Raw genomic sequence first — 72,089 nt, 5'->3', positions numbered from 1 at the left:
AAAATGTGATTTGAGAACATGGAACTCTATGCAGAAAACAATATTCAAACGTTGACATAACAAGAGCCTTACTGAGATACCGAAGGGCCCGAGTTCGAATCCCGGAGAAAGCGTGGATGTGAAATTGTCTGTCCCTTCATAGGAGGTGACGGTGGCCGCCTGTTAGGCACGTCCAGAATAAAATGACCATCACTTCTACCCTTAGAAGTGGCCACTGCCGTTATAGGCAAGTGCCCGCCAATGGAAAAAAAAGTGACTCAACTGACACATTTTATTTGATAATATATAGTAAAATCTGATAGACTTTGTGAACGCAAGAAATACAAAAAGTTAGGAAATACGAAATTATTGTGTTCTATAATATTTCTTTCCATTTTTCAACAAACATTAATTATTTATTTCAGTTTATACTTTTGTTAATATTTCTTGAATTAACTGTCTTTCTCCAAGAAACAGTTCTTCGAATTTAAAGGAACTGCCACTTTCATTGTTTTTTACCTGATTTACTTTCTTAAAACAGGCGAAGCAATGACGCACGGTCATACACTTACAGGATGACACCGTTATAATAGTTCAGAAGCATGTGAGCTTAAGATGCTAATAAACAAAAGGATCAGATCACAAAGCAAAAACTTCCTTCTATCGATAAGCACCACCAAGAAAGGTCAGTAGGGTCCTGCTTATTTTTATATACCGATGTAGCTAGGAGTGGGCGAAACACCAGAATTTCATCATTCGTCATATAGCTAGGTTCCCGCCATCCTAACTATGCAGTTCTGCCCCAGGTTTGAAGGACGGCACCCGGACGGGGGTGTGTGTCCGTGGCCTTCGAGATTAGATGGCCTGGTCAGCTGCAGAGTCACGTGATTTGACGTCACGTAAGGCGTCTGAACTTTCACCCTTCGCCCTGCATTGTGTGGACACTGCAAGCGAAGACTTCTTATTACGTTGATCGCGTGCTGTATTGTTTTATTATTCGTGTCTTTTTTATTGCTAAATTTAAGTAATGTTGTTAAGGATATTATCGTTTTTAAATTGAGATTACTAGTTAACTTATTTGTTAACAAGAATAACGATCGACGTCTATGTAGAGCTGTCTTCATCATGCCTGCAAGATGTTGCGTTCCAGCATGCAAATCCAATTACGATGGCACCAACGAATATGTATCAGTATTCAAATTTCCAAAAGATACAGTAAAACGGGATTTATGGATCAAAAGAATTTTAAGGAAAAATTTCATTCCAAGTGATCGCAACGTTGTGTGTGAAAAATATTTTCGAAAAGATGATATTATTCGCTATGATTATTTACCAACAAACGAAGGTACTTTTATTCAGATGTGTAGAGGGCATCCTAAATTAAATAACGATGCTTACCCATGCATTTTTTCTGGTTGTCCAAAATACTTATCTGAAATTCCAACCCCTCAGAGGATGAGCAAGAAGGAAAAAAGAGCTAAGATGGAGAAGCATATTTTTAATGAATTTTTGAGAAAGAACAAAACTTAAAAGGAAACTTAAAAAAGTCAAGAATACGTGATGGAAAAGATATGAGTATGTAAATGACATTGTTTCATTTTTTAAAAATAGTGTACTAAATATGATGCAGTTCAAATATATTTTCAATAATGTACCTTTTACATTTAAATTTATTAATGCTTTTGCTGTTTCCTTATTATTTGATAATACTTCATAATTTTCAAAATAAATTATCAATTGCAATTAATTATTGCTTCAGTATACTAGTACAACTTGCACAGTATTTGCTAATTAGACAGAAATGATGGTTTGTTCTATGTATAGTTGTTTTGAGATTTTCGTTGGCAAATTTATTGATTTTACGCTTTTGTGGAACATTTTATGGATGGCTTTTATTTGCAAATATATTATTTATTATGCATCTACATATAAGTAATAATGTAAATATTATTAAATGACGTAAATATTATTATAATTATTGCTATAGATAACATATAAATATGTGAAAATTATTCGTTTTCTGTAATGTTGCAGAAAAATTGTAATTTATTTAATTTACAAAGTTTTGAGGTTTAAATTTTTTCTGTGGCTTTTGAACTGCTTTTCATTTTATTAGATAGTAATTTAAATGAATTAAAAATGTATTTGCATAGTGTTTGGAAGCCCTGAAATATTTATAGTTTCAAGGAAAAATAATTTTTTATGTCTTTTAATTTGCTAAATTATATTTACTTTTGTTAGTTTCTAAATCTTTTCATTCCTCTCCTTCTCCAACTGTAAAGACATTTTTATGTTAATAAATAACAGCCTTTTTATTTCCTTATTTCAAAACTTTCTTTTTTGAGTGTATCCTAACAAATTATTACAATACAGTGTAAAAAAAAAATGCACAAGATAACCTAAAACATGGAATAGAAAATTTCGTGAATATTTCTTAAAAAATAATATTTATTAAGTTATTAATCTTAACTGCAAATGAATATACGACCTTTTATATACGTTTTCCCGTCAAGTCTCTGGAAATTTAATCATTATGCATTATTAAAAACAAAACACTCTAAACATCGAACGAAACGCTCGCATTCAATTCTGAAGCAAAGAAAGTCACGGAAGGATCGGACGCATTTCGTGACGTCACTCGCAGCTAACCAGGCCATGTTATCTCGAAGGCCACGGTGTGTCCGAGGGTCTCCAAACCATGGAGATAGGAAGTAAGTGGAGAGGCGCTAACTGGTTTTCCCACTGGCTAACTGGTTTACGTACTTTTTAAAGGCAGATACATGCTTTTTGCAAGCATATGCATAAATACTCATATATATAGATATCATATTTTTCATTTTCGGTGTGTGCAAATCTTTAATTTCTATGCATTCACTATGTTTTTCGAGTAAAGTAATTTACAATAATTTAGCATACACCAGAAATTTTTACATAAGAAATATATATAAATATAATTAATTTTTAATTATGGTACTGAGAGTACATATTGTAATATGCTCCAGTTAGCCATTCTTTGTCTGTGAATGAGACCTGCGTACGTTAAGAAGTGAGAATGAACGTCGAATTTCCGGGAAGAAAAGACTTGCGTGGGAGACATTTAATAATCTGTAATCAATAAAAGGATCATTCATTATTCGGACCTCCTTTGGCAAGATACACAAATGTTTTCATCTCCGTCAATTACCCTATTTTCAAATTCTTAATAAGCTGTCTTGATGATGTGGCATGTTCACATGGTCATATGATCTTGACCGCACATGGTACTTCCGCCGAATTCGCAAATGTATCTGTTCCACACCTTTTGTATAAAATTGTACATAATTTTGCCCAAATGTGTGGTTACAAATCAAAGAAATATTAACTTATTGGCATATGTGTCTGTATATATATTAATTTTGATGAGGATTGCAGCATTTTTGTGGTAATTTAATTTTTTAGTTAACCTAAAGTGATTATTTTTCAGTTATATAAAAATAAAATGATGATTTTAAAATGGGGAACTTTTAAGCCTCTCCTCTAAAAGTTTCTAACAAGTATATGTTAGAATAATATGTGGATGACAAATAAAAATTGAATTGTTTAAAATATTTTGGAGTTTGGAACATAAAATAAAAGTACCAAATACTCTATCAAGGGTATCGAAAAACGTATGCTATTTTAAAGGTACCGTAAGGTATTTTTCATTATTCAAGCATAACATTTTTGCTAAAATCTATTTTTTTTTTAGTTCAACAGCTTAGAATTTTATAAACAAATTCATAATCAAAATCGCTGTTGTTTAGTTATCGAAAAATAACCAAGACGGAATTTTTGCATAAATGTCACTAAACTATACAACTTTCAATCATCCATCACACAATGAATGTTTCTTTTATGCGGAAGTGTCCGTGTCCCGTTTTTCGATTTGTATGGAACTATCGTATATCAAAGCACTATCAAAGCGCTGTCAAGGGAGCTTCTGGATGTAAACAAAAAACACCCCATCTGGAGACCGAAGCCTGAGAGCAGTGCTTCGCTCGTAGTGCGGAGTTGGCCCCCTTCTTTCATTCTTACCTCCATACCCCAAACCCTTTTTCCCATCCACTAATCTCGACAGAACTTTCGATTGGCGTGTATTTTGTGTGCCCCATTGCTATACATTCATCAAAGCTTACAAGCATACAAGCCGTCTTCGGGTTCTGAACGCGGACCCAACGGTACGGCAGTCAGCGTCAGTAACCACTATACCGGCTGGACGGCATATCTAACTATATTTGGAGATGCACTGTTGTTTGGCAGATTTTACAGTATTTTAAAATTTTGCCGTATTGACTCAAAGTCCGTTATTGCCAATCAGGAACTCCATAGTTAATAATTTTTAATTATTAACTATGGAATTTAATTAGTATTAATGAAATATAATAACTACTATTTTACACTATTTTGAATTTCTAGAGGAGTAGATTCAAAGATTTTTTTTTTTTTTTTTTTAGGAAAACTGTGAGTTTGAGGTCGGAGGTAATTTCTTGTGAGACTTCGTGTATCTCAGTCATGCCCAAAAATATATATCTTTCGAACGGATTACCTTATTGTATTAAAAAGAGAACATGTTCTGCTTTTATACAAGAAATGTGATAGTCTCCACCACCTTTAAAAAGTTTTCCTTTTTGTTGTTGTTATCAATTTTGTTTTCAGAGTTACTTAAAATATGAGAATTTTAATTGTGTATTTCTTGCTTATAATATGAATGCTGTAAAATGTTCAATCGCATTTAAGCTTCTTATAGACCAATAAGCAAAGTAGATAAATGTAGAGTCGAGAAAGTCTTTAGGGCTTACGTATTACAAGTTTAAAGTATGATACTGCTTGATTTTCGTATGAGTTTGTTAAGAAACAGGACTGTTGTCAAATAAAGGTGCTTCACAGAAAAGTGCTATTGAATAGGTAGTGTGTGCTATACTATAAACTTTGTCTGATGCTCGTTGTTTCGCTATATAATAATGAAATTTCCTGCGATTATTTTAAGACTGATATTAATGTTCTTCATAATAAAATCTCATAATGGAATAAATTTATAAGATTTATTTTTGTATTTATTATAATTTTTTGCCTCATGATGAAATGCTTCAAATTTCGTTTTATTTGAAATGTTCTCCTTTTCAGGCTGATTTCAGAACAGACTGTTTGTATTTTGTCTGAAAAACCTTAATCTTGTACAGAGGTGCCTTAGGTTTCATCTAACGTCTTCAGTAATTTGAAATTTTCTGCAGAAGCTGAAGATTCACATATTAGGCCTCCTGCGATTAACATGTTATATTTTCCATTATGCTAATAAATAACAAAAATTATAGTGCCCACCTGGAATCTGATTTTCACTTCTCTCTTGCAGCCAGAAGAGATTCAAAAAAATTTCTGAAACCAGGAAGAATTAGCATACTCATCCAATAAGAAAATATTTAAATAATTATTATGCATGTTAAATGAAACATAAATAGTAATATGTTAATTATGTAGAGTAGCCCTAGTGCATCCTGCTGAGCATAGGAATTGCAACACTAGCAAGGATAAAATGTAACTCAGCTAAGTTTATTTACACATCCTTTGTACGATAAAGATAAAAATCACTAAAATTTGTATATTGGACAAACAAAATGCACTATTATGTGTATTATGTGTGGCGAATTTGAATTACATAGGTAATACTGCGCGCTGCTGCATACAGAAGTATACAGACTTTGCATGACATTTTCGGATACTGCAGTTCACACAAGTAGAATTCATTGCGATAGTTTATTTATTGTAGCATCTGGTGCTCTTTTATCGTGTTAGTGCATGTGACACCATATACCCCCCATTTTTGATCGAGGAACGATCTGGTAAATGTGTTGCCAAGACAAAACCGTAACTTGAAAGTATCGGACTCGAAAGCTAAACAGATATGAGCAGCACTCATATCCAGTTGCATATAATATCAAACTCCAAATGCTCAGTTAGTATGACAGCTGCTAGAAAAATTAGTTTGCATAGCGAAACTCAGAAGCCTCGAGCAAACGTGTACTGAAGATATAAAACTGAAGAGACATAATTAAATGTGAGAGTCTTAGTTTGTTTTTGTCATTTCGGCTCTTTTTCTCCCACCTGTCTTTGAAAAACGATCCTGCAGCAAAAGCAGCTAAAACTGATAAAACCAGCAATACTTTCTAAATGTGTTAAATTAGTTTATGCAAGTTCTTTTTCAAAATTTGAATTATTAATTCAATTTTAAATGTTTCTGAAGTTTTCAGTCGTTTCATTTTTCTAAACTGAGTAATATTTCTTTCTTAAGAATTCATGGTTATTGTAACTTGCGATTTTTTTTTCTGTAACTGTGCCAGAGGATTACTTACTCAAAAAACTTAATTGTGTGCTTTAAAATTTAATGCACACATAACAACGACGTATAAGGTATAGGTTCTAACGAGGGTTTCAGTTCTTTCTGCGATGAATAAATATAACAAGCGACGAAAATAATGAAATCTAAGCAGAGTTACTAATAGGCGCAAGTCTTTTGCTCATTTGTGATGGTCTGTCAGTCATATAACCCTGTCTTGACAAACTGTACGGAATACATCAAGTACGAACTTCAAATTCACAGATTTACGTTAGTATAGTAATAATTAATAACAGCAATAACTATGCTGATTATATTAATAATTTTAAAATTAACAGCAATAATAATAATAATAAATAAATAAATATTTAAATTATTGTATCATAGTAAAATGGGTGTTCAGTTGTCTTTTCAATGGAAATAAAGGTGAAAATTACAGGTTTTATCTACAAGTTGGATTATATTCATAGCCTTGTAAATGAATCTTTCGAGGAAAGCTGATGAGGATATCAGCGAACAAGCTGATTTTCTTTCATTGTTCAAATTCGATAATTGTTTTCTCTCTTGATCCTTAATGCAGTGTTTCCTAATTTCAGTTCAGTTTTGCTGCACTGTTATGATTTCCAGACTGATAAATAGCCTTATACACTCTCAGACAAAAAAAGAACGATGCACCAAGAAGGAGTTATCCGAATGGGACGAAAATCGGTAGAAGTGACGCACATGTACAGAAAAACAAATGATTACAGTTTGAGAAAAATTGGATGATTTATTGAAGTGATACAGCTTCACAAAGTGAAAAAGTCGGTAACACGTTTGTCCACCTCTGACCCTTATGCAAGCAGTTATTCGGCTTGGCATCGATTGATAGAGGTTGCGGATGTCCTCCTGATGGATATCGTGCCAAATTCTGTCCAACTGGCGCGTTAGATCGTCAACATCCCGAGCTGATTGCAGGGCCCTGCCCATAATGCTCCAAACATGCTCAATAGAAGAGAGATCCGACGACCATGCCGGCCAAAGGTAATGTTCGGCAAGCACTAAGGCAAGCAGTAGAAACATGTGCAGTGGGGGGAGCGGGCATTATCTTGCTGAAATGTAATCCCAGGGTGGCGTGACATGAACGGCAACACAACGGACCTTAGAACTTCGTCGACGTACCGCTGAGCTGTAAGGTCCCGACGGATGACAACCAAAGGCGTCCTACTATGAAATGAAATGGCACCCCAGACCATCACTCCTGGTTGTCGGCCTGTCTGCCGGAAGACAGTCAGGTTGGTATCACATCGCTGTCCGGGGCGTCTCCAGACTTGCCTTCACCGGTTATTGGGGCTCAGTTCAAAGCGGGACTCATCACTGAAGACTATTCTACTCCAATCAGTGACATTCCAGTGCAAATGACCCCGACATCACTGCAAACGGGCTTGACGTTGTACAGAGGTCAATGGTAGTCGATGCAAGAGGCGCCGTGACCTCAGCCCCCTTTCTGTGAGCCGTCTATGAATGGTCCTTGCGGTCACTGAAGCAGTAGTTGCACGTATAATCGATGGTAATGATGCATCTGGAGCTGTGAGTGCCGTTCTGACGATTGCTCGGTTTTCACGTTCTTTCGTTTCTCTAGGCCTTCTTGACGCTGTGTGCGGGCATGGTTCAACCATTCCTGCCAACATCGTCTAATAGTGGCATCGTTCCTGCTCAAATGTCGAGCTATTCACCGATAAGACGTAAGACGAACCGGCTTCTTTGAGCCCAACTACACGACCTCGCTCAAATTCTGACATATGAGCATATCGTTCGCGCACCTGTATGTGAGGCATAGTTACTGTCTACCAGAGTACACGGAATGAAATTCGTGAAGAATTTATGACCTGGAAGCGTAATTTCTCCTCTTAAATATCCTGCCAGTTGAGCAGATAAGATGCGCTGTAGCGACAACCGTTCATTCATTGGCAGCTTTCCGTCGAAATTTTGTCGAACATTTCCGTCGAAACCTGTATGCATATCAATTTGTGTCCAATTTGCTTTATATCTTCTCGGTGCGTGGTGGTGCGTCTTTTTTTTTTTTTTTTTTTTTTTTTTTTTTTTTTTTTTTTAAAGTCTAAGAGTGTATAATAAAGGTTGCCTTAAAAATAGTTACTGAACAAACTTGTACCAAATCTTATTTTATCAGTCTTAGCTACAACCGTGTTTCTTGAGCTGTTTAAGATAGACTATAAAGTCCGCTTTTGTGGATGATAGAGAATTAACGCTCCTTCGTTTCGACTTCCGTGATATAGCTTTATTCGATTATGAAAGATATATCCACTCCTCAGCTTTCTGCTTACCTCCTTATTTCTTCAGCTGTAAAGTTTCAATTAGTTTACCCAATTATTTTAATTTTTGTATTTTTCTTATTTCCCCTCGCATTTCCTCGCCAGGAGGCAAATTAAGTTAGGCGAAGAAAGTATTTAAACAGGAGAAACGAGAAGGTTAGAAAACGTCTTAGGCTCGGCTACGCATTCTGGCTGTTTATTAAGTTTATCGCCGGCGTAGGTTGTTGAGTCAGCCTGTTGGCTTTAAGTAAATTGTGTAGTCTAGAACTACTCTTTAGCTTTTTCGGATTTATTGTTAAATTTTCCTTATGTTCTCGCCGCAAGTAATCGGTATTTTGTGAGCACGAAATACCTGTATTTTTGTTAAAGAGTTTGAGAATGGTATATTTACATCCTTTACCTGTGTTGTTACTCTTCAGGCCTGTGCAAGAAGTCGCCAGGCTTACTACTAAGATCATACAACTTGTATGACAGCAAAGAAGACAAGATCTTACAAATAGCGCCTGAAAAATTTCGAACCAATGGCCGAATGTCAAACAACATTTGAGCGGACCCATTCAAATCGCAGACTCCACCGGCTCCTGTAAACATAATGGAAGGGTTTGCCTTCCTGGTAGACACAATGCGAGCCACCATGAAACCCGCTGTAATATTCGACGGAAGGACGTCAATTACCAACTTCTTGGAACAGCTGGACAACCACTTTTTGCTGTACTCTGTCCCGAAAGTGCAGGAAAGCTGTTTGAAAGGGATCGAAAAGTTTCTACTGGGTAAAATAGGCAGTCACACATATACCCTCAAAAATTTCAAAACTACCCTCGTGAAATCATTCCCAGTGGTCAAACACAGAGCAAACGTCGAAGCCTGGATGTCCGGCAAAGAAAAATTAAGAGTATTTATTTTCAGGAATGTGCAAGTCGCTGATCTACTTTACAGGAAAAGGCCCGATAGCGAAATTATCCAGATTATTTTGCTCCGACTACTGCCCCAGATCCAAAATTTTATCGAATAGGAAAACTCCAGTACCTTGGAACGATTGTGTGAGCTGGCGTTTAAATTTGAAAGTACGTGTCCAAGAGGTTACGGCCAAAGAATCAGCGGACAATTTCATAGGCCGAGTTCAGAAAACACGAGAAATTTCAACGGCAGGTATAAATTTCAAGATAAGAAGAGAAAGTTAAGCGATCGCAAAATAAGCCGAAAGTTTGTAAAAAGAGGGCCGAAAACAACAGTTAAACCAATAGTACAGCAGGAAATACACTTTAAAAAGAAGAGCCTGTTAAAACCTGGCCATACAGGTACGATTGCGTAAAAGAAGATACCACTGAAGAGTATATCCGCGACAGGAATAAAAATAAAATAATTACGTCAATCAGCAGTCCGTATACTAATCCGGTAGTCCTTTGCCGAAAAAAGAATGACCCGTCTCACTCAAATTTTAAACCGTGGAGATTTGATGTTGGTTATAGAAAGTTAAACAGTTTAACTAAATACCCCGTTTACCCACTACCTATAACTGAAGAAATAATAAGAAAAATTAAGTCAATTAAATTCATAACAGCTCTCGATCTCACCTCAGGCTACTCTAATAGCGATAGTATATACCAGGGTTGGCCAAACTTCATGTCAGTTCACGTTTGAATTCAGGAATGTTCGAGAGCCGCATCTAGATTTTCTAAAAGCCACAAGTTCATATTTACATCATTATAGAAGTAGTGGAAGAGGTTTTAAATAGAAAGAAATCCCTGATAACTTTGTAAAAAGTTGGTGTATTTAATTATGGCAAAGCTCACGAGGGCTATCTGCCTAAGCGGAGGGATGCCTTCGTGGAGGACTTTCTAAGGGAAACTGGCTCGTATACACGTTACACATGGGGAAAACCCACGAAAACACCCATGCAGCCAGCCCGTTCGCGGGATTCGAACCTCGGACCGAACTACCAGTGTTCAGCGACTTTACCGCTCGGCCGCTGGTGGGCAACTTTGTAAAAAGAGTCTAAACTAATTAATTACTTTTTTTGGACACTGAGTAGTTTTAGTTTACCATATTTCATACATGTATTTTATATGCACGACCGCACAAATTGCCTGCAAGAGCCATATCAGGCTCGAGAGCCGCACTTTGGCCACCCCTGGTATATACGAAAACTGCGTTCAAAATAAAATCAGGCACTTAACCTTTTCGGTTTAAGTTGAGCCCGGCAAACTTCTAGCTCGCCATGGACATTATTTTAAAAACCTTTCCTCGGAAAATCCACCTTTATTTACCTTGACGATGTTCTAAACTAAAAGAAATATTGATGAACATAATTAAAGATTTAAACGAAGTTTGCACCTTATTAAGAGAAGTAGGTTTAAAAGTAAACGCAATTTTGGGGCAGAAGTGCTTAGATACCTAGGTTATAAAATTTCTAAAAGGAGAATGCAGATCAAGATTCTAAAATAATTGCTATAAAGAATTACGCGCCAACAAACACAGCGAAAGAACTCACTTCATTCTTGGCCATGTGATCTTACTATCGAACATTCATAAAGGACTTAGCACAGACAGTCCAGCCTCTTAAAATTAAAGCGAAAGAAAGCACGGTTTTCTTGGTCAGCTGAGGCTAATACCACATTTGAAAATACCTCGTTTGAGTTCCGGTTTTAAAATTTCTGGAGGGGGACGAAAACCTTAAAACCTGAGACCTCAGATTACGCTGTAGTCGCTGTTTTGATGCAGAATGGTCAGCCCGTGGCCTATTTTTAAAAAAACTCTTAATCAAACATAGCGTAATTACACGGCTACAGAGAGAGAAACTTTAGCTGTACTTTTAGCGGTACAGAAGTTCAGAGTATATTTTGGCAAGGGACGAATAAGTGTATATTCTGATCATGTGGCTGCGGGTCAATTATACTCCAGCAAAAATTTGTCTCCGCGGTTAATCAGATAGGCCTTAAAATTACAAGAATACAACTTAATAATTAAACGTACGCCTGGAAAAGAAAATGCAGTAGCTGATGCTCTATTTGAAATAAAACTAAAAGAAATAAAATGTTCTATGTTCATATCGAAATTTTTGGACCCCCGTGAAACTGTTATTTGTGGATTACAAACTGATTCAAGATTCAGACGTATTTACCCACACTTGCAAGGCCCAGAAAATTTTGAACATCAGGATATAGTGGCCCTGAGAAATAGAGTAGAACAGCGCGAGATAATTAATAAACTCTAAAAACAACAAAATGAGCGCAAGTTGCTATTCTGTCCTCCAGCTGTTAATCTCAGTCTCGGCTACGCATTCTGACTGTTTAAGTCTAGTGCATTTTTGTTAAAGAATTTGAGAATGAAAAGGGATATATTTACGTCATTTCTCTGTATTGTCACTCTTAACGCCTGCGTGAGAAGTCACCAGACTTACTATCAAACAACTTGTATGATAGCAAAGAAGTTACCTTAATTTTTAAAACCATCGTGCTTAACTTCGCTGTTCGGATTACAGAAACTCCCCAGTCTAGACATAAATTTTTTGGGCCTTCACCTTTTTACAATATCAAAATTACAATTTCTGACATTCTGTTTTTGCAAATGGTAAAGGCAATGAGGCGGCAACTTTTATCTGTAACTGTGTATCCCAGGATGAAATCTCTAGATGCTGAAAAACTGCTAAACTCTCAAGTCCTGTTTCTTTCAATCAATGCACAGCTTGAATCTTCACAGAAAAGGAGTAATTAGTGGCGTCCACGAAAATCGGAATAAACTTGATATACAAGACTGAGAAAAACATTTTTGCTACCTTTTAATTCTTTAAAAGAAAACGATCTTTATTTCTCAAAATAGTAAATTTATGGCAATATATGTCATTTGTGTGCGTAGGTGTATCTTCCACAAGAAGCTTATCAACTGAAAGAAAAGTACTTTTATATATTCTTTCAAAAATAAAAGATTTTTAGCTTGATTTGCAGCTAAGTTTTCTTGAATTTACTAGAAGAGAAATAGCGAGCAGCTCTATCCTTCGGTAACTGATAATTTAGGCGCTTTTTCCCTTATGCAATTAATTGTAAGTATAGCTATGGTAGTGAATAAAACCTGAAAAATTTTTAAAGCTCTATCTCTGATTTTTAAAACCATTCCTATTACGTAAATTCTACGAAATATAGAAAATCACTAACGGAGAGTGTTTCGACTGGTCCAGAGACATCGGTATGAGGAAACTCAGGCTGTCTAGAAACTGTGAATTTTGATTCCTGCGGTATGTAAATTCGCTAATTTAAACTTTAAGCTATCAATTAATATAGTCTTACACTTATAGTTTCTTAACGCGATTTCTTAGATTAATTCCATTATTTACGAATTATTTAAGCATATCATTTTTCTTATGACCCTCGCGACCATAAATCGACTTATATTCGAAAAGTAGTTTATCATCACTATTACCTATTTATTTCCTCTGACACAACGAAAACCTCTTTCTTAAATGAAATTAAAGTTATCTCAAATTCAGGAGTGTAAAATTCTTGTAAGAAAACTTCTCCATTTTTTTTGTTTAAGATTTTACTTTTGAAATACACTATTTTTATTTCGGCACTTTTTAAAATTGATGCGTTTGCGAAAATAGTATTAGAACTATTTCTAGGCTTAAACTCGAATAGATATTTCTGGTTGTTACCAAATAATTACTAGATCTACAATCCCCCTTCCCCCCCCCCAAAAAAAAAATTGGGGTCTGTTTCTTCTGGATGCTGTGACTAGACTGAGCGACGACTTCGTTTCCGGCGTCATTTCCAACAGAAAAGGGTATTCTATTTTTATTTGATTCATTGGAAGAATAACACAAGCTTTTTATCTTAATTAGCTACTCTGAAAACCAGCTTTGAAGTATAGAACATCGAAGTCTTGCAACTTCTGGTTCGGTTTAAATTTCAGATGAAAGTATTCCGACTTAAAATAGTTACTTATGTAACACTAAGTACAATATTTTTATGATTTATTTCAAAACTAATTTCCTTTCATTTAGATAAATTAGGTTCGACTCGTGGATCATTTACGTTACACAACAAACAATTTTCTTCAGAAAGACGTAGGCTCCAACACTGCTTGTTAGCCACTGTTAAATAAATGCGTAGTTCTTATCCGTTATAAAAATGTTCTTATTTTCAAACTAAGCATTTTTAATAAATAGCTTTTATAGTGTGTCATTCTGTTCCGGTCTTCGTTTACTGAAATAACTAATATAGCAAAATATGTTTAGAAAATTTTTCCATGGTCGAAATGAGCTGGTGGCAAAAGTATTTTTGTTGTTGTTGTGTTTAGTTGTTTGTTTGTTTTTGTTTTGTTTGCAAAAGTATTTTTGTTGTTGTTGTGTTTTGTCTTTGTTTAGTTGTTTGTTTGTTTTTGTTTTGTTTTTTGCTGAAAATATCAAGCTGGTACATGTATCTTTTCCAAGACCGAGAAGAGAGTGCAGACGGTTCATCCCCCAGGACAATGAATTTCAAAGGGAACCATGAGATCGAACGTATTTCGTAATGGTTAATATAATTTAACATTTATTTATTAAATTCATTTGGTTTTCATTGCAATTTTTTTTTTCAGATTTGTTTAGTTTCAAAATTAAAAAGGCAAATATGTCACCGAATACTGTTTACGACGTAAGAGACATTAATGAAGATCACTGTGGGAAAGTCTCGTAAAAGTCATCAGGCAATAAACAGGTACGTTCCATAGTCTCCACGCTCTGCAAAACCTTGAATTCGTAAGACTCGTTGTGAGCAGTGAAAAACTAACCAAGACTTTACAGGACAGCGAAGGAAGAAATAATGCCACAAGTATAGTTCGATATAAATGCTGTAACTGTAGCACAAATAACCCACTGGCATCACATCCTTTTTATTTACGTCATCGAGAGATTTCAAACTATAAATGGCTGGAAGGTTAACGGAAATACAATAATATTATTGTCCTAACTTAAGAGCCACTAATAACATTCTCGATAGTAATGTGGTAAATGTATGTGTTCTATATTTCATTTCATTTGCTGAACTTAAATATATCATCTAAAACGTGCAGAGTTCAAAAATTTAATAAATTCTTTAAAACGTATTGAAAATATTCTTTCAAGCTGGCTGTAAAATGCAAAGCAAGAGAAACTGAAAAATAAAGCTTTAGATTTATAAGTAAATGCAGAACTGAAACAAATGACATAATCTCATAAAGCCAATTTGGATTTTTAAAAAACACCAGATCATGTGAATAATCCTAGTGTGATTCTTACATATAAGGTGAATGACGCGAATGTGGATTTGACAGATGGAATATATGAGAAAAAGTATATTTGGAAGAACAAGTGAACGTTAATGGTGGAAAAAGAAGTGAGGCAAAAAGTACGTCAATGTCAGCATAAACTGACATGACGAAGAAGACAGTGATATTCAAATTGATGTTTTATTTCTTGTAACAGGCGTTGCTTTTTTACTGGATGTAGAAAACTATGTTAAGAAAGGTTATATTAGCAATTCTAAAACTTTCCCCGAACGTCCAAATAACAAAGTTTTTCCAGAAAGCGTATTAGCATTTAGAAATTAGAATGGTGAGAAATATGTTCAACTTAACATTTTAATTAAAAACAAGTATAATGATAACTTACAAATTTCAGTATATAATGATGCAAAGATGTTTGCAGATATTGTATGAAATTAATATTGAATCATTAAATACTTTTTACAATCAAAATACTAAAATGAAAAGCACAAAGGAATAATTTCGTTAATTAACAAGCACCCTTGCTTTTACACACTGCATGGCGTAAGATCACGTAAAATTAACATCATCTGTGTTGTAACATTGTCTCCGCATTTAAGTCTATGCTTGCATTGTCAGAAGAACGGTCAACCGCTGAAAAGTGGTTAAAATCATGTAATTGCATCTCCGAATGTGAGAGGATCAATAGGTCACAGGTAATGCTATCTGCTTTGGAAAGAATTAAAGAGACACCTGTTTTCTGTCCGATAAGGCCATTAAATAACTTTTAGAGGCACTAATTGAAAAGGAATCTATCAACTAGTACAACATTACGAAATTTAGTTATTCCTTGGCGAACGCGAGCTTACCTTGAATGATAGGTTACAGCGTACGGTGACAAATACAATGGAAATTTTGGGGCTCATAGAAATGTTGCCTCATTGGAATCCAAGTCTAGAAAAAGATTTCTTTTAAATTTAAGAGACACACGAAAAGCGGAACTACTTTGAGTACATTCTGTCTCCACCGATTCTCAAAATGAGTCACCTGATGAATTTTCTGAATTTCCGAAACAACAACATTTTAAAGGATAAGAAAGACTGCAAGTTATTTTGCAATAGTTCCGCTGAACGCATTTATATACCGCTGGATAACGCATTGTACCACCTTAAAGCGCCATTTTCGCATTCATATTCCATTATATAATCTGCTATTCGCACTAAATAGATTATAGATCATACAACATTTTATATATATATATATATATATATATATATATATATATATATATATCGTTGCAGATAATTTGGCATTAGATGAGTGCTTGACTACGGAAGACGCCAATTATTCTGCAATCGCGTGTGGATTGATGTTAGAAGATCACTGAAATGTCGATTACGTAGTAGAAGATGACGGAAACTTTTGAAGACTTACAAATTCACTTGATAATCTAAGCATATCTTTATTACTTGCTGATTACTCTATGTCACGGCATATCACAATGGGACAATCTGCACTCCACATTTTTATTATGAAGCCTTACATTTTTAATAATAAATAGAAGCAGCCAGACAAGAGACGTCCTTTAACTAGTAAGCGAAGGTAGCAAAAGAGGAAGCATAGTTAGTTGTAGTACTATTTATAAGCTTGGGAAATGTTTTGTTTCAGTTCCAGATAGCGATTCGGCAAAAGTTTACAGCAACGCGAATACCGCAGGGAAATCTCAGGTGCCTTCAAAGAGTTGCTTTAATTGAAATATAGTAATTTAAAGGTCTATTGTCAATTTCGTTCAATTAAGTTTTAATTTGGTAATAATTTTTTCTTCATATTTTTACATCTTCCATATTTTTCCTTCTTCAAGGAGAAAAAAGCTTGGCGAGAGAAAAGCCTTTGGAGAAGAAAACATTAGTGTGTTAACAAAGGAGAGAAATCTTGTAGAATATTTACAAGTTTTGATCAGAAAACAACTAAATGGCTTCAAGATGTAATTTAAAAGTTCTAGAACAAAATATGATTTTGTATATTAAATTTAGAATCCAATTTGAATGCTTTAGGCTTGAAGGTCGCTTGATAAATTATATAGTTTTCAGAAGGTCTTTGGACAAAAGTAAGTGATATTATCAATATAAAATCAAAATATTTAAACTGTATACCTATGAAATTTAGTAATATTAGTATTTATGTAAGCATTATAAAACAAAATCACATATTCTTATTATAAAGCAATATAAGAATTAATACACAAAAACTAAGGAAATGCAATATAATAATAAACTTTGAGGGGAATAAAATGGCAGGTCTTCTACAAGCGAATCAGCATAACTACTTGCCGATAGATGGGGGACGCTTAGATACAATTTACTTAAAAACCTCCGTTCCTCATACAAGGTAACTGGCTGTTAGCACTGCATGAGAAGAAAAAAATCAATGTTTGTGTTTACTTTTTATGGCCATAGTACGCATCTGTAATAAACAGGAATAAACATGCAAAATTAAAAAGAAAGTTAAGACAAATAACTTGTGTGCCCAAGTTATGTCTTAGAAATTTAGTAAACATAATTTTACATTAGCTCACAACAATAATTTTAAGAAAAATGCTTTAGGTAAAAAGCAAGCAGACTGAGAGAAAGCATCAAATCTTGAATAAAATTGTCCCAATTAAGTTTTAAAATCTTCATAATGATACTTGTTTAGAAAAAGCCATTTAAAAAGTTTCACACAATATAAAAATTTTGAATACATCCATTAAGTATTCTACTTAATGACAACTGATTTCAAAATTTCATTATATAGATAATTTTTCATTCCATTTAACATCATTTGAAGTAGGTTTATAAATAACTAGTTACAATTTATGATTATAAAAGAAGATATCAAAACTTTATACAGTCACATCGGAAATAATGGAAATTGCTTTCCCTGTCATCCATTACCAATGTTTAATTTTCTGAATATTTTGCTTTTCATCAGCAACCTTTATAATACTTTTTCAGCCCTTACTGTTAATTTTTTCGCGTATCTCAGACAAAAAGAACAGTTGGTTCATCGGTCGCTAAAAGAAATAGCTCCTTTTCAATTTCCGAAGTTTTATCTAGAACAAATATTTTACTGCTATATTGTAAAGGAAATTTATTGATAAGGTTAGAATGCTGCCTACTTACATGTTTACTTTAAGTTAACAAATTCTTGTTCTAGCAAACGTTTTCTAGGTAAAATTCAAGGATTTTTACACTTCCCATTACTGACAAGAACACCGAAATCATAATTTAAACTGATTAATACCTGAATGAACTTCAAAATGGATTTGACGAACAAATAAACGCTTCTTAAACTATAAGTTTTAGATAAGTGTAACGATGTTTTACTATTTCTCGTAATCTATAATTTACGAAGCTACGAATTAATAAAAAATTTCTTTGTCGTAACTAACATTTAAAGTGCTTTCCTTAAAATTCTAAAACTGCAGATATTGGGAAGTTACAGACCTGCCTCCGAAATTAAATCCTAGCTACTGCTATGATGGAGCTCTGTAGAAGTCTGCATCGTTTTCAGACTGTAATCAAAGCAAATTATCAGTTTCTGATATACTATATGAGATATACATGTATAAAAATGAGCGCTTTTATTCATTAGTGTTGAATAATTTTCGAATGAAAATTTTGTCTTTTCCCATCTTGACTTATCATTTTATAGCTTCTGAATTTATGTAACATTATGAGCAGTTCTTCTACAGTATTGCTTATTGAGTACAAAATAATAATAATAATAATAATATATACTTTAAATCATATAATTAATTAAAAGGTTAAATTATACTGTTATTTATAAAATTGTAATTCCTGAATATAATGCTTTTAATTATTGTATGCAATACAAAAAATTTCAAAAGAATAAAAAAAGTGTTTTTTCATATGAATTAAACTTAATTGTTACTTAAAATATATTCATTTTTATTTAAATATTTTTAACTAAAATATTAAAATATTTTATTAGGTTAAAAAAATGCCATATGTTCCGAAAGTTTTTATAAAACCTTCTCCATCCATATCATAGATCATTTCAAATTCAGACAAAATTAAAAATTCCTATTCAGAAACGAAAATTTAATTCATTCATTTTTATCTCAAAAGAAAATTTTATAATGCTTTTAAATACTCAATAAGCTTCTACAGGATCTTTTAAAGAATATTAAAGTAAGGAACGCATTTAGAATTCTTTGGAATTATGATCCAATTTTATATAAACTGAATCTCATATTTTCTTCTGTTAAGGTGATTTTATATAAATTATGTTAGATCCTATAAGTGAGACCTTTAGAAATTCTGTATAAATTTTTATTATTTGTACAGAATATGTACTCATATCTCTTTAGAATCTTTATTTGAACTTTGAAGCACCTGTCTGTATCTTGGCCATCAGTTTTTTCTGAGATTTTTTTAGACTAAAGAGACATTTTCTGCTTTCAGAAATTTCGTTTTGAATTATTATTGAGTTACCATTATTAATTATATTATTATAATGGTAACTCAATAATAATTCATATATATTAACCAATTTTATTTTAGTTATCTTCTTTATTTATTTTTATTTATTTATTACTTTTTAATAATTTTTACCTATTTGCAGTGCTACTGTACATTTGTTTGTTTTGTTAGTGGTAGAATTTACTTGTGTAAGCCTCCTGGTGTACTTTGTGGAACACGAGGAGTCAAAATTAGAGTTCACCAAAAAAAAATATATATATATATATATATTTTAGAGGACTTTATGATTGGATTTCTTTTTATAGAATACTATAAGACAGTCTCCTAAGGAAGCGTTTATTTATCAGATGTAAAGGACTGAAAGCTGGCAGGTTTATAGAGTGGTGACCTATTTATAACCTGAATTTTTGGGGACATCATCTGCAACAGAATATATGTTTAATACTTCCTTTAATCAGGGTATTGATTTGGGACCCCCCCCCCGCAACTGCTACTTGAACAAACCCATAAACCCGCCTTTCAGTGAAAGAACTACTTTAAACTGTCAGATTATTTTGTGTTTGTCTCTTAATTATTAAAAAACTAATTTTTTTCTAAATCATTAATTTACTCTGTTGCCATTGGTAAATTGGTCAATCTGGTTAAAATGGTGTTAATTCAATCCATTTAGCAAACGTTATTCACTTGCAAATAAGAAAGCATACTTATTTGAATTCATATTCAATCTTACCTTTTGTTTGAAATTTCCACCAATGTTCTATTAAATTTAAGTTGAAATCGATAAGTATCGCAAATTACAATTTTTATTTATAGCGTAAATTTAGGAAATGTTTTCTAGTTTTAAATTTGAATACCGTATGAAAAAGGGCTTTTTAATCATTATAAGTATTTTGTAAACGAATGAGGTGAAAACTGCATTTCATTGTCGGCCACACCAACTGTAAAAGACAGACAAAGTCATAGAAAGGAATTTGATGGTCACAAACATTTACTTTCTTTTCCGGTATTTAGATGGCGCCACTGAGAAGCAGTTCTTAACTCGCAAAACGGTTTTTATATCATATACGGGTATACGTTATTTGTATCATTTGCCTTTTAATATATCGATATATATAAAACACTTTTAAATATTTTTATTCAGAAAATTTTCTTTCCAACGCCTTAAATTTCAAAACTCAGCCTTTTTCTTTCGAATGCTATATTTGCTGATTATTTGATCACAAATATAAGTGCTATTCAGACTAATATATTCAAAGAGATTAATACAGCAGTTACTAAATTGAAGCTTCACTTTTCGTTAAAACTAAAGCAGACCAGAATTTAACGGCTGTAAAAAAAATAACAAGGGTTCAGCGAAATTAAGTGGGCTATTAAATTTAAATTCCATGCTATATTATCAGTAAATAAGGCAGCTCCAGGTATAGACGACATAAGCTCACGGCGCCGATTTTCAGACGGCACCAGCTGAATTATTCCCACAAACGACATAAAATTAAAAGCATATTCAGCTTTGAGCTGTTAAAATGTTTAATTTGCAGGGCGTGCCTAGTTTCACTTATCGCCGAAAAAACAGAAAATGCCAGATCTGAAACTGCGAACAAACATAGTCGTCTTCCTGGTGTATGAGCGGCCGCCGAGGAAGCCAGTTAAGTTGCTGTCACAAGCAACAGCTAAATAAACGTACATTTCCCTTTGAATTATAATGAATATAATGAATGATTCAAAGTGAATTATAATGAATAATTCACTTTGAATGGTTTAATTAAAAAGGGACATGAACTGCCGTGAACAACACGGCGCCGAAAATATTGGTGGTGGGCTTGTTCATAAACTCGGTTACTATGAAAGTGAATTGATGCATACCAGAGTGGCCTGTGACTGAGTGGACTGATAATTGATTCGGATTCAAACATAAATCGAAGATAACTGCCTGCAAGTATGTTTTTGTACTTGCAAAAACATACTTGCAGGTTGCAAAAACATACTTGCAGGTAGCACAGTAAATATGAGCCAGTTCTCACATTAGCAAAGTAAATATGAGCCAGTTCTCATTCAGTCCTTCAATACTACTACTACTAATAATAATAATAATAACAATGTGGTTAAGTAATTGGTTTTCCCCTAATTTTGCTAAATACCAGAATTCGGAACCATGCCTAGATATTTCTATGTGCTCTCCAATGTCACAAACTATTACATATACAAGGGTAGCAGAACTAATGATCGCAACTTTTAAGGGTTGATAAGACATTGCAAAATAATAATAATAATAATAATAATAATAATTTCATAATACAGTGAGTGATAAAAGACATGTCAACGCGGAAATAAAGTTAAGTACGAAGAATATATTGAATGAATAATATAATAATAATATATGAATAATATATATAATCAAGAATAATATAATGAATAAAAGAATAATATAATAATGAATGAATAATATAATGAATGAAAGAATAATATAATAATGAATGAATAATATAATAATAATACATATAATGAAGAAGAATATAATGAATGAAAGAATAATATAGTAATGAATGAATAATATATATAATGAAGAGCAAATAGTCCAATAATTTAAACAAACTTTTTATTCACGAATATTTACAAGAAATTATGTTTGACATTTTACAAACATTGTTCAAAGGAATGACAAACAACTGCAATACATGCATCACAGCGACTTTTCCGGATATTTTTCTCCATCGTCACAAAACTACTGGGGTTAGAAATCTGCTGTTCAAACTAGCTCCAGGAACTCGCTTTTCTGGAAAAAGTTCTCTACTGCGTTTAGCATTCATCGGTGTAATTACCAGCTTTACAATATTACGAAATCGAGTATGCAAAAAGAGAGAAAAAGTGTTAGAATATAGATGAAAAACTGCACCTTCAAAATGACATGCTGAAAAAACATTTCAAGTTCAAAATGATGGACTGAATTGGAATTATGCAATAATTATTCGCCATCAAAAGTTTGATTTTACAGAAAAGCATAAATATCTGAAATTTTCGGAAATATTTCTATAAAAATAATTCTATTACAAACATGCATAAAGTAACTGATTTACACACCCTTACATTGATATAATCATATTCTGTTTTGATTGTTGCTTTTTGTTTATATGAATTATTGGAAATACATAAATTTATTTTTTATATAAGTATAACATTAAATGCATTAGTGTATAATGCCTTCGTTTTATGCAAATATTCAATACATTTATCGGAGAACATTTCACTTCCTTAGTAATGTGCATTATGCAAAAATTTTAATTTAGGGCTTAATAACCTATAAAGTACAAGTATTTTATGTTAATTAACCAATTAGTGTGATTTAAATCTTTATTACAACTTTTCGCTTCAGTAGTTTTCATCAGAATGCAAATTAGTTTTATGTGCATTTAAACTTAGGGTTAAGAATGTTTATTTTAGAGTTTCTGGCAGCCGCATCTTGCTGTTACTTACTGTCGTCAGCTCTCTCAGACTACATTACTTCCATCTGAAATTTAGCTTTCTATTATGTTAGTTTAAATACTCGTAAGAGATGGAGGTTCGCTTTATCACAAGCTGCACCTTTCTGTTCATTTAAAACTTAAATAAAGAGGTTATTTTAACCTTCTTTAGACTTTACGATTTGCTTCAGACTCTCAGATAACTCGCTAACAGTCTAGCAGCGTCTGCAGACTTTTACACTAGCTTCTAGATGCAGTAGCACCCTACAAACCCTAGGACAGTACAATAATTAAACCTTAGAATTTCTAATGTGGGCGCAGTCTAAGGGATTATACCTTAAACTTTAATTTTTTTCACTCATCCACATTACGACAAGGCTGCACTGTACTCTTTTACGGCAAAACTGATAGGGTGATAGATAAAATTAATCAAACATTTAGTATTTAATAAAGGAGCAAATTAAAAGAAACTATTACCAAAATGAAAAAGTAAAGTACTCCGTTTACAGTTAATGCCAATAAAATATCATTTATAATTCCAAGAAGGAAATTTTTTATTTTTTAGGAAACATACGAAAACGCGTTCTTTGATTGCTAATGAACATAATGAGTATTCTGATCTTTTTAAATTGTTTTCACTTAATCAATCCTGAAAACTGGCAATATTATATTTGTTAGGTCTCGTACATTGGAGATGAAAATACTCTAAATCTGCGTTTCTCAACCCATGACACGGAATACGGATACACGAAATTATCTCAGGAGATACCCGTAAAAAATTATGTAATTGTAGACATTGATAGAGAGATTGAACATAAGAGAAAAAATGAAAAACTTTTGTAACAAGTGGCATTTCCAATCCAAATTATGTTTCATTATAGAAATTCGAACTAATTAAACTGAACACAAAATAATTTTAATTTAGAAAAATATGAAAGTTTTAAACTCAGGTTATATATTTTATCTGGACGACTACTACCTGTCAAGAGGTCCAAAACCATCGGCAGTCACCTGACAATAAAAGATTTTGTTCAAAAATCCTTACACAAAACAGGTAGGCAATTCGGCATTGTTTTATGTAATAAAATTTTATTCCCGAGATGAATCTGGGATAAATCTAGTGCCAACCGTTCTATAAATACGGTATTCGTACGGTATCTAAAACCTCGTGTAACATAAAATTTCAGATTGGTCACAATATGTACATTGTACTAGTATAATTCTATACTATCAGTATGCAAACTCAAGTCTTGTCAAGAAAAGATTTCTTGTTGATTTCAGTGTGCTTTATTACAATCTGCGTTTTTGATAATGTTTTTTCAACCTTTTACGATGATTTTTTTCGTATAGAAACTTGCGAGCTTCGTGTAACACTCATATCGTATAAAATTCACCATATAAAAGAGTAGTTGATTGGTCTACGCAAATACGCTAACTGAAGCCCATTGAAGTTATTTAGGTAGTACAGAAATGAATGACACAAATGCTGCACAGAGCGGAATACAATTTATTAACAAAAAACTGATAGTACATCAGTTAAAAATAATCCCCGCCCATGTCAATACACTTCTGCCATCTGGCTGGAAGGTCTTTGGTAAGCCAGTCTGTGGGCGTGTTGGTGCACCACCTATAAACAATTGCATGCAATTCGGCAGAAAATTCAACATGTTGACCCCTGACTGCATCCTTCATCTAGTCAAGCAAGGAGTAGTCCGAGGTCTTTACATTTGTCATCTCCAAATCATCATGCACATTCGCCTGCAATGTTCCTTGCGCAAGCCCCCTGTCTCTACATGCATCTTGTTGAACGTTATGAACCTGTTCACCATGATCAAATACGACACGGCTGCCACATTTGCTGCTGTACGCGCTGCTGTATGTTGTTTGGCGTCCTGCGCTAACACCTTTGGCTGGGGTCTCCACTTCCACTGCTGAACTTGGCCGACCAACGGGATAAGAGTGCTTTGTTCCCGGACATCGACACCATGCGCCGATGAATCTCACTACCTTGTATCCCTTCCTTCCAGAGGAACCATGCTGTCCTACGCTGACCTATGATAATCACCTTCCACCATTGCTGCCCACGCTCTCAATGACGACGGCAAAAGGGGTGCCGCAGGTCTGCCTAATTGTTGAAGAATTTTGCACTGAAATAGTGGTCGATCGAATAGAATAAGTGGTAATCTGTGGGTGCTAGGTCCTGCGAGCATAGTGGATGGTACAGTGTTTACCAAACAAATTACTGTCTGGTAAACCTGACCGTCCTTCCTTGTATGGTCTTGCTTTGTCGTGGAAGTAGAGCACACCTTTGCGATTAACTAACACTGGCTCCTTCTGCTGTCTGGTATGTTGCACCCGTTGCAACTGCTGATATTACAGGTTCACAGTAATAATTTATCCTGGTAGTAGTATCTCGTAATACATGACTTGTTCCCAGACACACAATATGATCTTGCGTGGGTGAAGAGTTGGTCTTGAAGTGTGAGACACAAGGTGTGGTGTTAAGACTAATATCTAGTATGCTTGACAGTGTTAATACTAGACCCACTTTTCGTCATGCATGAGCACTCTACCAAACATGGGTGTGCTGCGATGCCGAGACAGCAAGAGCAAACAGGCTGTCTCTCGTTCCTTGTTGGCTTTCGACAGTATATGGGGAACCGAATTGCTCAACTTGTATGCCTTACCTATTCGGTGCAGGTGAAGTCTGATTGTTTTTTGGAAAAGCTGCAAGCGTTCAGTAAGCTCACCATCTGTTTAACTACTGTCTTCCACTATGCCTGTCTTTAGAACCAGTGTACAGTGGTCTTAATCAATCGTTTACTGATGTGATAACTTAATTATATTCTTTTTTTAAGTTAAATATCCTTTCTATCTTCTTCAGTTCTACTTTAATAGAAGTTAGCCCTACTTTTTACTTCTTAAGCGTTAATAACATTGCATCTGCATTAACACTGAAGTAATAACACGTCCAATTGTGTTTCCAAATCAGCAGAAACTTAAAATTTCATTCATTGAATCATTATGTATTAGAACATCGGATAGCATATTTCTTCATTCCTCAACTAACTCATTTCAACGTGCTGGTATAACAAGAATACTAGCAAGTTTCCTTTAAAAGGTCCTACAAAAAAAAAAAAATCATTTAACAAACCGATATTCTGAAATTGAACGCCAGTTATAAGGAAGTATAAGAGTTAATTCTAAAATTACTGATTATTAATGTACATCTATTCCAATAAAGAAGGAAGATCCATTATTTTGTTGGTCGCTAGCTTTAGTGTTAATATCATTCAGCTTACTTCTCGGTTATTTCTCTAAATAAGGTCAATTCACTAGTTTCTGTAACCGAGTTTTAAATTATGCACTCCCAAGAAAATATTCTGTTTGTCAGTTTGAACTATGTTTTACATGGAGGGTATACTTTTGCATGACGTTTGATCAGCCCTGATCTCTGAATTAATTTATATGTTACGCTCTTTCCTTCATTTCTAAACTATGTAACAGAAAAATTATAATTTATACTGACTCGTTTAGTGGTTTAAAAGTTTCAAAAATATTTTCTGACATGCAGAATCCAGTAGCCTGGAAAATCATAAAATTGAATCTTAAATTTAAGGAGGCGTAGTCCTCAAAAACTTTATTGCTGGGTTCTATTACATGGGGGGGGGGTAAAAGTTTATAAGCTGGCAGATATAACAGATAAGTCTTCTGTTGAATTCCCCAGTCAGTCAGTCCCTTTAAAAGGTATCAACACTATCATAAGGAAGTATATAATCAATAAATGGCAGAGAGTCTGGAACGTTCAGCTTCATTATAAGCTGAGGGCCCACCAGCGGTCAAGCAGTAAAATCACTGATCACTGATAGTTCCGACCTGGGTTCGATTCCAAGGCGAGCGGGCTGGCTGCATGGGCATTTTCGTGTTTTTCCCCAAGTGTGACGTGTGAATCAGTTTTCCTTAGAACGTCCTTCACGAAGAAATCCCTTCCCTTAAGCAGATAGTCCTAGTGTGCGTTGTCATTAAACTAAACCAAACCTTTATAAGCTGAGAAGAGTAAAACCTAGAGAGGAAGACTGGGAAACCGATAGAAACTGAAGGATGGAAGTCTTAGAATCGTCTCCCCTGCTGCTCACAAGTACCTTTTAAAAGCGAAGAGTAAGTTCATTTGTCTCTAATGCCTCTCTGTCAGTGAGTCACATTTTGATAGAACACTTATATTTTAAGAGATTTCGTTCGAAGCTCAGACTTATCTCTCGACCATTTAATCGGAAAAGATATCAGTTTTTCATTTGCTCAATTTTTTAAAAGAAATTAAATTTTATTATTTGATATCGTGTAGTTTTAAAAAATTTAAATATGTTTCAGTTAGGGAAATCTGTTCTAGTCCTATATTTTATTTATTTTTGAAGGTTGCATATATTTTTCATATCCTCATTAACCAGTATCAATCGATGTTTGATTTTATTTTTAAATTGACTGTGGTTAAGCGTTTTTGTCTTGTATCCTAAAAATATTCATCAGTATACTTTTACAATTTTTACATTATCACTTTGAAATATGAGACGAATTGATCACATATTTGACGCATTGTAACGTTTTGCGCCATGAAAGGCTCCAGTCACCCATCATAGGTCTAGTGTTAAAAATGAGAAACCAGAGAATCACCAAAGCATAATGTGGACAAAATTTTAAATCTAGTGTAACATCAGAGTTACTCTTAAGAAATAAAGATTGGCAAAATAATTCATTAAGCATTCAATATGTATTAATGTATTTTACTCAGGCCAACAAGTAGAATTTTAATCATATTGTATAATTTACATTTTAATACATATTAACAAAATTCACTATTTGCTCAGTAGTAGAGCCCACCAATTATAAAATTTTTTAACGGCAAGCTGAGAAAACTTTTGGTTCAACGGTTGAAATTTAATCTTAATTTTTGTTATAATCTATGTTTATGCTTAAGCTTGTCATTTTCATAATTTTTTTTAAATTCGAAAGTTCTTTGGAATTTTCCAACGATATGCCTGTGCATCGTGTTGTTTCTTAAATAAGTCTGTTAATTTTTAAATGAAATTCAATTAAGGCACTAAAATAAATCTTTATTCATTCTGAATGGAAAATATGTAAGTATGGGTATTTGTTTGAAAATAAGTATACTTGAAAATTCTAAAGCAATTCGCAAAGTTCTGCATTCTCGCACGGTTGTATTTAATTGTATAAATTTTTCTTAATCTTTTGGCTTCTTCTGGCTGCATTTTGTTTTTTGTGAGTTGTTATAATATAATGTATTATTTTTATTTATTTGCGACATTTTATGCAATAGTTCTAGCGCGTAGTTCTGTTTAATCGAATTTGTGGCCACACTGCGTTTTTAAAATAAAATAATAAATAATAGGTATATTTCTAAAACAATAAAGTTGCAGATCTTATAAATCTGAATGAGTTAACATTTAAATTGGGAAAATATTTCAAGTAGAAGCCAAAATATATGTAGAGACTCTCCTTACGTGTCTTGCTAAAATTTTCTTAGACAACTTGGCGAAATTCTGAAAGTGTCCTGAAAATGCATTTCGGAAGCCTTTGGAACGATTTGAACAGTTCGATTTCAGTTCAGTAGAAAATATCTAAATCGTAGTATTAAAGTACTGAGAGGTACTGGTGATCTTCAATATTTATCGCGTGGGAAGGAAAATTTGCCTTCCTGCTCTTTTCTCCTTGAGCTACTGTGCAGGCAAGCCTCCTGATTTATTCAACCTCAAGTGTGTTCACTTCGACCGTTGAATGACAAGGCGAAATTGACGGCTACAACCGGTTTCTCTTCCTTCTGCTGTTGGGGTCCGAAGGTGTAGTACGTTCTTCTGGCTGTCCTCACCCCGCTTGACGCGTGTGCCATTTTTGTTATTTTTTTTTTTTGGTCCCTTTTTTAGACTGCCATCTCAGTGCTGGATGTGGAGCAATGTGTTCCTCCTAATAAAGAAATTGGTACTGAAGATTCAACCAAATAAATCTATATACTAACTACTGCCGTAAATTAACGATGTACAATTTAAAAATCTTCGAAAGGACTTCATGTGCATGTGCTCCACTTTCCGGATGATATGAGTGTTCACCTTGTGCTTCTTCAAAAATATATTGAAACAACCAGTTAACTCAATTTCCGCCGTTACAAAATTTGACTTTTTTTATCACAAAACTTTTCTTTACGTTGATGGAATGAGATCTACTTTGATTGGAATATTACGCACATCTCGTACGAGAGGTTAGGATTCAAAATGGTAGGACTGATACTCTTCTATTTATTCGGCCACTATACGATCATGACTGATAATCTTCTGTCTGGCGATATTTACTTAATTTATGATTGTACTGATTCAAAATTTAATGATGTCAAGATATAATAAATATTAATTGATTTGTATTATCTGAAGTGTCATCCTTTGGGGGTAAGTTAATTTAATTTTATATTCATTTAAGATCACACACCTCATAAATTGCTATAGCTACATACAGTTGTTTGTTTTTCTGCGAACTTTTATCAATTACAGTAAATTGTCAATTTCTTCTTGCTTATCCAACTTAGTTATCGAAAAGATCACCAAGAAACAGCAGCGTGCAACGTTATTATAATAAATAAATTATCACATTTTACATCAACGATTACTTACTATTCAGGAAACGTAAGCGAACGACTACGCGTGCTAAATTTAATACGTGATATAAATAAAATTTGCCTCTGAGTTCTACTATTCTGCGATGTTCTACTTCTTTACATGAAAAACGCAGGACGCAAGTCAGTGAGAAAATCCAAATCATGATCCCCAAACGAATAAGTCACAACATTTCTGAAATGTCAATTTGTATAAGATGTTCAAGGTCAATAGTGGTTGCACCTTCAGAAAAATCTAAGGGAGAGAAAAAAAAACGAAGAAAGACGTAATTGAAGTGAAGGCTATCCTATCTGTTACTAGGATAATGGAAAAGATATTGCTAACAGCTTGACGAATTTTAATGTTGCTGACGGAAGAAATGTGTCATAATTCATACAATACTTCAGACTCTTCCTTAAGCAGGTCTGTCTTGCTGCAAATTGTAACCATGTGAAGAACTGTGCTAACCTGAAAAAAAGCACCTGTTGAAAGTTTGCCTGCTGTAGGTGCTGTATTCAAATCTACAACGGGCAAGCTTTCAACGGCGAAGCACATTAGAAAGCAAAACTGAATTTTGAATAAGTACGCCTGTATCTCTAAATCTCTTGAAACACACCAGCAATCGGTTTTATTTGGTATCTGTTGATATCAGAATGAGCAAGGCGACAAAAAATGACAGTGGATCAAATGCAATACTTTAGGTAATGCTGTGGTAAGAATTATTTAGTGTGCCTCTCTATGGAGTGCGCTTTGACCACCACTTTCAGTGCAAAGCGAATATGCCCTTTCAAGGCAATGAATTATTACTCTCTGAAAATCTTTTTCCCCCAGTAGTATTGCGCTTCCCGTTCCGTTATTCAGATTATACGAGAATATATTCTGAAATCCAAGAGTTTCAGGTATTGAAGGGGTATCCGTTCCAGTTAAACATCTGCAGAATGCAATGGAAGAGCAACCCCGACTTGCTGCGCTAAGGAGTTGATATTCTCTTGTTAGGTGTTTAAATAAGATCTACAAGATGTCTTCAGAAACCTTTCAGCCTTATTACTGTGTCTTTAATACATGCAATATACGTATTCCTCTTCCTCAATTGCACTACAGCCTATCATATGCCAAGGCCGTCTCAATAAGCTTCCTACTACGGATCCTATTAGTCGCTACGGTCCACCAGCGATTGATTTTTAAAATCTTGAGATCTGCCTCCACACAGTCTATCCATTGTTGTGCTAGATCTTCCTCTTATCTCTACACTTGCAAAAGTCCCCTTTTTAACAGGGTTCAAGTTGTCACATCTAAAGATATCTGATATAATAAAATTTACATTTGTCCAAGCTACCTGATATAATAAAATTTGATGACTTAGACAATATTAGGTTTTTTATATATCTTCTATATATTTCATGGTTAAACAAAATTCTCCATCTGTTATTTTCTCTAACTAAACCATATATTTTTTGAAGTACTTTTCTTTCAAACATTAGAAGTCTTTCTTCATCTGTTTTTGTTAAGGGCCAGCATTCACTACCATACAATATGATAGGCCTAATAAGAGTTGTATAAAGATTTATTTCTATCTTTAAGTTTAATAATTTAGACATTAACAATTCCTTTAAACCATGGATATCTAAACTTTGACCATTTGAGGGCCGCATCGAAAGGAAAAAATTTGCGGAGACACATATACAATATTTTTTAACAAATTGAAAATTAGCTCTTTGTTGTTTTAATAAAATAAATTAACTTCTTTTTAATATTAATTTTTTTAATTTGAATTAGATATTTATAGGTACATATTTATTATTAATTTTTCAAAGTTTCGTTTCATTTAGTCTGGATTTCATAAAGATGGAAAAAATTCAAATTAATGAAATCGATATCGAAATCAATAGACAAGGTTGCAATTCTTAATACATTTTCAAGATGTTTGTCACTGAAACTTTGTTCTATTTTTGTTTTCGTATGCTTCATTCTTGAAAATAATTTTTCACAAATATAGGTACTGTCAAAAGCTGAAGACATTAATAAAGCATGAATGTGAAAATTAGGATATTTATAAGGGTAATATTTATAAAACTCCAATAAAGAAACATTTTCAAATTTTTCTTTCAGTTGAATGTAACTTTGCAGTTAATACATCATGACATACTAAGATTTTTTTATATAAATTTTTATTTTAAAATAAATGCCAACGAATCGATTACATATGAATCAAATTCAAACAATTATTTTTTTAATAAAAATGTGTAAATTTAAATACTTTCATAATTTGCGTTTGGGCCTCATTTTAAAGACAATTTTAAAAACCAATATAACATCTGTTAGCTCTAAATAATCTATGGTCAATTTCAAGTTTAAAATTTTTATCATTAGAGATGATAGTACGGAGATACGTAAACAGAGAAACGCTTTCGAAAGTATAAGGATTTATTTGCAGTGGGAAGGAATCATGTACCCTACTAGTTACTGCTATAAATTTTCTTTTACATTCATTGATGAATGTCTCTGGTGAAATGTCTCTGGCTGCAGACTCTAGGGAAGTAAGTCTCCAAAATCGTCTGTTTACTTCTTTGAATAATGTCGATGACATCAGCGTACGCTAGTAGCTGTATAGATCTCTGAAATAATATATGAATTACTCGTAACATACGTATACAAAACATGAACTGAAAACATTCCCATGGAGCCAAACAGTTCTGCCGGGAAACGAGCCCAAGAACCACTTTCAATTAGCCTAAAATGAAAGAGGGAACTTACTGCTTTCGAATTTGAAACAGATTTACAGCCCACATACACTATATCACAGGCCAATCACAGTTTAAGGGCATTTTTGCATTTTCTGATTCAGTAGCCGTTTCATAAATCCGTTTATAAACCCATAGGTAAATTAATAAAACCTAAATTTCATGCAAATTCAAATTTTAAAAAGAATGAAGACCGATATGATTTTTAAATACTTTCACACACTTATTTCTTAAAAAAATATATCATTGAAAGTTTCTTAGATAAAATTACAGCGTTTGAATTTAAGAGCTTTTCTTCACAAATTGAAACATAAATAAATAAAGGCTTGTAGTCTTATTGCTGTATGTATGACAAATTTAAAATTCTTCCATGTTAAGAATTGCATTCTAATCTTAATATTTTGCTCTCAGTCTCAATAATTTCATTTTACTAAATATCTTCGATATATATAATTTAAACTTTATTATTAAACCCATAATACCTTATATATATATGCATATGTATGTGATATTTCGGCAGTAGTGATGAAGCTTGCATCATCAAACATTGCAAAAACAATGCAAGTTCAAGCATTGTTTTTGCAGAGTGGTAAGGCGAAATCCAAATGATGAGGCAAGATTATTTGGCTTTTAATTTTTCATCTTTATTCCATAGCTTTAATTAAATTTCAGAAGTTCTAAACTCTATTCGTTACTAAAAAAAGATTACTTTAAATTTACTGCGTCATAGAAGAAAGGAAGATGGGAGCAGTAGCGTAGGTTTTTAACAGCACCATGGACAGGGAAGCTTTATCACGACTGCTGAATATCGCAGTTATTTATTTAGTCGACAGGATATCATTCTGTGTGGGAAAAGCTCTCTGTGGATTAATTTAATGCGCTGTTAACTTTCATCGTCTACAGTGGGTCAAAGACATTGCATATAGCGTCAAATCATCTGCAGACAGAATTTCCCTGTATGCCTATTATTACAATTAGTCGTACAGGTGTTACTAACCTCAATGGAACATTTATGTCATCTAATCTCACATCGTTTAACGAATGGATAAAATGGAAAATATTCATCTGGATTCTCAATCAGGCCAAAGCCACTGTAACATCGAAATATGGTGTGTTTATATAAAAGTGATTTAACGGCGTCGCCGAAAATGATATTGAAGTGTGATTAATTTCTTCGGTTCTAAATTTATTCTTCAAAGTTGTCCAGAAAATTAAGTGGCGATATTCCGAAAATGTGTTTTGATGTTACGTAATAAAAAGAGTTTTGAGTTTTTCTCCAACTGCATCATTATAAATAACTTACTCAATAATTGGTTATATTTTTGAAATCTGAGAGTGTGGGGTTTTCTTACAAAATGATTTTAATTCGATGAATATAAAAAAAATGTGGCCCTGTGTTACGAAAATATCAAATCAAAATGGATAAGTATTCCAAGATTTTATTGAGGGAAAATTTTTTAATTTTACTGTTATTAGTAATTATAAGTTTTGCCAAAAATTTTTGAATTAATGTTAAAAATTTTGGAATTATTTTGTTAACAACATAAGAATTTTGGGTGAAAGTGCAGAATCGCCCACTGCTTGGCGCCTTTTTCAAAATCGCCAACTTGGCACGCTCTCGCGTCTTGTCCCCTGGATTTGCAACCCCTCCAGAAGACACTACGCAAGACGCGACATTTACAATGACGAACACTTCAAATAAATACAAAATAAAAGTTGAAGCAAAATTTTTAAAACTTAAAATCCTTTAAAAACAGCTTAATAATTTTAAAAAACAAACATGGTTGAGAAAACATAGTAAGCTTCAAAAACTTAAAATCGTTACAAAAAACTGAAGAATTAAAATACATTCACCTATAAAAAGTGCATAATAACCCACTGCTTGACGCGTTTTTAAGAATTGCACAAACTGGGTATCCATGTACACATCGACCTATATTCACTTAAAAAAAAAAACTTCCCAGAACTGCACAAAAATGGCATTGCGCACTGTCTTGACTTTATCCATGTACACATCAACCTATTTTCACATTAAAAAATCAAAGAAAATTGACAAAAATCCAATTCTTCTTACTCTTGTAAACGCCAAAAAAAATAAGTGGGAAATCTTTAAAACTGGAAATCCTTTAAAAAAAAACCTAATAACTTTAAAAACTTAAATCGTTTCAAAAACAGCAAGTTTAAAAAACATAAAATCCTTACGAAACCCTGAAAAATTAATACTTTCACATAATTCATAATTTTAAAATATGAAAATCCAGTCCTTACAAAAACATAATTTTAAAAACTAAAAATCATTGTAAAACACTGAAAGATAAAAATACTTTCACTTACCTGAAAAGAGGTAATCCACTCCGCTTAGCCGAAGAAAGAAAAATTAACGAATTTTCGAAATGTTCTCGAATTACACTTTAAAATAACTGCACCAGTAAATAACAGCACTTACGTATTATCGCAACCAGGTTGGCGCGATTTGTAAGTTTGAGTAAAAAAGTATGAATAGAAAGAAAATGTACATTTATTAATTACAGATAATTTTTAATACAGTTTTTTATATTATTTTGTTTTAAAATATAAAATAGCAATTAAACCCTTCCGGTTTCGAATTTGAATAACTTGCAGAATTATTTTTTCGGCGGAAATTTTTGGCTATTGCTTTTAGCACTGATTGAAAACCGTCTTCGCCATTAACAGCTTGAGCTTGGCGCCATATAAATTCGATAAGGTATGAGTCAAGATGATGACGGTTTTAACAATCTATAACAGTTTTGTCAGCAATTCCCATCTCTTCTGCACAAAATTTAATTGAGGTTAACTCTTTACACCAACAATAAATGAAGCGCACCGCTGTAACAAATGAAATTCGGCTACCTTCAAACCAATTTCCGGTTCTCACACCCAAATGTTGATTGCACTCTTCGACGTAAACTACGTATAACACGTAGGGTTGCCGTAAGTAGATAGCCAAATTTGGCGATTTATGCGAATTTTGGCCTGGTTGCGTTAATACGTAAATACCATTCCAAATTTCGCGCTCACAAGAAATTCTCAATTCAAAATACATACTGGGCACGCGAGAAAATGCTCTGAAATTCGCCTTCCAGAACGGCAAATCGACTTGGATACCATTTGGCGCATTTATCAATCTCGTAAAAAGCGCCGAACACAACGCGCCAAATAAGTGGGTGATTCTACACTTTAGCCGAATTTCGAAATTTCTTTGTAATTAAGATTGTTTAAAAATTTGAATTTTAAGAATTTTATAATTATTTTTAGAATGTGTTTGTGAAATACAAATGAAATAATTATTAAATGGGAGAGTGCTAAATATTGCTAAAATTAATATGTAAATACCAGTTTTAAGAAATTGAATAATCGTATTAAAATTTATATCAGAATTTAATTAACAGTACAATATATTACCCTTTGTTTGGAATTAGGGTAAGTTAATGTTATAATTATCAATAATTGTATGTTAAATATGAAGTATGAGGGAGTACTGGTTCAGAAACAGAGGCTTGTTTTACCTCTGCATAATTGTTTCTTTTACTCATCATGTAATATAATATAAATTTTGAAGGCTCCCACTTTATTTATTATATAGAATTTTTATTTTTTCATATGATGGAGTGTGATCTTTTTTAATATAATGGAATGTTGTAGCGCAGTTCAGTAACCACTTATGAAAATTTAATACATGAGTTTGTTTAAAGTGGATTTCCCCAAATAGCTGGATGTGTGTACTAGAAGAAAGCTGTGGGGTCTTCCAGTTTGTGTAAAATGTCAAAATTGTAAAATGTAGTAATAAAAGTGAAAACCATAATTTCAATCATGCTATTATAAATGATAAAGTATTACTTATAAATGTGAAAATTGGTGTAAATTTTAAGATTTATGATCATTCGTAATAATTTATAGGTATATAAAATTTTTATAAGTGTAATCTGGTATGCAAAAGGTTTTGGAAATCCTTTCCTGGAGTATCAAAATGGTGATGTGAATGTTCCAGAAACAAGAACTTTTTATAGATTGGACTCAAATCTCCATAGGACTTTGAAAATTATTATTGAATTCAAAATTTTACATATTATAATTTATTGTTCAAAAGCTAATATTATATTTTGTATGTTTCAAAATTATCCATCTCATGTTTTGCTACTCTAATGTTTCTCTCTCAAAAAGGCTTCTCTATCGCTTCACCTTTTTCTTTTTGAAAGGGGGGAATGTGTAAGATAAAAAATATGAAACCAAACTTCTAAATTCTAATTCCCTATAACCTCTTTTATTTTTTATTTCATTTTGAAACTTCATTTATCTGTCCTAAAAGTACAGCTTAAGTCTAAACTGCGTCTTTCAAATTAATCATGCGATCTTACGAAAATGCCTCTTGACCAATCACCAAATTGCAAACCAAAACTTTTCTCTTCGCGTGCTTCCATTTTGCATAACTACGCACTTCAGCTTTGCTCTCTACTTTGCTAAAATGTAAATTCGCTGTCTTGCTTTCTATCTCAACAATATCAAAAATGTAAATCTTCTGTGGAAAGGAACGACTGTAGTGCCAAGTTACTGTGGCCCCAAATATCAATTGCAAATAAAAATGGAATTAAAATCGCCTCGACTGCCAAGTTCTTTAGATACTACGTAATAAAAATTCTTTTTCAATATAGGTTCTAAGCACGCATGTACACTGCTCCGGTTTTTCCTTGTGCTCATATTATTATTACATATATATATATAATTGATCACATTTTTAACTTTACCTTTTAAAAGTTTATTTTCAATTTATTCAAGATTAATTTTTGATGTTTCCTTTTTAAAAATTTTTTTCAAGATTCAATAATTTAAATATGCTGATAAGTTACTTCCATTTCAATAGAATTCTAAGTAACTTCTTTATCAAAGGAGATAATATACTAAATAATCCATTAGTAAATAATTTATTATATATATAGACAGAGATATAAGCACTTTTGAGATAAACCAAGCAATTGAAAAATAACAAAATCGGAACAAATATAAACATACGCATTGTGAATTTACCAGTTACAAACTAAAATATTTTTATAAGCCAAAGATACTCTTATTATAAAGCATGCATTTAAATTTCTGTTTTTACGACAAGTCCAATGCCCAAGTAAAGAAGAGCACAAACTAGGAACACAATCAAAACGTATTTAAGAACATTAAGCTCGGCTAAACATCTCTTTGAATTGTAGTCCCTTTTAAGAGGTTTAACCACTCTTTTTTTCCATTCCAGTATAGCTTTTCTTGCGCCTGGCCAAGAGTGAGGTCCTTGTAGCCTGTACTGATAAGGTAATGAAGGTCCAAAGAATAAGGTAAACAATAATACAGGATCGGTAAAAAACATCTTAAATAAGTTTGGCTTTGCTCCGATCATGGTGTAAATTTCATCTAAATAATCTATGTAGTCCACTTGAATTGTATGTCTTTCAGATTTAACGTATCGTTTTTCATTGAATTTCTTTTTACGCATAATGTCAAACTCCATTTCTTCCCTTGAAGGCAAGCTCATTTTATCCTTGAAAACTAAAGATATCCATCGGGACTGTGCCTCACTAACAGGGAACCCTCCTCCAACAGACTGAATTAAGCCTACAATGGCTAAAGTGGGATGTTTCAAATGTGGTGGGTAGATATATTTATATAGGTGCACTTCGTTATTCTTTATAGTTGTCAATCTTTCATTAAGGAAAGGGAACTTAATTCTGTAACCTGTTGCTAGAATTACTGAATCGCATTCCGTTACGTCGACTTCATCCTCAAAAATGACGCCATTTTCAACGAATTCTCGAATGTTTTTTCTTACCAAAACTCTTCCAGTAAGAATTCTGAGTGGAAGTGTATCGCTGATTGTAGGATGTTGGCTCCAAATTCTGTGCTTAGGTTTAAGACTGTAAATTTCATGATCAAAGCTGTAATTTAAAACTTTCTCGCAAAACCAACAAAACAGAAAGTAAGGAACTATGTGCATGAGCATATTCGTGAAACGGCTAGTCAAAGCCACGTCCAGTGGAAAACCTTTTGGGCCCACTCGAGGCAAAACCCATGTTTCTCTCCTGCTGCTAAGGTACACCTAGAGAAAATGAAAATTTATTACTGAATCGGCCCGAAAGTGAATTAGTGACAATTAATGATTCTCAGATCACTCATGTACTCATACAAATTAAGATCAGGATGTCATTGTACTGTAAGTGATTATTAAAATGGCTAACTATGTATTTAATGAATTATTTCTTTATGAAAATGAATGTTACAGTTTTTTACTGTTCGTTATTTAAAAAAACACTTAAAAACGCCTCTTCCATAGTTTACAAATGGTATATTATATTGACATAGTCATTTGTAAATTCTTTTATTTCTATACTTATAAAGATATAATACTAAAATAAAGATTCATTTTTCTCAAATTATTGACTCAAAGTAACAAAAGCATCCGTGTATTTGTTTTTATACAATAAAATTAATTTTTTATAAAATTCTAACAATCAGTGGTAAGTTACATGTTTTGAAAATCTGTCTTCAAAATGCCCTAAAATCAACAATTTTTCCACTATTTCATTAAAACTGTAGCTTATTAAACAAAAAATTTCTGAATTTAAAAAGAAATTGGTATCGCAAGAAAACATTTTCTATGGTCAACAACGAGTTAAGAGAAATACTACTTATTTGTTAGCAAATGTTTCTACTTTTCTAAATATTGTAATATTTTGAATTTTTTATAAAATGTAAAACAGTTTCTCATCGAAACTCTAGAAGAATGTTACCATTAGAATGCAAGGCCCTCAGTGGAATTTAATACACTCGGAAAAAATATCCTTTTTATAACATGCCAATAATTTAAATTACATTCCTGAAAGATTTCAGACTTCAAGTTTCTTGCCTTTGACCCCAAGAGCAGCAAAATTCATAGTTATCTAGTTTTAGAGGATTTTCTTAAGGATTCCGTATATTCTAATAAGAAAATTAACTATGTTGAAGAGAAACAGTTTAACTGAAGATTAAAGTTAAGCGAAATTCACCTTTACCAAATTGTGTTTACAGTAAATATGCATTTTGATTGACAACAGGACTTGTCGAAATGTTTGTGTCAGATGGTTTGGTTCGGTTTATGTAATTACCGCAAAGCCTCGAGGGCTATCTGCCTAAGGGAAGGGATGCCTTCATGTAGGGCTTTCTAAGGGGAACTGACTCGTGTATGCACGTTGCACATGGGAAAAACCACGAAAAGGCCCATGCAGCGAGCCCGTTTGCGGGATTCGAACCTCGGACCGAACTACCAGGGTTCAGCGACTTTACCGCTCGGCCGCTGCTTAGCCGATGTCAGATGGATTTTCCTAAGAAACTAATATTAATCTGATATTAATTACTATTGTCTAATTTTAAGAGGAGAATCTGTCAAGAAAATGAGTATTTGAATTTTCTGTGGAAGTATCTCGAAAATAAGTTTTTAAATCACTGATTTTGTAAATCACTGTATCTTATATTCAAATATTAAACAAACATATTTATGCAATTTTAAGTGTCACATGACTTTTTTTTTTTTTATCGAAGAGGAAAATTTGCACAATATTAAATCAGTCAATTCAAATATACAGATTTCTTACATCAAAAAGAAAACGGAATTATCATAGAAGAATTAAAATTTATTCTCCCCCATATCCACTTATGTTTCGCCCACCAGCGGCCGAGCGGTAAAGTCGCTGAACATTGGTAGTTCGGTCCGAGGTTCGAATCCCGCGAAAGGGCTGGCTGCATGGGTGTTTTCGAGGTTTTCCCCATGTGTAACGTGCATACGAGACAGTTTCCCTTAGAAAGTCCTCCACGAAAGGCATCCCACCCCTTAGGCAGATAGCCCTTGTGTGCTTTGCCATAATTAAATACACCACACCACCACCACTTATGTTTCAGCTACAACAAATAATAGCAATAATACCTTTTATTTTTTATCGTTTAATCCTAGCTATTGAAGTTACAATAATGTAAATGAAAATTCTTTATGGGAAGATCCTTTCGATGAAGAACGCCCGGCTCTTAAAATCTAGATAAGCGATTGTATCTTTCCTATTTGGAAGAAGGAAATTTAAATACTTAGTTCTAATACTCATCATCGAAGGATAATGTTACTGACCTATATCATCAGTTATTGAAAGATTTCATTGTGAAATATAATTGCATATTTCGTCTGTTACACTTCACTATTTTAAATTTTGGCCCCTTACAATCCGCGATGAATAAGTGCTGCGCTGGTGAAACCATCTATTGAGGATTGTTTGGTTTATTTGATTACTGCAAAATACGCGAATGCTCTTTGCCTAAGAGAAGGGATACCTTAGTGAAGGACTTTCTAAGGGAAATTGGCTCGTGTCCACGTTACACGTGGGTAAAACCACGAAAACTTCCATGTAGCCAGATCGTACACCTGGAATCGAACCCAAGCCGCGCTACGAGTATTCAGTCGCTTTACCGTTCAGTCGCTGGTGAAGGGTTTCCTGCTTGCTGTTAAGGATGAATAGTCTCCCGCAGTCTAAAATGCCGACTTCTTCAGCTATGAGTCGAACCTGTAAATTGCTGCACGTTAATCTATTGTTTGAATTTTGGGGCCAAACATGCACATGTGATCTAAGCGGATCCTGTTTCATGCGTTTAGCTCGTTGCTACATAGCCATAAGCGTCGTCAACCGTTACATAATCAAATTTTGGAAAGGACGCGAATGAAACCAATCTATAAATTTACATCATAAACATGCCCTAGTTTAAGGACAGCCGATGTCAGATGGATTTTCCTAAGAAACTAATATTAATCTGATATTAATTACTATTGTCTAATTTTAAGAGGAGAATCTGTCAAGAAAATGAGTATTTGAATTTTCTGTGGAAGTATCTCGAAAATAAGTTTTTAAATCACTGATTTTGTAAATCACTGTATCTTATATTCAAATATTAAACAAACATATTTATGCAATTTTAAGTGTCACATGACTTTTTTTTTTTTATCGAAGAGGAAAATTTGCACAATATTAAATCAGTCAATTCAAATATACAGATTTCTTACATCAAAAAGAAAACGGAATTATCATAGAAGAATTAAAATTTATTCTCCCCCATATCCACTTATGTTTCGCCCACCAGCGGCCGAGCGGTAAAGTCGCTGAACATTGGTAGTTCGGTCCGAGGTTCGAATCCCGCGAAAGGGCTGGCTGCATGGGTGTTTTCGAGGTTTTCCCCATGTGTAACGTGCATACGAGACAGTTTCCCTTAGAAAGTCCTCCACGAAAGGCATCCCACCCCTTAGGCAGATAGCCCTTGTGTGCTTTGCCATAATTAAATACACCACACCACCACCACTTATGTTTCAGCTACAACAAATAATAGCAATAATACCTTTTATTTTTTATCGTTTAATCCTAGCTATTGAAGTTACAATAATGTAAATGAAAATTCTTTATGGGAAGATCCTTTCGATGAAGAACGCCCGGCTCTTAAAATCTAGATAAGCGATTGTATCTTTCCTATTTGGAAGAAGGAAATTTAAATACTTAGTTCTAATACTCATCATCGAAGGATAATGTTACTGACCTATATCATCAGTTATTGAAAGATTTCATTGTGAAATATAATTGCATATTTCGTCTGTTACACTTCACTATTTTAAATTTTGGCCCCTTACAATCCGCGATGAATAAGTGCTGCGCTGGTGAAACCATCTATTGAGGATTGTTTGGTTTATTTGATTACTGCAAAATACGCGAATGCTCTTTGCCTAAGAGAAGGGATACCTTAGTGAAGGACTTTCTAAGGGAAATTGGCTCGTGTCCACGTTACACGTGGGTAAAACCACGAAAACTTCCATGTAGCCAGATCGTACACCTGGAATCGAACCCAAGCCGCGCTACGAGTATTCAGTCGCTTTACCGTTCAGTCGCTGGTGAAGGGTTTCCTGCTTGCTGTTAAGGATGAATAGTCTCCCGCAGTCTAAAATGCCGACTTCTTCAGCTATGAGTCGAACCTGTAAATTGCTGCACGTTAATCTATTGTTTGAACTTTGGGGCCAAACATGCACATGTGATCTAAGCGGATCCTGTTTCATGCGTTTAGCTCGTTGCTACATAGCCATAAGCGTCGTCAACCGTTACATAATCAAATTTTGGAAAGGACGCGAATGAAACCAATCTATAAATTTACATCATAAACATGCCCTAGTTTAAGGACAGCCGATGTCAGATGGATTTTCCTAAGAAACTAATATTAATCTGATATTAATTACTATTGTCTAATTTTAAGAGGAGAATCTGTCAAGAAAATGAGTATTTGAATTTTCTGTGGAAGTATCTCGAAAATAAGTTTTTAAATCACTGATTTTGTAAATCACTGTATCTTATATTCAAATATTAAACAAACATATTTATGCAATTTTAAGTGTCACATGACTTTTTTTTTTATCGAAGAGGAAAATTTGCACAATATTAAATCAGTCAGTTCAAATATACAGATTTCTTACATCAAAAAGAAAACGGAATTATCATAGAAGAATTAAAATTTATTCTCCCCCATATCCACTTATGTTTCGCCCACCAGCGGCCGAGCGGTAAAGTCGCTGAACATTGGTAGTTCGGTCCGAGGTTCGAATCCCGCGAAAGGGCTGGCTGCATGGGTGTTTTCGTGGTTTTCCCCATGTGTAACGTGCATACGAGACAGTTTCCCTTAGAAAGTCCTCCACGATATGGCCCACCAGCTTGGCCGCTGGTGGGCCATATCACTAGAAAGAATTTTATGCAAAATATAATACAGTTTACCACAGTAAATTATCTTTTACATGAAAATTTCAAGCTAAATCTAGGCTGTCTGACATAAATAAGAGAGATTTCAGACAACTCAAAACTAAGCTTAGATGCTACGATTCTGAGTAAGATACTATCATTTACATATAAGTATATACGGGTTGATTCTAAATTATTTTTACACATTTAGAGAGTTGATAATACTCATCAAGATGAGCCATAATTACCATAGAACATAGGGCCGCATTCCACCCTGAGAGGCAGAAAAGAGGAATATTAGAATTTCAACCTGAACTTACAACAGTGTTGAGCGAATGAACGAGACCAAAAGTTGCACTATCAGTTTAGTGAAAAACTCACAGAGAATACACAAAACGTATAAAACCGAAAATTTGGCTTTCGAGTGTTAATTCGAGCTCAGACTTTGATGGCAAACACTCAAATGCACATCTTCGGTTGGCAAGGTCTCAACCTCGCAAACGTTTGCAACAAGTGAATTATCTAAATTATTAGGGGGAAAACTGCTACCTTGATATTAAGTATAGGTAACAGTTCCCCCCCCTTCGTCATCTTCTATCCTGTCTCCTGGACTTACTGTGCTGTGCTCCTTCTACTTGAAGCGCCCTTCTATGGGACACGAAGTTCTGACAGCCGGAACACAGCATGAACTTTTCATGCTAATCTCGGCATATAACGGAACTAACAAATAGTTCAGCCCTCGATTAGATAATTAACTTGTTGCAATCGTTTGCGAGGTTGAGACCTTGGCAACCAAAGATGTGCATCTGAGTGTTTGCCATCAGAATCTGAGTTCTAATTAACCCTCCAACGCCAAGTTTTCGGTTTTATCCATTTTGTGCACTCTGAGTTTTTTCACTAAACTGAGTGTGCAACTTTTGGTCTCGTTCATTCGCTCTCCCAACACTTTTCTAAGTTCAAGTTGGAATTCTAATATTCCTCTTTTCTGCCTCTCAGAGTGAAATGCGATCCTATGTTCTATGGTAATTATTGCTCATCTGGATGAGTACTATCACCCCTCTTAGTTTGTAAAAACAATTTAGAATCACCCTGTATATATATGTGTGGTGTGCGTTTGGATTACGTGAATCATCTAAACTTATGCCAAAATTACCAAACTCTACTACTATTCGCTCAAGCTTAGTATAAAATGAAGCTTGTCCAGAAAGCATATGTGTGTATTTTTGGAGCGTTTAGTAATAAGGGCAATAAACTGACATTTGCTTTAAATAATTCTAGGTAACGCTTAATTTATCTTATGCTTTACGCCGGCACTTGTTACAAATAGTAAGTTACTAATTCAGAAGTCAAAGAACAAAAATCAGTGTTATATGTTCAAATTTTCACAGGACTAGTTTCGATGGTTTTACCGAACCACCATCGTCAGCTGCAAAAGCGCAAATGAACGAGATAGGATATAATGATCATATAAGATAAGAAAGGCCTGGACCGAAAATAAACTAGTGGCGCCATCTGTTGATGAAACCAGAACTAAAACATAATTCGTTAAAGGCGGAAGGCAAAGCTGGATTGGAATTAGGATCGTTAACTGGACCAGAAAGATTTTTTTGAATGTGAAATGCCTCTAGATAATCCAGTTCTCCAATGGAAAATGTTTTATGAATAATTTTGGCAGCAGAAAAACTGAAAGTGTGATTTTCGGACCAACAATGTTGGGCAACAGAAGACTTCTGTGTTTCCTTTTTACTAACATATGCCTCATGTTCCTTGACGCAAAATTTTAAGGCTCTCTTAGTTTGACCAATGTAAATTAAACCACACTGGCAAGGAATCCTATGAATACCCAAGGAATTCATATCCGGAATGGGGTCCTTGAGTATGGAACTCGGAATTTTATTGATGGAAGAATAAACGACCCGAAAGTTAAATTTCTGCTAAATATGTGCAACTTTATAGCTAATTGATGGAAAGAAGGGAATGACAACAGAAATTTTATAATCTCCTGAAACAAGAGTGTGCCTTTTAGTTTGTTGAAATGAGAATTTTTTAACTGCTTGATTAATAATGTTGGGTGAAAAGCCCCTGTCAACAGCTATTGCTTTTAAATAATTTAGTTCTTCATCAAGGGATAGTTTTGTGTCTTAAAAATAGTAAGTTGCAATTTTCCGGCGGTTTGGGGGAAAAAAAGGAAAAAATAATTACAGATAGCAATAAGATAAAACTAACGTAAGTACTAAAAACATACTTCCAAGAACTTTTATATCCATCGTATCATTTACTACATAAAAATCAGTAATTATACTAAACTACGAATCGCTTTATGAAGTTAATTTCAGACTGACTGACTGAAGAATGAAAAAAGAAACAAAGAGACAAAACTTTACATAAGTTGCATAATGCAGAAGCTAACAGAATAAATGAAAAAAGTGTTTTATATAAATACAAATGAGGAGAGCGGTAATTGATAGATTGATTACTTATTTGTATATAGCATTGCATTCTGATTTATTGATTTGTATTCTGATTTACTTAAGAAAATCAATGATCTCCACGTGCAAGGGCTTTTCCAAAAATTCGGAGAACAGTAATATTATACAATGTTCATTTCTTTTAACTGTGTAAGACTAAAGTGCTCTGCAAACCCTATAGTCAAAATTCAAAAATGACTAAATTAAGAGTGAAATGCAACAATCATTTTTCCTTTCCTGCTAACTTAAGGAAGAGATGAGACTTAAGTATAATCCTCATTAGTTTTCAGGAAGAAGACCTTGACACCTGAGGGTAACGAGGAAATGATGCACATTTGTGAGCTAAGTGAACATGCAGGAAACAATTACAACCAATTACCTGATAGTGATCTGTCTCTTTTGCGAAGAACGGAGACAAAAGTCCATCTCGACCGTTGGCTGTTAGTTATTTGCCTGTGATGACAGTAATGTCTGAAAAAGATTCAAACTGTCGGTCTGGGAATTTCTGATATTTGTATGGAAAAAGAGTTTATTAGAGTAATAAGACAAAAAAACGTTTCGCTAATTCTTGATGGTTAATATTTGAAAAAAAATTGCATTTTTAGGGGATGCAAGTGCACATTCCTGCAAACCCACTGGCTAGGCTCATGCATCAGAATGAGGAATTGAGAAGGTTTGCTGTCTGAATACACAACATTCATTCTGGACTGTACTGGATTATTTAAATTATGTCAAAATATGCAAGAGCTATTTACTTAACGACAGAGATCTTTCGTGAAGACTTTTTAAAGGAAACTTGCTCACAATCACGTTAAATATTGACCAAACCCCGAAAACGTCCATACGAGAAGCCCGTTACCTGGAATTCGAACCTGGGTCATTCAACCAATGTTCACTTATCCACTCAATGTTTGGTGGTCTGAGCAAAATTTGTGTGATGAATAGCCCTCGGTATAGCAGAAAATACGTTTAGTATATTAATTGCTAAAATAAGATCTTTTCAGCACATAACCTCTTCTTCAATAATGAGACTTTCACATTTCAGTAAGACTCTGCGCTTTGCCATATTTCACTTTAATGTAAAAAGTGATCTCAAAATAATATTGCTTTGCTGGAAAGACAATAGCCCTGATTTAAGGATAATAGGAAAACGTAGAGCCGTTGAATGTTAATCAGAAGCAATAACAGAATCAAATGCAACTAGCAGAAGCAATCTTACGATCAATCCCACATTATAAACACTAGATGGTTTAAAATCATTGTTTCACTCCATAGGACATCATTGTCGGCTTCTAGTTAGATCAAACGTCTTCTGAAAATAAGTAGTAATGGAAGGGATTTACTTCCTAACAGTTAAGTGCGCATAACCTTTTTGAAAATGTCACACTATTTCATAAAGTACATCATATTATGCTCAATTGACATAATGATAATATTTTTGGTATATTACTAAAATTTATAAGTGCGTTGTTGTTAAGTGTACATGCTTTAGAGTATATTTATTATTTAAATAAATGATTTTTATCCTCCGATGAATATAAACTGAATTTACTTAATGTAGAACAAAGACAAATTTAAAAAAAAAAAAATAAAAAATAAAAAAGATTTCTTTTCAGTTTTAATCTAGCTTTGTCACTACTTGAGCTATAATATACAGAAGTATGTATATATGTATTGTAGAAAAATATCTTATGAATACGTTGTTAAAACAAATTACATCTCATATTTTTATTATTATGTATTCCCGCTATATTTATTTAAAATTATGTTAGTTCTGTGATTTAACGCCAGTTACGAATAAGCATGACGTGACAACACACTCGTAACATCTGCGCTTTTGTCCGATGTAACCCCGACTGATTCTCGATAAGCCACATTTTGTTTTTATGAACAAGGCTATAAATTAACTGATATTGCTGTATTTTTTTCCTTGAATTTTTATAAAAAAAAAATTAGAAATTGGATAAAAGCAGGAGATTATTCTCAAAGATATGGGATTCTAACATCAAAAATTACACGTGTGTACGGAAAATTATACATCAATGGACACGTTATTGCCAGATAAGCGTGAGCGACAAACTACAATAGACTGAAACAACTACTTGCGGAAATTTTGTACTCGCAGAGTTTTAAACAGCGTTAAATCCAATAAAATCGAACGGACGATCAAAACGGTAGAAATCGACGAAAACCTTTTAACGAAGCGCAAAAATGAAGCAAGTAGAATCCTGAATGTTTATTAAATAAAGGCACGTGGGTTCCGCAGGAGTTCCACAGAAGTAACTGGCGCAACTTTCTTTGGCGAAATTTCCAACTTCCATCGTTCGATGGCTTAAAACTTTACGGTCGATTAGATAATACAGAAATACCCTGCTCTAATATTTCACTATTTTACAATGGTATCCCTTTTCAGGGTAAAGAACGTTGTACTATTGGTTAACTTGAAGGTGTTCATTCTTTCCGCTTATTCGCAGCGTCATCAGTGCACAGCTATTCCTGATGTGATATAAATAAGTTACCATATTTGGATGATCTGGTGCACACTGGGTGACTGACGCCCCTTAGTAGAAAAGTAGCAGTAATTTTATTGAATGTTAGGTTTCGTTTGGTTTATTTGACTAGCTACTATTTAAGCATACTAGGGCCATCTGTCTAAAAGGAGGGACTCCTCCGCGAAAGACTTTCTTAGAGAAACTGGCTCGTATCCACGTTACACATGGGCAAAATCACGAATACGCCCAATCAGCTAACCCGTTCACCTAAAATCTAACCCAGTATTCAACGACTTTACTGCTCGGCTTTTGTCAGGCATTTTAGTTAAATAAGGGTAAATTAAATACACTTAAACATGGTAATAGATGCTGCAACATAGGAAATTTGATATAGAAAAATAGAAACTGGAGAGTGCATATTAGGTTTGGGCAATGGTATGAAATACTCAACAGTATACTGACCTTAATAATACTCATTTTATATATCCAATCTTTGCTTTAAGTATGCATATAAAATACATACAGACGCATGCTAAACTGATCCCAGATACTCAGCTAAAAATTTATAACAGCTTAAAATACTTTATGTGATCCCTTTCATGATCTGAAAGATAAATATTCTCATTTTGCGTTCATTTATTGCATATTTCCTTGTAAGGTAGTTAATAGTTAAGTGGATTATTTTGCTTTCTGAATCAAAAATTTAAGAGGAACAGTTCAAACTGTAACGCACGAGTTAGTGAAACCTGCACCAATCCAATTAGATAAAAGTTAATTTCGTCTGAAATTAGAAATGACAACTAAATATAAGAATAGAGATTCCCTAAATGGAATAATGATTAACTGGTAGGAAAACATACATTCGCATAAAATAAGCATTGCAAATAAACAAATACTTGGCATAAATTTACGTTTTTCAAAATATTACATTAACTCACCTCAACTACTTCCTTATGAAAGTGAACATATTTTTCAACATCAAATGTCTCTGCATATATTTTAAGTAATTTATGAATTTGCTTATTGTGCATATAATTCGGTGCATCCTCTGGAGGAGGAAAATCGCTCATAGCAGTCATTTCTTTACTGCTGTTGATGACAGTGGTTTTCATTACTGATGCCAGTCCTTCGATATCCTCATCGTGATAGCTCCAGAGTCCTCCAATGTGATTTGTTTTTTCAAAACAGACCGGTTTCATGCCTTCTTCCAAAAGACATTTTACTGCACAGAGGCCTGTAGGGCCTGCTCCAATAACTGCTATTTTTTTAGTTGTCATAGTTTCGGTCTGAAGAGCACTGGCAGCTAAACAACAATTAAAACAAATGAATGTTCAGAAAAAACTGTATCTCATGAAAACTATTATTCCTTACATAATATGCTTCTTCTTTATGACAAAAAAATTTCTAATAAAATATTTTAAAAAATATATAAAATATAATACAAATATTTCATTTATTAATGTATTTATATAATAAAAATATTTAAAAAATAAACGCATGAAATTTACAATAATAAAAAAGAAGCAATTTCATATCACGTTCAGATGTTTTCCATTATAGAGTAGCAGGCTCAAATTATTTTCTCTAGAAAGATAAACACATGTACCAACTCGATATTTACAGCGAGAAAACATGGTTTCGTCATCAGCTCATTCCAAGTGCAGTAAATTTTTTCTAAATTTTAAAGATACATCTGTTCTGTTAGTTATTCAATAAGCAAAAATTAAAATAGAATGAAAGAATTTAAAAAAAAAACGGTAAAATTATATTTACGGGTGCCCCTTGGCGAAAAATGGCGATTTTTAGCGGTACATGAATACCGAGTTTCTGCAATTCTTTTGAGTTATTATTTTAGCTCTGTGTAGCAGCGATTTTTGCACCAAAAATCGCCACTACACAAAGACAAAACAACAAGTCAAAGAATTGCACAAACTCGGTATCCATGTACACGTCGACCTATTTTCACTTAAAAAAATAACCCAGAATTGCACAAAAATGGCATTGCGCTCTCCCTTGACTTTGTCTATGTACACATCGATCTGTTTTCACTTAAAAAGTCAAAGGAGCAGCCAACAAAAATATATAATGTCAATAAACTACATTTTAAATCAAACAATGAAATAACATAAAAAAGGAAATTCATCTTAGTACTACACAAAGGAAATATCCACTTACCTTATTTACGAATTAACATGTCTTCAGTCAAACAAAATTCTTTAACAACATCCAAAATAAAATCTTAAAATTATCTGAACTATAATCTGTATACTGGCGTCAGCACATAAATTCAAAAAATAAGAGTCAAAAATATCCTCCGTAGCCCCGTTATCGTCCGACGTTCGAGCATACGCAATTCCTTCCTACAAACAGGACACTTAATAATGGCTACTAAGTAAACCTTCATTTACACACCAGTCAAGTAATGCTCTTTTCCTTTTCCTTTCCAAATCGTACAGAAACTTGAAATTAATCTTACCACTTTCAGCCATTTTACCGTCTAAACCACAAAATAAACAATATACTTCCTAACCAACACACACACAAGCCCTTACGAATTTACCACAACCATGCAACCGATTAGGTCATAATAGGTTTTCCATAACGTTCAACTACTCAAGCTACCATAAATGAAACAACAATTTCGCGATAATGCAAGGGGTACCCTTCTCTGTATTCAAAATCATTTCATTTATTACTTCTAAAGATATTAAAGAATAGTAAAAAATTAAACACTTGTTAACGCGATGAATCAGTTATTTATTATGATATTTAATTAGATTAAGCAATAATTAATTTACAGATGTTCGAAAAAAACTACGGTTAGTATAGAAAAGTCGCAATGTCGCTAACAAAGCCAAGTAATATTTATGATATATTAGTAATGTACACACTTCTAAGTAAAAATTGTATTTCAGGAATGGTACAAAGAAAATTATCAAGTTCGTCTTATAAATTATTCCAAAGATATTATATTTAAATAAGATAATAGTTTTAAATTTGTCAGTGTTAATGGTAAATTCTTCTATTAGCAGGTTTAATAATTAATATATTATTCAAATGACCTTATTAATTTGTTCGCTAATTAATCTAATTAATTTACCCATACATAAAATTCGTATGCAATGTAGCGTAGCGTATAAATAGTTATAAAATAAACATTCCATATATATTGCTATAAACCTTACATTCTAAACATAATATCGATCTACTATTATAATACAAGTAGCAAATCTCCTCAATTCTTTAACGAAACGAATAAGCGAACCAGTGAAACTCGCTACCGTATTAATTCCATGAGAACGATAATCAGAGAATTAAAAGGTAAAGAATAAATCCAACTTTAAAGTTTTATATACATTTTGGGACTTGGCGATAAGATTAAACGAAATTAAATAATATCAAATAAAGATTAAGCGAAGGTGGATCAATTATTTTACTGTTTTATTTTACAATAAAAATTAAATCCTGAGCAACGACGTGTAGTAACGTTAACAAAATAAATCAACTGCTGAAATCAATCAAACCCTCACTGTATGGATTTTTTTCAGGTAAAATCACTATTGAACACGGTTAAATATTAACAAATATTGATCAGCTGAGTATGTCCACGCCCCACACAATTTTTTTTTCTCTTCGCCTTTTCTAATATAAAATAAAACATTACAAGTCTATATGCCACTGCGGAAAAAAGTGAAATGGGGAATTTTGTCATTTTCCGTTTCAGTTCCTAAATATATGAAAAGTTATTTTTGATAATGAAAAGTTTGATAATCGGTCGAGGTATGGTTTCATTTGCCAGGAACATAGTAAATTCCCGTAATTGAACAAGTGAAATTCTAATACGATGCATGAAAACTTCATTCCAAGTTGAAGGAGAAAGCGGCTTGCATTTCAGGATGGAGTTACGTACTACACACTGCATGTCAGCATGGCCGAAGCTTCAGTTCTCTCTCCGCCTCTGCGTAATTTCGAAGGAATGTTGGCCACCCCAATCCCCTGACCTGGTTTCGCCTGATTGTCAGAAATCAACAGATACATCAGGATTTAAAAATTCCTCATGCCCAAGATTACCTATTGATGACCGCGCATAACGTCTTCAGAAGTGTACGAAATTCAGAACATCGTCAAATCGCACAACTCGCAAACTATGATCCTACAACTGTGCATCCTCTCAAGCGTCCTCATACTATTTATCATAGCCCTGCATATTAAACTTTGCCAACGCAGGCCAAAGTGCAATAACCTCGTTTTTCATCCTGCTCGTAGTTACTAAATCTTATCAAAGCAATAGATATCAGACTAAAGACTGTGATTCAACTGGCAAAACATTAGGACTTTGTTTTGAATTCTTTACATCAGTTTACATTTTCATTTATTACGTATTCAACTTTCATATAACTTGCAAAGAAATGGACTTGGACTTTGCTCCCGACAAAGCGGGAATAGGACTTTGCTTGCACCTTACTTCAACCCGTGCCGAAGTTTAAGATACAACTCTCAGCGCATTTTATTATTCTAGTGATAGCATTTATATACTTTGCAAATAATTTTCAAGTCCTCATCGCAAGAATACAATTTCTTGATATAATATGGGAACCGGAAAGTAATGTTGCTTTCTTACATTAAATTCAAACGAATACATTTTTAACAAGCTTTTATTTTTAATCAATAATATAATCACCCTCGTTATCAACAACCTTTTGCCATCGAATGTGCAGATTTTCAATCCCGGACCGATAAAAATCAATTGGTTTTTGAGTAAAATATCTCGAGAGGATATTGTGGGCATTATCCAAATTTTCAAATTTTTTGCCACTAAGAAAATGTTGTAGGGATCCGAATAAATGGAAATCCAATGCTGCGATATCGGCCGAATATGGTGGGTGAGTATGGCAGTACCTCCTACCCCAATTCATTAATTTTTTCCAGTGTTTGTCTTGCGCAATGCGGTCTTGCATTGTCGTGTTGCAGAATGACGCCTTTTCTGTTGACAATTGATATTTTTTATTAAAGATTGGTTCACTAGATCCAATTGTTCACAATAAAGGTCTACATTAACAGTTTTTTCAGGTTTCAGCAATTCAAAATGAAAAATTCCGCGAATACTCCATCAAACACCCAGAAGCGCCTTTTCGGGATGTAAACCCTTTGTAACCCTTATTAAAACTGCCTTTTGAGTTTTGGATTATCATATAGGACTTATTTTTTTGTCTGAACTAATCAAACGATCAAAAAACGGTTCTGTATGGTGCTGTTGAAGCAATACGTTGCATGCGATGGATAGGTTGGCTTTGTTCTTTTCGGACAGATTATTGAGGGACTCAAACACCTGCTTTGCTTATTTTTCCATTCTGCTTTAAATGTTCTTGGATGGTCGACCAAGGTTGGTTAAGAGTGTTTGACATGGATTTGCTTCCACTTCTGCCCTTAGCATGTTGTTGTCGACATGCGCAGAAACGACATTACTTTCCGGTCCCCCTATTATAATCTACTTCATCTATGTTTATTATGTTTCAACTTTGTTTTGCATTTCCCATATAGCAAATAACATTTTCATGTTTGTTTAACTTGGATACTAATCGAAGTTGCGCAAAGCGCTTATTCTTCTATTTCCAGCCAAAGGCCTCAGAGCACAAGTGGAGAGTGTGTTCTGCCTTTCGGCCACGTTGTTACTATTAGTTTAAGCTTGCTATTCTACGGCCGTACCTAACACGTGCCCGTAGTATACGCCGCTGGGCTTTAAATAAGGGCCAGTTCTGCGAGATGATTCTGTGCAGCTTCGGCTGATTAAATTTAACTAACAGCAGATTAGTTTTATATTTTTTATTTTGAGTTAAGGCCCAAATTGTGGCTTACTGCACGCTCGAAAGGGACCATCTGTTAATTCATTTTGAGTTGTCATAAATGGTAATTTAACCCTTCTCCGGAGTTGTTACTTTCACTACAAGAACTTTGTGAATAGTCGCTATGTAGTTCTTCAGTATTCCAGCTTTCAAGAAACTTTAGTTTAGCTAGGATAATATTACAGAATTATCCCAGATAGACAGTAACAACAGATCAGATCTCTGAGACTAGAGCAAGTCCACAAAATTCATCGTGGCAAGGGTTAATTTGGGCCTGTCGTCGGCAAGAGCTTGTAGTACCATATAAATGATAGTACGACTTTGCCCACTCCCCCCCCCAATTCTTATGCAGAGCACCCTTGGGAGACGTGTCCGAGTATCTACTCTACGACCCTACGACCAATCTCTTGAGAGGACTTTCGGCTCGCCGCATATTTAGGGTGCCCCCATGGCGCACAGGCACTATACATTTACAAACATCCATGCCTTCTCCGGAAACTGAACCCGTGTCATTTAAAACGGGGGTCAGAGTCACTAACCACTCTCCCGTTTGGCAGAGGGCAAAAATAAATTAAATCATTGGTATAAATTTAAACATTACATTTTAAGAACAAAGAAAAATGCACCTTACGCATTTGTAGGTGGCATTTTAATGTTGATAAACCAAAAATTTCAAAAGGAAATTACCTGAGAGTTACAAATACCAAAGCTTGCATTGCAAGGTAATCAGTTTGTTATCTTTCAGATTATAATTTCTTCAAAATATTGAATATAAACCATTATTTAAAATTGGTTTCTGGGTGGAAAATAAATCATATGCAAAAGTTGCTTCGCAAATTGTATTGCGAAACATATCTCCTGATTAGGTAAACTTATCTTTAAAAGATAAATAAAATAAGAAAAACAAGCACCACCCGTGGATAAATTTATATTATTTACATTTTGCAAATTTTTTCGACGTTTTACTCATTGATAGTATTTTACAAAAACCCAATTTATATAATGAATCAATTAAAAATTCTCTTTCATGGTATCAACATAAATTTTATCAGCAGACGAGGGAATGTCACTTACCAAAAAGAGCTGTGAATGAGTATGTTTTGCACATTGCGTCTACAGAATGCAGCTGTGAATGAGTATGTTTTGCACATTGCGTCTAAAGAATTTTAGGTTGAATTCGCAGAACATCGAGGTATGGAAAAAAAGACCTATTACTATTTAACCTTCTATACACATTCCTTCTAATAATACATACTGTATTTCCTGACTTATTTTCCTTGCCTTTTTAACTGCTTTTATCGTCCGAAAATCGGTTGGGGGAAATTATGAGAGTAATTTAATTTCCGAAGAACGCAGTTTACAGTAAGACCAGAACAACTGAAAACTACTCATGGATAGACTACCGGTAATTATCCCAATATCGTTCGTTTAAAAGAAAATTACGGTCCAGTAAGAATGCATAATAATATTAATATTACAATTTCTGACAGATATGAGCCGATATCTGACTTTAACTGAGCCAGACACGTCACATTCGGCTCAGCTACCTTGTAAAGCCTTAGGTGCACCTCACATGCATGAGTCTTGACCGCATTTCCTAACAGAGGCATCGGAAGAACAAAGAAAAAGGTACAGCAAACAAAAGACTCATATTTTGAAAAATCGAACACTTTAGAAGAAGATAAGGCTACAATGAGGTGGAACGTAAATAACAGAAGTAAGGTAAAATCAAATGTTTCCGAAGTGTCTTAAGTGTGAGAATACCTTGCATGTACGGGTAGCTTAACAAAGAATCTGCATAAAACGTTTCAAATAATAAATACAAGGGAAAATAAAATGGATGAAATGCTAATACAAAATGAATGCACCGAATAAAAACAAAAACAAGCGAGGAAATGTAATTTATCAATAAACTAACCCTCAGAGAGAAAACTATGTAGAACAGAAAAATGGGAAAGTTATCCGAATGTTTTTAAATCAGAAGAGAAATTTTAGTCAGAATCTAGCGCTAACGTGTAATGCGGAATGCATCTTCGCACTTTCATACAACTTCCAGATTGCATCATAGAAATCAGCTATTGGAGCATTTTTTATCTCGATATTAAGTTTTCCGAATTTCTGAAATACTCTTAAAATGGTATCCTTTAAGCTAAAATTTTATTTCAGGGAACAGAAAGTAGTCTGCACGTTCACAGTAACGCTTTTGTTTACAATAAATTACTTGCGAACAGTTGGCAAAAACAACTTTTCTGCTTCTCTCCTTTCACTCTCTAAATCCTTAACGGTAGGTGTCAGCTGCATAAAATCAAACGACTAATTACTTCTAAATTTCTTTCTGTAAACTAAGGTTCTTTTGATGGAAGTAAATTGGATTGCATTAGTAATCATTGTTATAAATTATCATGTTGCAGCTTTATTGGCGTCGGCTGAAAAAATTCAAGTTTTAAATTTTGTAGACTCACAGCATATATGAGTTAAGTAACAACTTGTGAAACATAAATAAATCACATATACTAGTTTAGTGTTAAATAATAAATATTTGAATTAGAAATAAGTATTTTTCTATAACTTACCTTGTTTTTACAATGCAAACTTCGAGGACAAATTACTTCCTTGAATGTAGTCATACAGAATAACCATAGACATACTGATCAATTGCTCTGTGATGATACTTTCTTATAAAGATTGCATTTTTTGGTGACATTTCTGCAATCAGGGATGCATACATATGAGGAAAAAAGATGCATCTTCCACTGCCAGTAATCACATTTTCCTTATCTTTATGAATAGCTACAATCTGATCTTTGTCTATTGTATCACAATATTATGATTTATTACTGAGCCTAATTTCATATGCTTCATATATTAGAAAAAGTTGCATTAAGAAAAGGGCTTATGAATTATTCCAAATCATTATTAGAAATCTTTTCTGCATCTAGACAATTACACTGCAAAACAAGACAAGCAGGATTAGTTGCGAATGCTAATTTTAGATAAAATCACAACTCCTTATATTTTAGGCATTTTTTCCCTTTAATAAAATGCATATTGTTCTCTAAAAAGAAACGCGCAACAGTTCAAGCAATTGAAAATTTATCCCGCAGAAGATTATTCGAAATGATAATGAGATTTCATAATTAATTTAAAAGAAATTATTATAAAAAGGCAAATTCTCGTGTTTTCTAAGAAATTAAATTTGCATTTATTCCCCATTATTAAATTTTTACCATCAAGTAGGCATGTAAAAGAAAATGAGAGTGCAAAGTTATTTTCTGCGCTAAATATTGCTGCAAGGTACAAATATTTACCTCATTTATAAATGAAATTTTTCCATATATTTTACAGTTAAAAAAAGGAAAATGTTTTTCTAATAATTTCTTTAAAATGTCAAATGCATTTAAAATACTATGAATACGGAGGTTATAATAAGCTACTGAAAAAGCCTTAAAATGCACCGAATCTTTGCAAATCGCTTACTGCACATGGGTTCTCTCCGATATCCATAAATAAGCACACCTTAATAAGCATAAATACTATTGTCAGAATTAGACTTCTGAGTGTAAGCAACAGGAACCATTTTCAGAGAATTTCTTTCTCATGCTTTATTAAGAGCGATGGTTAGGTTAGGCTATTTGAATATGGTAAAGCACATGAGGGCTACCTTCCTAAGGGAAGGAATGCTTTCGTGAGGGCTTTTGAACATAAACTGGCTCCTATTCATGTTACGTATGTGGTAAATCAACCATGCATGCAGCCCGTTCTCCTCGGATCGAACCCCGGGTGGCACTTCCAAAGGTCTTAACCACTCGGCCACTGGTGGGGCGACTAGAAATTTAAAGAAGATTGAGTTTGGATGAAAAAAATTTTCCCTTTATATTTTGGGTTTCCGCCTTCCCCTTCACGTGTCCCTTCTTGTATGCAAATATACAGGATTTCTCTTACGCAATATATTAGTCATTTGGGAAAAAAAACTAAAGACAATCTGTCCTCGTCAGAGGTTATCAACACAAGAGAGATAATCAAAAGCAACAAGATATTAATAATCACCTTCATTATTAATTTTTCTCTGAGCTCTTATTCTTAACAGTCTTTACAAAAGCGAAAGGCATCGATACTTTCCCCTGAACTTGTTTGCCCTGGTCTGTTTAGCTATACTTCAATGTTGTCACGTCTCTCAGTCTCTTCTTTCTTGATGACGTAACTTATTATCTAGTCAGACAGAATGAAAATAACATGTATTGCTTCGTTACGTTGAGAAGAGAGAAGAATAAAACTGATAGATTGGTATGGCGGTTAGAGGTTAGAATAAGCCAGAATTTAGAAGTTGGTTAATATGATGGGTTAGAGTTAATATGGTTGGCCAGAAGTGGTTAATCTGATTCTCCATCACTGAGTATTAGCCTTTGCGGAAAGTAAAACTGAAAATACTGCATAACTGAAAAGTCATAAGATAACTGATATGCGCTGAAATACCGTAATTGCTGGAATATCGCTGTGTAAAAATCGATTTTATCTCTTTGACAAATTATGTAACGTATTCTACCATACAGTCTAATGTTATAACAGTATATATAATAGCAGTCCTACACTAATTCTCTTTAGGAACATTACCTGAAAACTTCCATTCAGAATTATATAGAATAGGTGACAATATATGTATATGTTGAAATAAAGTATGGTTAAAAACATTTTTAAGCAAATGGATTGGATTGAATTATTTAATTAAGGCAAAGCACACGAGGGCTATCTGCCTAAAGGGAGGGATGTCTTCGTGGAGGACTTTCTAAGGGAAACTGGCTCGTATGCACGTTACACAATGGGAAAACCACGAAAACGCCTATGCAGCCAGCCCGTTCGCGGGATTCGAACCTCGGACCGAACTACCAGTGTTCAGCGTCTTTACCGCTCGGGCGCTGGTGGGCTTTAAGCAAATGAAAATATTTTCGAAATACTTCAGAACTTTACTTTGTGCTTTTCATACCCTGAAAATGATTAATTTCTACTTCTAATTATTGCTACGAAATTATATCATTATACTAGACTTTCTGGAGATAAGTGTACATATGAGCATTGAAGAAACGTTAGCATAACATTTGGTTACAAAATACTAAATAATGAGAGAAATCAAATTTGGAGAAAACATGCTGTGATACAGATGGTATGTACACACTTTTATAGCAATTTCGGGGCCGTTTAATTAAAGTTTAAAATGTAAAGCGTATTTTTAATATTCAATCTGACAGCCGTTTTTCGCTCGCATCGTGATTTCCATAATAATCGTTATTTCCATGATATTTGAAATATATGTCTGCATTGTGATGTCTATGATAGAAGGGCGCTTTTCTAAAATTTCCAGGGATAATGATTTCCATTCCTCTTTCACTAATTTCCAGAGTGTTGGTTTCGTGGTTGGTTTGCTCTTAGAAAGAGCACTTTTCAAGACATCAGAGGCACAGTAGTCGATAGATAAAACATCAGGCAATTTTGCAGCAATACGTTGAAACGATATATATATATATATATGTTTCGATATATATATATAATACCTATATCAGTCTTCATTTTTTCAAAAGGTACTGTGGTACTTTTCGAAGTATAACTTGTCGCTTTGTCTTGATGAAGTTTCACTCTTTGACAGTCATTGGGATAAAGAAAGGCAAAGAATTTCTTCTGTAAATATCGGACGTAATTATGTAAACTTTCTCTTAATAGTATGTTGAGTTGATTTTTAACACTTTTTCCGCTCTTCTTACTTTTAATTTCCCACTGTACGAGAATCCTTCGACAGTGATAAACGCCATACTGAACATTTCTTTACGTTGACGAAAACAAGTTTGTACACTTTTCTTTTCGTTTCCGATAATAAATTGATCTTTCACTTGTTGCAGTCATTTCAGTAAACCCATGCTTCATCATCCTTGAACAAGCAGAGAGGAGGTTATTATTCATTATATATACCTGTCAGGCAAACGTACATTTCGGGCAAAAGGTGTCCAGCAAACATAAATGTCAGACAACTGCGCCTCAGGCAAATGTATCCGTTGGGCAAACGGGTTATCGGATAACTGTGTGTCGAGCAAACGTACAAGATCTGAAGCGATCTGTAAATCTTCTTCTCTTGGGCAAGAAAATCTCACCTATTTCTTCTTTTCTTTGAAAAATTAAAGACTTGTATAATTTTTAACTTTAAGGACTTTGTCAATTTTTCAATTTTTGTAAAACGTGTTAAGAAATTTACAGCGCTTCTCTAATCTTAGTAACACTGTTGCAATGGTCCCAAAATAGTTGGTTACCTGTTCATTTTACTGTAATATAAATATTTAAGCAAACTCGTGTTCAGGAAACAGATTCAAATTTCTTTAATAGGGGAACGTTGGGAGTAGCTGATAACTTACCGTACATGATTAAAAGGGAGATAGAAATTTGTGTCCGATGCACAAACAAGTACATAGAAGCATATGGTTTAATGCAGTAGTCTCAAACCCAGATTGCATGCTGACCGCATGCTGAAAGCAGTTGGCGAGCAGCTAGTGCGATCTAAAAGCAGCTGGGTAGGCAGATATCTTTCTAACTAAACTTTAATTAATTTCGAATTTCACATACTGAATACTTATCAAAGCATACATAAGCAATAACAATAACGCAAAAGAAAATATCAAACTTATAGTGCTTATTTTCAATCTGTAGCAAATTTCTGTTGGTTACATTTCGTAACTCATGTACTAGCAGCTAAATATTAAATTTTCGAACTGCTATTTATTTTAAACAATTTTAATATGTTGAAATAACATCTAAATAACTTACTTTAAACACTCTCAGAAGGTCGTGATCAAACCCCGGGTCTCCTCCCATAAAATGGTTGGTTTCGGAAATCTAATCCTTCCCAACTTCGAAGGAGCACAATTACTCCCACTGTTAAAGCGCATGTGACAGAGAACTACTCTCTAACTACTGCGCTATAAAGCATTTTCAATATAATCTTGATGAACAATATTTTACAATGTACAGACATCAGTGCCCTCTTATATTTTTATATAGGAATAATTCAGATTCTGCATCCCCCAAGAAGCTAAGACATATAAATTATATTGCTCAGTTCAGTACTGATTTACAACACGTTCCTGGATCAGAAAATATCGTGGCAGATGCATTGTCACGAATTGCTGCTATCAGTAAGCTGGATATAAACAGGCTTTGCACAGATTGAATCTCAACAGAATGATTCCGAACTGAGTCAATTATTGTCTACAGAAAGTAGCTCATTAAAACTACAAAAGATGGAGCTTTTCTCTGGTTTAAATATATATTGTGGCATAAGTGCTGACTAGATTCGTCCTTTTGTTCCTAATCAATTGCAAAATGTAGCGTTTGATTCTCTCCATGGACTTTCTCATCCAGGTACAAGATCTACGAAAACACTAATTCTCCCTCGTTTTGTGGGGCCTTCTGTGTCAAGAGACTGTGTTGTTTGGACTCGTGCTTGCATGGACTGTCAGAGGTCAAAAGTCATACGGTATGCTCACAGTCCGTTGCAGTCTTTCGCCGTACCCATTCAACGTTTTGAACATGCGCATTTGGATATAGTCAGACCCTTGCCACCTTTAGAAGGATATTCCTACCTTTTAGCCCTCATCGACCGATTTTCCCGATAGCCGGAAGCAATACCAATGAAGGATATTTCGGCAGAAAATGTCGGTCAGGAATTTTTTACCCATTGGATTGCTAGGTTTGGAGTTCTCGCTACCAGTAGTACCGATAAAGGTCGACAATTTGAGTCACGCATGTTCATTACTCTCATTAAAATTCTTGGTGTTTATTGAATTCGGACTTCTCCATACCACCCTGCAGCTAACGGATTACTTGAGAGATTCTATCATTCACAAAAACAAGCGCTAATGTGCCATAATAATGTCCAATGGACAATGAGCCTTCCAATTGTGTTCCTCGGTCTTCGAGCAACATATAAAGAAGATATAGGAGGAACTTTCTTTGAAATGATTTATGGAACGCCCTTGAAGAATTTTTGCAACCCACCTAAAGGCAATGAGAGAGATGGAACAGGTACTTGCATGAACCCATTTTAACAATTTCGTGCACTCACGTATCTGTGAAATACAATGCAGTAAAATCATCACCGACTTGCGCATATGATGGACACTTTAAAGTAATTAAAAGAACTGATGAAAATTTTAGCTTTTTATTACCACATGAAATCCAGTTGATGTGGTGATGAGGAGAGTGGAGTATTGTCGCTTAAGGGGACGGTAAACTTTAAAATAGTCAACTAAAATACTGATTTTTTTTTTACTCTCGGTAATATTCCATATGCATCACTACATCGTATGCAAAACCCGAATTCAAATATTCTAATTTTTAAAGAAGTTACAAGCATTTAAAATGTGTAAACAACGTAAACTTTGCCCTTTAAATTTTGGAGAAAATGTAAAAAAGTGTATTTCAACAGTTATTTACTGATGTTATAATTTATATATTTACTCAAAAGAAGTGTTTATTTCTAAACAAAAAGGCTCGAAATTTTTAAGTATTGACAACTATTAATGAATTTAACTTTGGTTATGTAAATGTTTTACGCGTAGAGCAGGAGAAAACAAACTCGTTTTCCTAGTCGTAGCAAAAAAGCGTGATTAACGTCGCTTGAGTCAAAGAAAAATTAGAAGTTTACCTGCTTGGAAAAAAACAGAAACAGTTAGAAATATTGTAAAGCATTAGAAGGTAATGTAAATGTAAGAAACGAAGGTAAAACATATGATGCGGGTGAATTTTAAAAGTTTCATTGGACATAATGTAAAAATTTTTTCTACGTATATCTTCGAATCACATACAAACTTGCTATATTAATTCAGAAGTCAAACAACAAAAATCAGCGTTATATTTACAAAATTTTCACAGGAAAAGTTTCGATGGTTTTACCGAACCACCATCTTCAGCTGCAAAACCGCAAATGAGCAAGATAGGAAATAATGATTAGATAAGATAAGAAAGCCTGGACAAGAATAAGCAAGTGGCGCCATCTGTTGGTCAAACCAGAACTAAAACATAATTTCTTTAAAGGCCGAAGGCAAATTTGGATTGGAATTAGGATCGTTAGCTAGAACAGAAAGATTTTTATGAATGTGAAATGCCTCTAGAAAATCCAGTTCTCCAATGGAAGATGTTTTTTGAATAATTTTGGCAGCAGAAAAACTGAAAGTGTGGTTTTCGGACCAACAATGTTGAGCAACAGAAGACTTCTGTGTTTCCTTTTTTCTAACATATGCCTCATGTTCCTTGACGCGAAATTTTAAGGCTCTCTTAGTTTGGCCAATGTAAATTAAACCACACTGGCAAGGAATCCTATAAATACCCCAGGAATTCATATCCGGAATGGGGTCCTTGAGTATGGAACTCGGAATTTTATTGATGGGAGAATAAGCAACCCGAAAGTTAAATTTCTGCAAAATATGTGCAACTTTATAGCTAATTGATGGAAAGAAGGGAATGACAACAGAATTTTTATAATCTCCTAAAACAAGAGTGTGCCTTTTAGTGTGTTGAGATGAGAATTTTTTAAATGCTTGATTAATAATGTTGGGTGGAAAGCCCCTGTCAATAGCTATTGCTTTTAAATAATTTAGTTCTTCATCAAGGGCTAGTTTGGAGGAGCAAACTTGAAGAGCACGGAAAACATAGGAATAAAATGAAGCTAACTTTTGTTTAGTCGGATGACATGATTTAAAGTGTGGTGGAAGGCAAACCGATGAAGGTTTACGGTAAACCGTAGTACTGAAGTTGGATGTGTTACGTGTGACCAGAATGTCGAGAAACGGAAGAGAATTGCAAGTCTCAAGTTCAAAAGTGAACTGAATAGCAGGATCAATAGAATTCATTGTTGAAAGAACTTTATTCAAATCATCTTTATTACCTTCAAACAGAGTAAAAGTATCGTCTACGTAGCGGAACCATGCCGGGAAGTTTAAAGTTTCAAACAATTTTGATTCATAATAATGCATGTAGATATCAGCCACGATGGGACTGAGTGGGCTTCCCATGGCTAATCCCTCAGTTTGCTTGTAATATTTATTTTGGAAAACAAAATGTGTTTGTTTCAAACAGAGTTGAGTGAGAGAAATTAGCTCATCAATTTCGATGCAAGAGAAATGAAATTCGCGAAGTCTGGTTTCTAGACATCTTAATGCACCCTCCACTGGGACATTGGTGAATAATGATTTTACATCAAAAGAAACCATGAGTAAATTACTAGGAGAAATGTTTTTAACCTTTTTTACAAACTCTATTGAATTTTTTATGGTGTAAATGTTATTGTCTAATAGAGTTGAAAAACATAGAGTTTGTAAAAAAGGTTAAAAACATTTCTCCTAGTAATTTACTCATGGTTTCTTTTGATGTAAAATCATTATTCACCAATGTCCCAGTGGAGGGTGCATTAAGATGTCTAGAAACCAGACTTCGCGAATTTCATTTCTCTTGCATCGAAATTGATGAGCTAATTTCTCTCACTCAACTCTGTTTGAAACAAACACATTTTGTTTTCCAAAATAAATATTACAAGCAAACTGAGGGATTAGCCATGGGAAGCCCCCTCAGTCCCATCCTGGCTGATATCTACATGCATTATTATGAATCAAAATTGTTTGAAACTTTAAACTTCCCGGCATGGTTCCGCTACGTAGACGATACTTTTACTCTGTTTGAAGGTAATAAAGATGATTTAAATAAAGTTCTTTCAACAATGAATTCTATTGATCCTGCTATTCAGTTCACTTTTGAACTTGAGACTTGCAATTCTCTTCCGTTTCTCGACATTCTGGTCACACGTAACACATCCAACTTCAGTACTACGGTTTACCGTAAACCTTCATCGGTTTGCCTTCCACCACACTTTAAATCATGTCATCCGACTAAACAAAAGTTAGCTTCATTTTATTCCTATGTTTTCCGTGCTCTTCAAGTTTGCTCCTCCAAACTAGCCCTTGATGAAGAACTAAAGTATTTAAAAGCAACAGCTATTGACAGGGGCTTTCCACCCAACATTATTAATCAAGCAGTTAAAAAATTCTCATTTCAACAAACTAAAAGGCACACTCTTGTTTCAGGAGATTATAAAAATTCTGTTGTCATTCCCTTCTTTCCATCAATTAGCTATAAAGTTGCACATATTTTGCAGAAATTTAACTTTCGGGTTGTTTATTCTCCCATCAATAAAATTCCGAGTTCCATACTCAAGGACCCCATTCCGGATATGAATTCCTGGGGTATTTATAGGATTCCTTGCCAGTGTGGTTTAATTTACATTGGCCAAACTAAGAGAGCCTTAAAATTTCGCGTCAAGGAACATGAGGCATATGTTAGAAAAAAGGAAACACAGAAGTCTTCTGTTGCTCAACATTGTTGGTCCGAAAACCACACTTTCAGTTTTTCTGCTGCCAAAATTATTCAAAAAACATCTTCCATTGGATAACTGGATTTTCTAGAGGCATTTCATATTCATAAAAATCTTTCTGTTCTAGCTAACGATCCTAATTCCAATCCAAATTTGCCTTCGGCCTTTAAAGAAATTATGTTTTAGTTCTGGTTTGACCAACAGATGGCGCCACTTGCTTATTCTTGTCCAGGCTTTCTTATCTTATCTAATCATTATTTCCTATCTTGTTCATTTGCGGTTTTGCAGCTGAAGATGGTGGTTCGGTAAAACCATCGAAACTAGTCCTGTGAAAATTTTGTAAATATAACGCTGATTTTTGTTGTTTGACTTCTGAATTAGTATTTATTAGGCGTGTTATTGTGTCTTAAACTTTCTATATGTTTATTTTTCTCATATTTATTATTATGAGATTAAAATTAGTTAAATGATATAAAAATGTCATCTAGTGTTTACATATTAAAGTTAATTTGCTGTTTCTCATAATCATGTATCTATGGTAAGTTTGAAGAGAAACCTTAAACAAAACTTTCTCAAAACTTAAAACTTTCTCAAAACAAATTTTTCACAGTTCGAAAGTCTTGAAAATGCTCCATGCGTCTCATTTTTAGTTAAAAATGAATGATATTTGGAAGAAACTATCTTGTTATTTGTTACAGTAGATCTGTGTATGCATTTATGGATATGAGTTTTTTAAGAAATTTGAACTTGTGATAATGTTTAACAAAAGGTGACATTTTTCAGAAAAATGGGTTTAAGTTCACAAAATTCCTTTTTAAAAATATCTGATCCATCATATTCAATAGCGGATACATAAAAACTTTTTTTTCAAGTCTTTATAACTAACTTAAAGGGAAAATTAGGAAAACATTGAAAATTAGCGCGCAAGGAGCATTTTAAATCTGTGATTAAAATAATTAATTACTTGTTTTAAAGATTTTTAATTTAAAGTACTGAAATTTTGAACATATATTTTATAAACTGATGTTATAATATGTATATGTATAAAATTTCTTGTTGACAACACCAAAACTTAAAAAACTAATATTTAAAGTCCACCGTGCCCTTAACATAGAGTGGAGTAGTTATTGTATTTGGAGAGTATTTGTATTTGCATAACAGAGTGAAATATTTGTTGCATCGCAACAAAGCTTTTAAATTTTGTCTGAATTAAAACAAAATTTTTCTGAGCTACCGAATCAAAATCATTTTCATTTTATATTCTCTTCTCTCTATCCTAAACTTAATTTTTCTCATTGTAGTCTCTCCGTAGAACTTGCTGTCTTCATTTGTCTGTCTGTCTGAAAAAAGTTGGTGTTGGTGTATTTAATTATGGCAAAGCACACGAGGGCTATCTACGTAAGGGGGGGATGCCTTCGTGGAGAGCTTTCTAAGGGGAACTGGCTCGTATACACGTTACGCATGGGGAAAGCCAAGAAAACGCCCATGCAGCCAGCCCGTTCGCGGGATTGAAACCTCGGACCAAACTACCAGTGTTCAGCCCAAACCTCGGACCAAACTACCAGTGTTCAGCCCAAACCTCGGACCAAACTACCGCTCGGCCGCTGGTTGGCCCCCTGTCTGAGAAAAGAAAACAGAAAATGAAATAGCCTGGTAGAGGAAAATAGAATACGTATGCGCACGCTGCATACAGTATGTGTATTTAAATCTGAGAAAGAGAAGAAACATTTGAAAAATAACTTAAAATTAATTTGTGTTTATGTTCTCAAAATTGTGACAATGTAATACTCTAAGAAATAGCTGCACAGAGACTAGCACTGATCTATAAGGTATTTTGATGTTAAATATCTATTTAAAGATGTTTTTATGTTAAATATCTACCTTCCAAATATTTCATTGAGCATTTAACCATCTGTAGATATTGAGCACGAAACACTACTTCTAAGGTCCTTGAGCTGATGAATCGTTGTATTTAATGAAAGAAAATTTCTCAAGCGCGAAGTTTGGTTCTCTCTTGAATATAGCTCAAATGCTAAATTATAATATCAATAAATACAGAGCTGGGCTAAGTATTTTGCTGCCCGATCCAATTTCTTGGGGATCTAAATTTTGCTGCTGGGTAACTTCTTAAATTCTATGCAGTTTGACTTGCTTCAATTTTACTGTCTGTTGCCTCGAATAAATTCTAAAAATTTTACCGTCTCTAAATTGTTTTACTCGATGGCTCTCAAAATTCTAAAAATTTTGGCTCCCCAATTCTGCCGCTCGGTGCAGCCGTGAATAAATACTATTAATAACTATTCCAGTATTATTGTCTAAAATGACTTTAACTAAGAACATATAGTGAATTAGAGTTTCAGAAAACAGCGCCTCCTTTTACTCTATAACAGGTGAAGAACATCGGTAAAACAAAAAGACGAAAGTAAAAGTCAAGTGGCCGTCATCAGTCGACGAAAAAGGTGAGTTTCTGGTCGAAGGTCCAAGTCAGTGAACTGAAGAATATAGTATGAGTAAAAAATGTTAAGGAATCTCAGGTGGATATTTGTGCTTTTCTCTGGGAAATGGAGAACATCTAAGAGAGTTGATGCAGTTGTTAGGTTGAGTGAGAACTGAATAGAAGGAATTTCTAGCAAGTTTTTGAATATAATCTTGAATTGTTTCTACTTTGAGATCACGGTGGATATACGAATTTGGAATGAAGCGTTAATAATCTCTCTGAGTGCTTTATTTTGAAGAACTTGGATGTGTTGAAGAGACCCCAGACAGCCTGGCAGCGTGGCCCCAGACAGGACTAGCATAAAGTAATGTGGTCGACGTATAGATTTATATAAGAGAAGTTTATTAGAAGCGGGCATATGACTTCTTCTGCCAAGAAGTGGGCTCATAATTGCAAGCGTGATATTAATTTTTTTCACACTTTCCCTGAGATGTTTCTGAAAAGTCAATTTTTTATCTAAAATGACTCCTAGATATTTAACTTCGTCAACCCAGTCAATTTCTTCATCAAACAGAAGAGGTCTAGGTGCTGTGAAATTTCTTTGTCCTTTGCGAAAAATTATTGCTTTTGATTTTTCGGTATTAACTGCAATCATCCAAAGAGTGAGCAATTTTCTATATGATTGAGGTAATGTTGAAGAAGGAGCTGGACAATAGTAACAGTAGAAGCTTGGGTCATAATTGCAGTATCATCAGCGAAAAGAGCAATGGTAATTTTTAAGTCTTTAGGAATATCGTAAATGTAAATGTTAAATGTGGTGAAAGTAATGATCTTTGGGGCGCTCCAGTGAAAATTTTTCTCGTGGTAGAAACAGAACTGCTAATTTTCACTGCAAAGATTCTGTCTTGGAGATAGGAAGTAATACACTGGTGTGCAAAAATTAAGGACGAAGTCGAAAAATTAGCATATCAGCTGAACGAAGAGGCAGAGCGGACAGAAAGACCAATAAGGAGATTAAGTAAGGTGATGTACGGTAGCACATGCGCAGATATGCAGGTAGATGTAATGGGGGAGTGTCTGAGTAGTATAAAGCATGTTGTCGGTGTAAGATCAGTATTTCTGGCAAAGAGATTGCACGCCGTATAGCAGTTAAAATCACACCGAGTTGCTGCCTCAGCGAGAAATGGCGAATAATCAATCTGTTAGACGACATCTGGATGCTTTTACCCGAGGTCGAATCATTGGGAAGTTGGAGCAAGGCTGCAGTGCGACAAGTGGGGCTGCAGAGTGCGGAATTGCTCACAGCATCGTTTCACGACTTTGGAGACAATTTCAAACTACAGGAACAGCTACCCGGAGGTTTAGTAGTGGTCGTCCACGAGGAACAACACCCGCAGATGACCGCTATATTGCCTTACAGGCCAGAAGAAACAGGCGGCAGACAGCGGGAGAAATCGCTAGACACACGACACAGGCGATTGGACGACCGATACCGCGTTTTACCGTGGCCAGAAGACTGCACGGTGGTGGTCTGTTTGCACGACGCCCTGTACGGTGTGTACCTCTAACGCCTGCCCATCGGAGAAGGCGTTCTCTGCGGTGCCGGGAACACCGGAATTGGAGAGACAATGAATGGGGACTAGTACTCTTTACAGATGAGAGCAGATTCAGTCTCAGTAGCGATTCTCATCGCATACTCATCTGGAGAGAGCGGGGAAGCCGCAATCATCCCTCGAACATCATTGAAAGGGACAGGCATGGAGGTGGCGGTGTTCTCGTTTAGGGAGGCATGATGCTTGGTAGTCGTACAGACCTTCACATCTTCGACGCAGTTTCAGTCAACGGGACCCGTTATTGTAACGAGATTCTTCTTCCATATGTGCGTCTTTTTAGAGGCGCTATGGGTCCGCAGTTCCTTTTCATGGACGACAATGCACCATGTCATCGCACAGTAGCTGCCGAACAGCTCTTAGAGAGTGAGGATATTGAACGTATGGTTTGGCCGGCACGATATCCGGATCTCAATCCCATCGAGCATGTATGGGATTTTCTAGGCAGACGCTTGGCAGCTCGTACCTTACCACCAGTAACGATTCCGGAGCTTCGATTGGCGCTGCGAGACGAATGGGCAGCAATGCCTCAACAACTCATTGACACCCTCATTCTCAGCATGGGCAGACGCTGTGAAACCTGCCTAGCAGTCAGGGGAGATCATATTCCCTATTAAAGACCGGATGTTTCTTGCTGGACACCCATCACAGGGATGTTTCGGCCTTCAGTCGCATTGCGCTCCATGCTACTTTTTCAATAAAGCTTCTTTTTATCCCTCTGATTTCTCTTTTAGTAAGTATTGCTTACATTGCTCATGTCCTTACGTATTAGGGATCTTACGGTATTAAATGTGTTGATTTGGAAAGCTTTTGTACAAAGTTATATTGAAAAAACCGTCTCGTCCTTAATTTTTGCACACCAGTGTAAGTCTAATACAATGATCGGGGAAGTTTAACTTCATAAGTTTGTATATAAGTCCGCGGTGCCATACCCTATCAAAAGCTTTCGCTATATCAAGGAAAATGGCTCCGGTAGGGAACTTACAAATAAAACCGTCAGTAATATAGTTGATGACACGAAGCAGCTGGTGATTAGTACTGTGAAGATGACGGAAGCTTAACTGTTCTTCTGAAATGGAGGAGCTCTGTGGAATAATTCTATTAAGATGATATAGAATAATTTTTTCAGTCATTTTAGAAAGTTGGCTGAGAAGGCTGACTAATCGGTAGTTCTGTGGAAACGTTGAATTTTGATGCGGTTTGGGAAGACGACGATGACGGCCTGTTTCCATATATCAGGAGAGTGAGAGAATTTGATGATAGAGTTGATTATCTTAGTAAGACAAGTGACAGCGTTGATGAGAATATGTTTCAGCGCTTTGGTAGAAATACCAGCAACACCTGGAGCTTTTTGGGGTTTTAAGGAGCTAATATAATCGGCAACCAACTTAGGCGCAGCAAGGAATGTAAAGTTCGAAAGACCAGGGATTTTTAAGAAGGTATTAACAGTATCATTAACTTTGGAGATATGATTGTTGTCGTAGGGGCTAGAATTGGGAGTAAATGTTCTTCAAGTATATCTGCAAAAGTGTTAGCTTTATCTTCGTCTGAATAAATCATTCCGTCGGTACCATGTAGGGGCGGAACTTGCTTGAAGGGTTTCTTAAGTTTCTTTGCAATGCCAAAAAGAGAATTATCTTCAGGTGCAAGAGAGTTGAGGAAGTTCCGCCAGTGTTGCGTCTTGAAGTTACTAATGTTCTTTTTGATGTCCCGATGAAGAGCGTTCAGTTGCGTTTTGAGCCTTGGGTCTCTTGTATTTTGCCAGTTTTTCCTAATACGATTTTTGCATTTGATTTTTTGTCTTATGCTGGCTGGAAGAGGAAGAAAAGAATAGGAACTGATGAATTTATTGGTTGAAAAATTCACAGCATGTTGAATATATAGGTGGTGAACGTCTTGATTTCAGACTCACTATCGTCTTCATTGATGATTTTGGGATTTCCAGGACTGGTATCTGAAATTATTTTTGTGAATTTTTTCCAATTTGTAATGCTTTAAACTTGTGAGAACGTGAAAGGATTGTTCGATTATTTTTTTCAGGGAGCGTCAGAAATATCTTTAAAATTGCTTTAGTTGTGGATAAAATCAATTTTAAACCATGCTACATAAATTAGTGTTTAGAAGTCAATCATGCTACATAAACTCTCGATGCTGAACTGATATTTACTTTGAGATAGTTTAATGGGCCGAACTCAAGTGCCCGAAGGGCCAAACATAAAAATAGGACACATTAAAATTATATTTATAGACTATTATCCATCGAGATATATACTTGTTATATGAAGTCGTTGATATTGTCAGTATATAATGGGTCAGCACTTTCATGACCACGTTGAGATTTAAAATGACTGAAAATAATGTAAGGAATAATGTGCAGTTAAAAAAATTGCCTTTTATATAATTCTTACCTTGAAGGTTCTTGTTAAATATTTTAATATTATTTCTCTGTAGAAAGGAGGTCAGGACTTTGGCGAAAGCCGTTTCCTCCAGTCCGTGAGGCTCGGTAAGTTAGAAGAAGTTGGCGAGTAAACGATCCAACTTCGGAATTCTTAGATTGGAATTGTTAACTAATTCTGCAGGAAAGAAGTATTGAATGTCTTCTTTATCGCAGAATTTGGCGATATAGTTCCTTAGATGATTGTATTTTTGACAGTCATTCAGTCTGTGCTCAAAATCATCTCGTACTTTGCAATTTACGCATAAAATAAAAAGGAGTGCTTGAAAGTTTTAACTTGAATTTAAGGTAGTTCGTGAGGATACTTCGAGTGAGGATTTTGTTAATTTTACATTCCATTTTCCTTGAGTCGGGCCAATTAATATTCAAGTATTTGGTATTTAAAACATTTTAAAATAACAATAATA

The 72,089-nt window shown here is 34.2% G+C and overlaps 1 protein-coding gene and 1 long non-coding RNA gene across 2 annotated transcripts; both read right to left on the bottom strand.

The window, feature by feature from the left end:
* Positions 1-21,914: 21,914 nt before the first annotated feature.
* Positions 21,915-37,027, bottom strand: LOC146993251 (uncharacterized). The gene is made up of 2 exons (XR_015038801.1): positions 34,530-37,027; positions 21,915-22,162 (listed from the first exon to the last, which is right to left on the bottom strand). It is a non-coding gene; the product is annotated as an uncharacterized LOC146993251 (long non-coding RNA).
* A 92-nt stretch (positions 37,028-37,119) lies between these two features.
* Positions 37,120-56,539, bottom strand: LOC118191185 (flavin-containing monooxygenase 5-like). The gene is made up of 3 exons (XM_035361987.2): positions 56,353-56,539; positions 48,875-49,239; positions 37,120-38,292 (listed from the first exon to the last, which is right to left on the bottom strand). Exons 2-3 carry the CDS (start codon positions 49,211-49,213, stop codon positions 37,297-37,299), a joined length of 1,335 nt encoding a protein of 444 aa, XP_035217878.1. The 5' UTR covers positions 49,214-49,239; positions 56,353-56,539; the 3' UTR covers positions 37,120-37,296.
* Positions 56,540-72,089: the final 15,550 nt, after the last annotated feature.

This window comes from Stegodyphus dumicola, chromosome X1, assembly GCF_044657685.1.
Source record: "Stegodyphus dumicola isolate Sdum_Otavi_A_Nest chromosome X1, ASM4465768v1".
NCBI lineage: Eukaryota > Metazoa > Arthropoda > Arachnida > Araneae > Eresidae > Stegodyphus > Stegodyphus dumicola.
This window is presented reverse-complemented; position numbering and strand designations above follow the sequence as displayed.

What these genes read in the sequence shown, in the direction of transcription:
- LOC118191185 (XM_035361987.2), bottom strand. Translation starts at nt 49,213, where the DNA reads ATGACAACTAAAAAAATAGCAGTTATTGGAGCAGGCCCTACAGGCCTC. An exon ending in TTCATAAGGAAGTAGTTGAG is followed by an intron (nt 38,293 to 48,874) that starts GTGAGTTAATGT and finishes CATTTTCTCTAG; the next exon opens with GTGTACCTTAGCAGCAGGAG.